This window comes from Cetorhinus maximus, chromosome 2 (assembly GCF_964194155.1).
Source record: "Cetorhinus maximus chromosome 2, sCetMax3.hap1.1, whole genome shotgun sequence".
In the NCBI taxonomy this organism is placed as follows: domain Eukaryota; kingdom Metazoa; phylum Chordata; class Chondrichthyes; order Lamniformes; family Cetorhinidae; genus Cetorhinus; species Cetorhinus maximus.
Window position 1 is genome coordinate 194,436,563 of NC_135880.1, and position 72,089 is coordinate 194,508,651.

The following is a 72,089-nucleotide window of genomic DNA, read 5'->3' on the forward strand; positions in this document are numbered from 1 at the left end:
AACTCAGTGAAGCGTGCAGACAGGGGTTAAAATGGGGGATGAGTTTTTGGGTTGGAACCAGCAGCGACAGACGCTGTAATCTGGGTCTGTCGACTGGTGCTCTGGTGCCACCCTGCCCTCTGTATTCTGCGTCAGTACACCCTTTCCCTTCCTCCAGAATTAGAACAAAAAGAGAGAGGTTAAAACCTCACGGCAAAGATCCGAAATTGAAATTGCGGTAAGGAGAAAAAATTGAAGCAAAAAGCTGCCAGGTCCGTTTGATTTCGGTGGATTATTTCTTTAAAAATCCTGTGTGTGATGAATGGTTTTGGCAGGAATTTCAGGTGCCCTTTTTCTGCCTAGCGCTGCTTATTGTTGGGATGGTGCTCGTTGCAGAACGTGTCAGTTAATGAAATCTTCGTAGTTTTCTGTATGTTAACAGCAAGTCTTTATTAACAACTCATAACTGTATACATATATATACAGTAAAGGGTACAGGCATGGAACTATCTCCATCCTAGGTCTTTGCTTATCTCTGTCCATCTCTAGACTGATACTGGCTCTGAGTCATGTGCCTTCTTACATCACGGTGTGGGTGGCACTGTGCTCAGTCCCATACTAACCCTGGATGTACCAGACCCTATTACTACACCCGCCCCCACAAGTATCTATCCCATGGGCAGGATCTTTAGGTCAGCGAGCGGGGGGCGGGGCAGAACTCCCGACGTCACCCAGCGTCATTTCGATTTTCAGGTCGGCGGGGGCACAGCTGAGTCAGCTGCACGCCCGCCAACCTGTCAACGGCCTATTGAGGCCATTAATAAAACAATTTAGATAATTGACAGGGCTGCCCGTCCAACCTTAAGGTTGGCGGGCCGGCCGGGAGCCTTGGCAGGCTTCAGAAAAAGCACGAAACCTCATCCACGGGTGAATATTTAATAAAGGTTTGAGTTAAAGTGATGGACGTGTCCCAACTCATGTGACAGTGCCACATGAGGGGACATGTCAGGGAAATTTTTAAAAAATTTACCTTAAAAGTTTTAATCCTGAGCCGATCTCCCTGAGGCAGCACTTAGCCTCAGGGAGATCAGTTTGCTCTTTCACGCGCATGTGCAAAAGGCGCACTCCCAGCTGAGGGAATTCCCCCCCTGCCCGCACAGGGAGCGCATAGCACTTCCTGGCAGACGTCACGCTAGGCGGGTCTTAATTGGCCCACCCACTTAAAATGGCGGCGCACCCTGAGGCGTGCCTGCCCCTGCCCACTTCTGCACTCCCCCCCCAACGGGGGGAAATTCTACCCCATGGATATTGAGTTACTTTAGTTTACTTCAAGTCTTATGTTATAAGTCCTATGCATTTACCTTATTGTTACAACCTTATTGCCATTCCAACAATATTGCTATTATAGTCTTAGCATCAACAACATTCTCACCATCTCCCTCCTCCAAGTCCTTGAAGTTAGAGGTTCAGGTGGTCTGGAGGCCTTATAACCCTTTCATGTCTCGTTCGCCGTTCTGTCGGGAGAGTGGCAGGCTCTGTTGGTTCTGGTTCTTGCTGTTGGCTTGGAGGTTGGACTGGTATTTGGGTATGGCTTCATTCTTTTCATCCCTCGCTTTATGGTGAACCGTGCCTGGTTGGCCTGCTTGTTACGTCGATGCATGGCTGCTGTTACTCTTGATCATTTCTTGCAGGGTGGACAAAGATGGTATTCATTTCCTTGATGGTGCTTTATCTTCTTCTTTTTCCATGTAGGCCGTATTGAAGCCCTTTGAGGCTGAAGAAGAGCATTCCTGTGGCAAGAAGAAGGATGAATAGCATGCTCACCTCTACTTTTTGTTGTTGATGCTGCGAGATTGCTACCAGGTTCCTTGTGGTTTTGGCATTTATGCAGGAATTTGCCGTATGTCACAGTGTCTAACAGCTTTTAGTGATCATAGGTATAACCTTTCCTACTGCCTTTAGGAGTCACGTGGCTGTTCTGACGAATGATCTCAAAGTGCGGGTAATCTTTCGTGGACCTAGTCCAAGTATGTAGCTTTGAAATGAGATCTGTAATAAAGTTATCTGTTTCAAGTAAGAAACCTCTCCAGTACATCAAACTTATTACAATTGGCGACGAGGATAAACAGCTCTGACGCTGCACCTCGACTTGTGAATGTCAGTACATCAATTCTTAAGGAAAGAAAGAAAACTATACTCACCAGTCATGCTACTTTTTGGCAGAATGGATCCTTATGACTAATCCATGGAGGACTGGGGCCAGTACACAATGTGCCTAGGTTTGTATTATGAAATAACAGCAGAGGAGAAAAAGAAATTCTTTTAAGTGTCTGTGGTAGCAAGACATATAACGTCATCCACAGTTTGACAGCCCCGAATGCGCCCAATTCTAAATCTTTTAGTGAGCTGGTAGACCTCATGAAGATGCATTTTCAGCTGAAGCCTTCAGTAGTTATGCAGAGATTTAAGTTTAAGTTTCCAGAGTAAGGGCTCCGGGTGACTCCATCACAGCTTGTATCGCGAGGTTGAAACGGTTGACTGAGCACTGTGGCTTCGGAGACAAACTAAATAAAATGTTGGTTGATTTGTGGTGTTCATGATGACACCATTCAGCGCTGTTTACTTGCAGAAGTGAATATTGATCTGAAGCGTGACGTGGAAATAGCGCTAGCAATGGAGAGTGCTGAGAGGGATTTGCAGGCTTTGCAGAGTGTGCAACATGGTGCCGTTCTTCAGTGGGGCGGGAGCCCACCACTGGGCATGGCGCAAAAATCAGGGAGACTGATCAGTGAAAAATCAGAGCAACAAAATGGGAGATAGTCTCTGCTGCTCAAAAAATGAGAAGTCATAGTGGAAACATCTCACCAGCAACTGAGAAATTAATTTGTTACTGACAAATAACCTGCAGTACAAGTACCGGAAACCTGCAGATTTAAAGAGGCAGAATGCCATTACTGCCACAAAAAAGGGCACGTTATAAAGCAATGCAGGGTGAAATCAAGACAGCCAATCAGACAGGAGGCAAAAATGATTGAAGTGCACAATATAAGTGAAGCAGAAGCTGCTGATACTGATATCTATTCCTATACAATGTTAAAGCAGTAAAAACTGAACCAATCACTGTCACCCTTCAAGTGAATGGGAAGCCTCTAGTCATTGAGGTAGACATAGGAGCATCGACCACAGTGGTGGGAGAACACACATTTAAATACCTAAATGAAGGTACCCAGCTACCGAATCTGGAGCAAACCATGGCTGAACTGGAGAGGCAATACAGGTAAAAGGCATCGCCTCTGTACCTGTATCTTACAGGCAACAGACAGCCCAGCTTCCAGTGATTATTGTAACAGGTGAAGGACCTAGTCTTCTGGGCTGTGATTGGTTACAAAAAATTAAGCTCAACTGATCAGAAATATTTCAAGTGAGAGCAAGAGGAATTCCTGAGCTGTTAAGGAAGTACAACAGCATATTTTGTGATGAATGGGAAAGATAAAAGGCTTACACGCAAAAATATACACAGACTCAGAGACAACACCCCAGTTCTTTAAAGCCAGACCTGTGCCTTACACCCTAGAGGAGAAGGTGGATGCAGAATTGTGCCTCTGAGAGAAATTAGGCATAATCCAACCAGTCCAATTTTCAGAATGGGCAGCGCGTATTGTCCCTGTGATGAAACCAGATCAAACTATTCGCATTTGTAGAGATTTGTAGAGATTGTCCAAATTAACTGTGAACAAGGCTGCTAAATTAGATAAATATCCTATCCTGAGGATTGAAGAACTGTACACTAAGCTAGCTGGAGGAAAATCCTACACCAAACTGGACATGAGCTATGCATACCAACAGCTAGAGCTGGACAGCACATCTAGAGGATATGTAACCACCAACACGCGCAAGGGCTTGTACCAATATACACGCCTACCCTTTGGTGTATCATCTGCCTGTGCAATCTTCCAAAGGACCATGGAAGGTCTATTGCAAGGACTTCCTGATTTGTAGTGTACTTGGATGTCGTCCTGATTATATGGTCAATGGAAGCTGAACATTTGGCCAACCTGGAAGACGTTTTATGGAGATTTTTGGAAGCTGGTTTATGATTGAAGAAAGAGAAGTGCACTTTCCAAGCGACTGAAGTCACTCATTTGGATCATCGAGAGGATGCCCAAGGGTTGCAACCAGTAGAGGAGAAAATCAGGACAATCAAGGAGGTGCACTCTTCTACCAGTGTCACTGAACTCAAGTGTTCTTTGGGCATGATAAATTATTACGGTCACTTCTTGCCAAACTTGTCACCAGTGTTAGCCCCTTTACGCTTATTGAAAACGAATGTGGTCATGGATTGTGCAACAAGAAGCCCTTGTAAAAGTCAAGAAGCTTTTACACTCATCGTGTCTACTAGTACATTATGACACATAAAAAGAATTAATATTAACCTGTGATGCATCTCCTTACGGGGTGGGAGCTGTGTTGTCACACAGGATGGAAGATGATTCCGAAAGGCCAATAGGCTATGTCTCCAGAATCCTCCCTGCAGCTGAGAAGGGTTATTCCCAACTTGAAAAGGAAGGCTTATCACTGATGTTTGGAGTGAAGAAATTCCACCAGTATCTGCATGGTCGACATTTCACCATAATGTCGGACCATAAACAACTAACGGATTTATTTAGTGAGGATAAAGCCATTCCGTCGATGGCCTCAGCAAGAGTCCAACATTAGGCTTTGATTTTATCGCATATGAGTACACCTTTATGCACCATCCTGGTGTGCATGTTGCAGATGCAGATATCTCCCGTTACCAGATAGCATTGTACATACTCCAGTGCCACAAGAAGTTGTACCTGTGTTCAATTTCTTGGACTCTTCGCCGGTCTGTGAGAAGCAAATAAGGAATTGGATAAACAGGGATCCAATTTTGTCGGAAGTCCGAGACCAGGTATTGCAAGGATGGTCAAATGCACCAGTGTCTGAAGAGATAAGACCATTATAACAGGAACCCAACTAGGACCATTTCCAAAATGCTGCATGAAAACTGTATCTTCCACAGTAAATCTTTGAGCTTTTCTATAACTATCGTGATTCAACTGAACTAAGTTGTCAAGATGGATCAAGAGTCACCTTCCCTTCGCAAGGAAGAGAACCACTCTTCACAGAGCTTCACAGTGCATATCCAGGCATTTCGAAGATGAAGATGCTTGCGTGAAGCTATGTCTGGTGTCCAGGCATACCTGATGTTTCTGTTGAATTACCTAATCCTGAACTGCCATTGTCTAAGGACATCCCTGATGCTGCAGTTCCTGATCATATTGATCCAGTAGGACAATCTCAAGTCGTAGAGCTACATTGCTCTAACCGAATTAGAAAACCACCTCAGAGACTTAATCTTTAATTGCATGACCTGTGTATATATGTATATGTTGTGGATTAAGATATTCTTTGTAAATAGGAAGTGTGAAAAAAGACTAAAGGGGGAGGAAATGTAGTGATTTAGGTATAACCTTCCTTACTGCCTTTAGGGGTCACGTGATTGTACTGATGAATGAGCCCTAAGCATGGGTAATCTTAGGGGTGGAGCTTTCTAGTCGTGGACCTGGTTCAAGCATGTAGCTTCTAAACGAGCTCTGCAATAAAGTTATCTATTTCAAGTAAGAAACCTGTCCGGTACATCAAGCTTATTACACAGCTGTACCATCATCGTAGTTGGAGATAGAGGCTCCCCAGACTGCTGATCTTTCTCTGGTACCACTTCCACCAGAGGTACCATGGTAATCTAGTGGGCGGTAGGCTGATCTGATTATTGGGGACTTTCTGGGACCTGGAATGATAATGGACAAACTTGCTCCGCAAAGAGAGAAGAGAGATCAAAGGTGAAGTCCGAGTCTGAATACTCTTTGGTGTTTGAGTATTCAGGACTGTGCTGTTCTGACTGGCTAGTGGTAGTCTTGCCATCCTCCGCCATCTGCGTCCAGAGTAATGCAGACATCCCTGCTCAGAAGAGAGGAAGGCTGATTACAGGTGACGTACATCAGCTCAAAGAATTGTTTGTTGCCATAACTCAGTGGTTCGAGAATCATGCTGATGACTGAAGTCAGACTCCCCCAGCTCAGTAGAGTTGGAGTGTCCATTGTTCAAAGCCAGAGGTCTTTGAGCCAGGGTTCCTCATCTGACAGGACTGTGACACTGGCACCTGAATCTAATTTAAAATTTGTAGCTGGCCATTTATCAGGATGTCAGCATTCCAAAATGAAGAGCCACTCTCTTTGATCTCACCCGAGAAGCGTGGCTGTGTGTCTTCACTGTCGACCTTGTGGATTACCTTTGGGCTCTCTCTGTGGTGCTGGGGTTTTGACTTGCACAGTTTACCAAAGTGTCCCTGTAGGTTGCAGTGGAAGCATTGAGCTGTCCTCGCAGGACACTGAGCTTTCCTGTGAGGGTGCTTTGCACCACAGTGCTGGGAAGGTCACTCTGCTGGGAATTGCTTTGCCGGACTTGGATTGTCCCTCTGTCTTTGTGACCTGATAACCTGGACTGAGGGTTGGCTGCTGCCCCATTTTGCGTTCTCTCCCTTAGGATTGTCCTGTGTTATTCATGTAGCTCAGACAATCTAACTAGCTGGATTGCCTTATTGAGGGAAATATCATGTTTAGCTTGTAAGAGGTCAGAGAGTGAGTCATCTGCAACACCCACCACAATTCTGTTTCGAATCAGCTCACACTTTAAATCGCCATATTCACATCCCTTTGCCAGCTTGTAGAGATCGTTAATGAAGGAATCAACAGGTTTCCCAGGCAGTTGGACTCTCTTATTAAACTTAGCTGTTTGCAATGCAATATTTTGTTGCATCTCAAGTTGAAATAAACATCAAATAATTTTAAAACCTCCTCAAATTTGGCAGATGACTCATCAATCCCTTGTCATGCAATGATTGGCTGCAATTGGTCCAACTGAGTTAAGAAGCATGTTTACTTGTTCTGCTTCTGATTTTTTATTTAGACCTGAAGCAATGTTGTATCTTAAAAATCTTTTCCTCCAAAGACTCCAATTTTGGTCTGGATCTAGGGTGAATCCCAGAAGAATTGGAAGTGTGGAACTGTGATCCATGTTGAAGTGTGGCTACAGCTTTAAGAACTTACAGGCTTCCAAGATGGTGTTGCCATTCATTGCTGAAAAATGAATTTCCTCTGTCTGCCGGTTTTAGCTCGTTTTGCAAAATGGCAGCGTGGTGCTTCGGGAAGAAAAAGTTTCAACAATGGCTGCATGGGTTGGTAGACTGTTGACTTGAGTAAATCAGCGATGTAGCACTGGTAAGTAACAAAACGCCTAAATGAACCACAGCTTGCAGCACAAGGAATCAGGCCATCGCGAGGTTCCCAATAGTTGAATAAATTATGTATTAATCTTTTTTTCCCTCTTTTCCGAACTCGGGAGCCAGGTGTTGAGACTCGGAGTCAGGGATCAGGATTAGCGACAGGTTTTATTCAAACGTGCTTCTGACTGTATTAATAAAAGGGGCTTCTCAGGACTGGCTGCAGCCTGGAATGTAAAAGGTAGCTCACCCTTGCAGGCTATGAACTCTCCCTGCTGGATTTCCAAGGGAGGTTCACTGGAGTCGTCTGCTGCAGTAACTTCTGCCATTTTGCTTCCAGGCTTTTCTCTATGGAGCTTTTCCTGGTGAATTTTCTCAGCTTCTGTAGCTTTGGTTGGGAGTTTCTTTCAGTTCAAAATACATTGAAGGTATCCTTTTCCTTAGTCTTTCAACACGTCTGTGAGAATGAGGGTTTTTGATCTTGGAGCTGCCACCATGTTGAGATGGTGTTGGTTACAGAACATGTCTGTTAAAAGAAGTCTTCATAGCTTTCTGTATGCCAACAGTAAGTCTTTATTAACTATTTGTAACTGTATACATATATATAGTAAAAGGTACGGGTATGGAGCTGTCTCCGTCTCAGATCTTATCACGTCTCTGGACAACACCACACAGACCCTAGGTCTATGTCATGTGCCTTCTTACATCACTGTGTGGGCAGTACTGTGCTCAGTCCCACATTAACCCCGTATGTACCAGACCCTTCTACTACCCTAATCCTGTTTCAGGTAAGAATGTTACAAAAATTTTGTGTAGCTGTTATTATGATCTCCCAAGAGACTTTTAAAAAGAGATATGAAGCTCCCAGTGACCGAATGCAAGAATCACACAAGATTTCATGTTATAAGACTTTTACTGTAACAAACATCGATTAAACCTTTTTTAGTAGGCAGCTAATACAGTAAACACAGGATCTCTTCTCTCTGCTCCAACAGATTGAATCTTCCAGCGTCCTTTAAAAAGTCCTCTGCTCATCATTCTGAGCATAATTAAAAGGATTTCCAGTAGCAAGGCAACCTCTGGTGCCATGATCTTTAACACTCCTTGAATTTTAACTCTCCAAAAGACTCATCTCTTCACACAGGAAATCTCTCCTCACCAACACTCTGCTTGGTAGTTAACCCAAAAAAAAAACCAATTCTTTCCTTCTGTGGGCACAGCAGAACCTGTTTTTAGGTTTCTTTCCCAAATCTCTCTCTCTCTGACTGACTGACTCAGACAGTCTGGGCACAGCAAGACCAGCTACATCCTCCTTTGTGATTGGGGCCCCAGTGCCAGGTCAACAACAACAAGCAGGTCATGTGGATTTGCCCCTGGGAAGATTTCATAGGGGGGGTCACATCCCCCTCTCCAAACTATTCCATTTTACCTTTAATTAAAGGAGATTGTTTAAATCTTATAAAGTCTAGCAATCATAACACTGAAGTCTACATTGCATTCAGTAATATTTTACTGGAAAGTTGCTGAAGAGAGTAGAAAGATGATGTAATTTATTGGGCTTTTGCTGTGTTGTTAGTTTTAAGATATTGCTGAATTAAATTACAGTCATTGAGGATATTAACCTATTAAATTGTGCAAACCAGACTTTTATTCTGGCCATGATGAAATTCTGGTTGCTGTAAATTATATCAAAGTCTCCACTTCTGGACATAAGATTAGCACATAAAAATAATTGGCATTTTTGAATTTCTCACAATGTTAATGAAATCGAGTTGGACAATATTGAAAGCCATTAATGTGACAGGAGTTGTGTTAAGTTTTGGATCTAAAAAGATTAATTCAGAACAAGACAGACTGGAATATAAAGGCTGTTAGTAAACTACACAAACAATGGGACCTTGTGAGCAGTAAAAAGAGGAAGTGAACAAATATAAGAATTACAGGAATTCTATTTATGACAACAATCTAGAAACATTTGTGGTTGGATAGTACTAACTGAAGAATTAATAAAGCAAGGGTTTTTGAAGACACATTAATTAGATGATAATATTGGCATTTCATCTGAATTGCAGGTACAATGCCTGAAAATCCTATCCTTTTTAAAATGAGATGAACAAAACTAAAATACTGTCTTTCCTGACAGGAATGTGGTGAAAATTAATTGTGACATTGCCTATTATTTCTGCTTGTTTAAATAGATTTTCAATCCCTAAACTGCCTTCACAGCTTGTGGAAAGTTGGAAGTGTTCTGATCCCCAGCTGAGGTTAGCACTGGACGAGCCTAATCCTAGGGTGGGACCCAGCTTGATAGATCCTAAGTTTTAATTTGTTTGTTTAGATATATGGGGAAGGGCTACTGAACAGAGTCACAGGAGTCAGCTGATGAGCTTTTAACAAAAGCATAAAACATTTATTCAACAAGAAAAGATTAACTATATTACAATAGTCCATCACTCACAACTATCCCACTGCAGATATATACAGATTTGTAAGGAAAATGCAAGTTACAATAGCTATCTTATACTTTAATGTTCACAGTAAGTACACAGTCCATGTAAACCTATTGGCGGCCTGTAGTCAGGCACGTCGCACTGAAATCAAGGGCAAAATTTTTACCCCGGTGGGCAGGCGTGCGCTTGACCCGCTGGAGTGTGAAACGATGCGCGTTGATGCAAATCATCCTCACAATGTAATAAGTAAGTTTTTGATAATGTTTCTGCTCGGTTTCGAACCGGGGACCTTTTGCATGTTAGGCGAATGTGATCACCACTACGAGCGTCCTGACAGCAACGCGCAGTCGCGCGATAGTCCGATCAGTGGGCACATGCGGGAATTGGCAGTGCACACACCGAAAAGTAAAAGGCCCATTAAGGCCATTAAAGTATCAATTAACTTAAATTTTTCGCTGCCCGTCCAACCTTACAGTTGACGGGCAGGCGAAAAGGCTAAGCGGCCTTTGTATTTTTTTGGAAGCCTCATCCACGGGCGGGATGAGGTTTCCAACATCAAATAAAAATAAAATAAAACTTTTAAAATTTAATTTATAACATGTCCCTACTCATGTGACAGAGTCACATGAGGGATCATGTTTTTACAACATTTTAAAAATCTTTATTTCTAATTTTTAAACTTTTTCATCTCCCTGAGGCAGCTCTGTGCCTCAGGGAGATTTTCAAGCGCTCACTTGTGCGCATGTGCGAAGTTCCCTGCTCGTCCCGCTTGCCCTCCTCCCCCCCGCACAGGCCGCGCTGAGCACTGCCACTTGTGTTTCAGGCTGGGCGGGCCTTAATTGGCCCACCAGTGTGAAATCACGGTCCAGTCCCGGTCGGCTTCCTGAGCGCCCCCGCCCGCCCCAGCCGAGCCCGCCCGACAAGGGCAAAATTCCAAGTGACAGATGCCACCCCAGATATATGCTATGGACCTCTCCTCAGTTCCCCCCAGATGCTTGTTACACCTTGAGCCAACCGGTCTCACTGAACTCCGTCCTTCACACAAGGGTTTCTGATCTCCACTCTTCAAAACCTCGTCTTGGAATCTTCTCCCAAACCGATGCTTTCTCTCAGATGCCTTCCACAAGGGTTCACCTCCAGGGTTTTGAACTCTCCGATGTTCCTCTCCTCTGGGTCACCACATGCATTCAAACTGTCTTCCACGCACTCTGTCTCACTGACTCAGCTGTCAACAGTACACCGCAGCTTCACATGCCCATAGCAAAGAGTTGAAAAGGGCGGATGGAGCAGGTGGAGCAAAATAGAAGGTCAGGGATAGGTTGGAGATCAAGAGAGATTAAATGATAGATGTCATGGACACAAGACAAAGTGAGTGGCAATGATAGTGATAAAGACTAAGACTGAAATTTAGTTGATTGAATGTATTTTGTACAAGTTTATAGGCACAAACAAGCTGAATATAAAAAAGATAGAATTGAGGTTGGCTCTTTTTCCCTTACCAATTTCTTTAAGGTTATTTGAAAGCTGTATGTTATTGTCTGATGTTATCTTTTCACAGAAAAGGCGTTAATCTCTTTGACCAATAGTTTGCTTTAATCTCGCTAGCATCAGATTATCACTGCACTATTCACTAAGCAGCAAGCTTGAATTGTTCAGTGTAATCATGTAACAGACATATTAACTTTTAAGTTTCTTAATTTCCCCAATTAATCAGAAGGAATTAGGAATTGCCAAAAGCATTTTTGTTATGTTAAGGGAGAGCCATAGTGAATTTTCTATTTATGCTTTTGAACATGTGACGATGGTTGGAAGGCCTTCCAACAAAGGCTAATGTGTCAACTTGGTGGAGCCACTTTATGTCAAAGAGTTACTCTCAGTGATGCTGTGTCACCACTTGGAGCGAAATTTTACAGCCCCTCCTGCCGGCGGGATTTTCCGGTCCTGCCGGAAACAGAGACACAGTGGAATACATGACATATTCTTATAGTTAAGTTTAGACATTTTCTCTGTGTTGTGTATTTAGAACTGTTGCACCACCTATGTATTCCACTGCGTCTCACCACTGCCTGGGGAAACAATTAAACTACAAACACACTCCCCAGGGTTCCCATCTTTTTAAAAAATTCATTCATGGGATGTGGACATCACTGGCTAGGCCGGCATTTATTGCCCATCCCTAATTTCCCTCATTCAGAGGGCATTTAAGAGTCAGCCACATTGCTGTTGGGTCTGGAGTCACATGTAGGCCAGATCAGGTAAGGACAGCGTTTTTCCTTTCCTAAAAGACATTTAGTGAACCAGATGGGTGTTTTATGACAATGGAGATTTTTTTTATTGAATTCAAATTCACAATCTGCTGTGGTGAAATTCGAACCTGGGACCTCCGAGCATTACCCTGGGTCTCTGGAATACCAGTCCAGTGATACTAGTCCATTACCATTATGCCACTACCTCTGTTCACAATTTATTTATCAGCTTCTTAGTCCTTAACTGGGATTTTCTGCCCCCATTTGCTGCGGACGTCATAGTGGATGGGAGCAGAAAATATCGGGAGATCGCAAAAATCAGATACACACCTTGAAACCAGTTTGCGATCGCCCGCTCCAGCTGTCAATGGCAAGCCACGTTTCCCACTGCCACATGTCAGGAACCTCATTTCAATATTTTAGCATCTCATTATAACCCCTGCTCGCTGAAATCATCCCCCCCGCGCTGGATCATGAGCTCACTGTTTCACAACGGTACATAAGCGACTTGCACCAGGCAACCTGCATTTTGCTCAGGACTTTGAGGTTTGTTTGCCTACTTTGCTTCGGGCAGCACTCGCAGTCATCAGCGCCAGGCTTTGCAGGCAGCAACACATCACTTTTACGGGGTGGGCAGGATGAGCAGGTCTCCACCTACCAGACCAGCAGTAAGGCGGGGGTGGCTTTTCAATGGCTCCAGGGCTAGGGCTTGTTTCGGGAAAGGGGTATTCCAGGGTGTGTGTGGGGGCACATGTTGGTCTGTGCAAGTGGCCTCAAGATGGTGAAGGCTGAGGAGGTGGCCATCAGAGGAGATGAGGCCAGATGGAGATGTGAGGGTGTGTATGGGAGTGAGTGGTGATGTCCCTTCAGCTGGCAGTGATTGAGTTGCTAGTGAATGTGTAATGGCCTTGAGAGAGTTTAGAGTGATGAGATGGTTTCTTTGCCCTGGCTGCATGGATGAGACATTCATCCTCTTTCTGCACTGAATGGCCAACCTCTTCTGTGAAATGTTGCCAGTGGCCATTACTGCCACCACCTCCCATGCCGGAGTGGTGAGATTGCTGGACCTCCTGCGGCCAGAGCGGGGATGGAGGACATCACGGTGAGCCTCCAAAAGGCATTCGAGGGACAGGTCACTGAACTCTTCTTGGCTTTCAGGGCCATGTCTTCACTGGAGCAGTCCTGGGCTGCAAACATTGAGAACTGTGTGCGCAGCTGCAGTTTAGATATGGCAGCCAGAGTGAGGAAACGGTGAGGTAACAGCGTGACGATGATTCAGAGGCCGCCCACCAGGAAAACGGCGTGTTTCCTGTGGCTGCATAATTAATGAGGCGGAAAGCGGACGATACGGCACAAAAATCTGCCCTTGCGGCCGGCGGGTAAAACCTCTTTTTTCACACCCGCAACTTAGTGCAAATCTGGGAATATTCCGCCTCTAGTCTGCAGAAGAACTTTTTGTCTTCCCCTTAACACTGTCTTTTGAAGGGGGTGAGGAGGAGCAGATAAGGGCCCCTGTAACTGCTGCCCAACACTCCCATGGATGCCCAGCGCACACTGACAGCCTCTCCGGGAAACATGGTATGTCATCTGCGCATGTGCAGAGTGATACTGGCAGGCTGGTCGCACTGGAGTGATGTCACTAGGTTTCCATGCATGTGTAGACCAGTGAATGTGCACAGGCCACCATCTCACGTTGGCATGAGCCAAAGTGTTGCTGGGAAGGTACAAGGAGGTGATGCTGTGGGGTTAAAAATCAGCTATCACAGTGTAGTGACAAACTAGTCTAAGACTTTGACGCTCATAGGCTTGATTTTAACCCATTCAGGGCTATTTGTTATCTTCCGAGAATGTACAAAGGAGGGAGTTAAGAATTCTTTCCGAAAATAATTGCAAGCACAACTCTGTCTGCAGTAAAATCACAGTAGAATCAGTAGTTTCTGAAATTGAAACTACTGGGGCTGTAATTTCCAACTAGCTGGAACTAGAACGTGCTGGCCTGCAGGAACTAGAAGATACAAATGTACACTTACCTAATCTTGAAAGTTAACGCTGACCCTTTTGTTCACCGAAGCTGCTTGGGGCCTGCATCGAAAGGCTCCTCATGCGGCCCCAGCGAACTGCAGCTCCAGCGGATTCAAGGAGGCCACACCTCCTTTTATACAGCATTCGCTGCCGTAAAGCAGGCGTTTAAAGGGCCGCTCAAATTGGTAGGCCAGGGAGAAGTGTCTAAGGTAAGTGGATAGGGTTTGGGAGGTTGAGGGGTATCAGAGGGCGGTGTGGGGCTTGGGGGGTCTGAGGTCAGGGGGGGGGTGGGGTTGGGGGGGCCGGAGGTCGGAGGGGGTGGGGGTTGAAAGTCGGTTGGGAGGTCGGAGATCGAGGAGGGGGGTGGATGGGTTCAGGGGGCTGGGGTGGTCGGAGGTCTGGGGGGTTGGAGGAATACCCACCTGGGGGGTTGTTGGAAGTCAGTGGGTGTCGGAGGTCGAGGGAATGGGGGTTGGGAGGTTGGGCGGATGTTGAAGGTCCAGGTGGGGGGTGTTGGGGTGGGGGGGATGTCAGAGGTCAGGGATGGTTGGGGAGTGGGGTCTTGGGGAGTTGGAGGTTGGGGTTTTGGGGGGAGACCCGTGGGGTTGGTCAGGGTCTTTACAATAGTTATCCAAAGGTAGAAGAGGTTTCAATTCTTCTAACATTTTCTAAGTAACTATTGGTGTACCCCTGACGTAACCATCTGGAGTTTGCAATTTAAATCACATTTTCGGAATTGCCCAGGGGAAGTTTGTGTTTTTACGTTATTGTTGTGCAAAATCCTTACCTGGGAACTTCCGTGAGGGTTTCCCCTGCGCATCTTTGGGGTACCCCCACCAAGTGCGACACTGGGGAGCTTGGAGGTTACGGCCCATGAATGTAAGTTGCTGTTCAAATGCTTGAGAAAGAAAAATTTACTTCAAAGGTTAAATAGGAAGTAACGTTTTTTTAAAATTTAAATGAATGTGACATAAATAGAAAACTCTCACCCCCAAAAATGCTGTGGATGTTGGGACAAGTGGAGCTCTCAAGACAGAGATAGTTTTTTTTTGGTGTGTTAGGTGAAGCGATACAGAGCAAATGTGAGAAAGTTGAGATGACGCACAGCTCAGCTATGATCTAATTGAAAGCACAGCAGGTTCAAAGTGCCAAATAGCCTCCTCCTGTTCATAACATTCCTATGTTCTCTACTGAACATTGGAAATAGAAACAGCCTTCATTATCAAATCATTTCTAGGAATGCTGTTCCCCTTGAAATTCCTATGGGCATTGGGAATTCCAAAAGGATGACTGCAGTGCAGGTACATGCATGCAAGGAGAACCAAAACAACAGTATGAACACAAGTCTGCTGAAAGGACATTAACCTGAAATGTTGAATTAGAATAAAAAGAACCAATTACCTGGCGCATTCCCTGGCACTTGTTATGACTAAGGCAAGCCCAGCCCAGCCTAGTTGATCCTGCGACAACTGCATAACTAACAAAAGGGGATTTGTGCCAGAATTGGGAGAGCTGTCCCAAAATTAGTCAAAAAATAGCCTGACATGGACCTACTCACCAAATCATACCTTACAGTCAATGCCCCAAGCTCCCCCCTCACCATTTCTGGTTATTGCCGTAATATGCCTTTAAGGAAAGAACGAGAAGTGATCTCATTCAGACATAGAAAAATGTTACAGGGTTCAACAGGGTAGATGCAGGAAGGGTGTTTCCCCTGGCTCGGGGTTCTAGAACCAGGGAACACAATCTCAGAATTAGGGGAAGGCCATTTAAGTCTGAGATGAGGAGGAATTTCTTCACCCAGAGGGTGGTGAATCTTTGGAATTCTTTGCCCCAGAGCTCTGTGGAGGCTCAGTCGTTGAGTATGTTCAAGACTGAGATTGATAGATTTCCATGTATTTAAAACATCATGGGATACAGGGATAGTGCAGGAAAATGGTGTTGAAATAGAAGATCGACCATGATCTGATTGAGTGGCGGAGTGGGCTAGAAGGGGAAAATGGTCTACTGCTGCTCCTTTTACTTATGGTCTTCTGCTCTTATTCACTACTGAGTAACTGGTGAAGAGGCTCAAAAAATTACAGTAAGTTGTTCATTCTTGAAAGGAATTGCAAGGTCTCTGTAAACTTGAAAAAGTATCAAATTTTACTGGTAATACAGTCCTCAAACTGAAAGTGAGAATTTGTAGTGAGAGGGAGAAGGGAAGCAGACACACAGAAACACCACCATCTGGAAGTTCCCCTCCAAGTCACACAAAATGCTGACTTGGAAATATATCGCTGTTCCTTCATCATCGCTGGGTCAAAATCCTAGAACTTGCTCCCTAACAGCAGATGGACTGCAGCTGTTCAAGAAGGCAGCTCAGCACTATCTTCTCAAGGGCAGCTAGGGATGGGCAACAAATGCTGGCCCAGCAGCTACATCCTGTAAGTAAATATAAAAAACAACTCTGCCTACAAGGATCAGGAGATTGAAAGCAGCTAAATTCATTTTTCGTAGTTTCGCGACAATTTATGTCAGGCTTGAATTCAATCCCATGTCCCAGTTGTAAAAATAACCGCATCACTCCATCCCTTAACAAAAAAGTTGGGGAATGTTGTTAGTCTGTGATGCCGACACAACTAAAGTGGAAACAGAAGGCTGTTCAGAGGCTGTTCTCTATTCTCCTACACATGCACCACGCTTCAACATCTTTTCCTTACATTATTTTAAGAAAAGTACTATTAAGAACATCTAAGTGTCAGCGGTGACTCATGGGATAATGCTCTCACTTACTGCTGCCACAGTAAAGTCAGGGCAGAGGCCGCAGGACGGCTTTGGCTGCTCCCATAGAAACTAGAATAAAGGAAGGATTAGATGGAGGAGGGCAGGGGATACAATGACCAACTCTGTCCATAAGCCACCCACCCCAGGAGAGAAACAATTAATTTTGAATGAATCGCCGCCCTTGAAGGAGAGATTTGGAGCAAAACGGAAGAAATGATAAATATTCACTAAATGCATCCCAAAGACATTGGTGAAGGCAAAATGTCCCTGGGATGTCTGGGAACGCTGTCCAGCAAACATCCAGGTCAGCCCATGGACAAAGGCCACCAGCCAAACAAATGAACAAAAGTACCGAGCCTTTAAAGTGGCTGTTTCGGGCCGGGGGTGCAGAGTAACCGGGGAGCCATAATGGCCATCACCCAGAACGGCGGGGAAACTATGACTGACAACGCGGAGTGAAAGTATAGGGCCCATGAGGAGTTTTCAGGGCTCCCTAACCCAGGTAGGTGTGATGCAGCACTCCCGAAACTGTTGAGGCAGGGTCTCAGTGGGACTGATCAAGAAATTTTTTGGTGAAGGCAAAATAACGCGGATGCTGGAAATCTGAAACAAAAACAAAAAGTGCTGGAAAAACTCAGGAGGTCTGACAGCATCTGTGGAGAGAAAGACAAAGTTAACGTTTCGAGCCCGTATGACTCTTCTTCAGAGCCATTTTTCAAGATGTTTTGGGAATGGGTATCCTGGTAGGAAACACTCATGCTGCCATGGTGAGTCAGGAGAATGCAGTGGATAAGAACCAAAAAGGCGGCTGCTGTAAGTGGCGGTGGCAGGTAGGACCAGAGGCGATTGTTTTAACTGTGCTAAGCCCAGACATATGGCCCGAAATTGCTGCAGCACAAAAGACAGAGTAGAGCAGAGGAAAAGGAGGGCCACTGTGGAATGTGAGAACTGTGGAAAGTCAGAACACAAAGAAGAGCAATATTATGGAAAGAGAGAGGGTTGTGAGGGGCAGTGTCCCTGGCAGCAGGCGAGGCATGTTCATCAGCACCCCACCTTAACAACCTCACCTCTGAACAAATCCTGGAGGTAATCAAACTTGCCTCCAAAACCGACAAACAGGTCACCTCGGCCCCCTCAGGTGGCTCAGGCAACCCTATGTGTACACAACAGCACCGTTGGGGTTGCTGGCAGTGTAGAATTTTAGTGGACACGGGAGCATCTGTATCGATAACCGACCAACTGTTACCCACCACCAATCAGACAATGGGTGGGATTTTCCGCACCCGCCCACCGCCGTGATCTTCCGGTCCCGCTGTTAGTCAATGGGCTTCTGGCTGGGGCACCGCCTCACCCACGGCGGGTCCCACCCTCGATGGGGCTGGAAAATCCCAGCCAATGTATATAACTGGGGTAGGAGGTAGATCCGTTATAGCTAGGAGGAGTGAGTCGCAGCTGCTGGAACTAGGGTAAGTGTTAACACCAGTCCATTTCTGGGTGCGTCCATATAATGAAGGGACATTAATACAGTTGATATAATTGTTATATTAAGGATAACAGGCGTGGTAATTGACCCTAAACAGGAGGAAGTTATTTGGAATTTAAGCCAATTTGTGGTGAAGCATGGCCTGAGCCTAAAGCGGTAGCACAGCACACTGCTAAAGTAGCATTAGCCACACACATGGAGCGAGACCGGACAGCTGACAAACAGACTTGTTTGCTCATAGTTCACGAGGGTATTGCCAAACCACAAGCAGAACTGTGGAGAGCTCCCCTGCTTATAGACTCTGACCAATAACAGATAATGTTATGAAGACTGCATGCAAACTACTGGAAGTCGAACAAAGGTTTCAGATACCCTACCTCCCCCAGAGCTCAGGGATATTAGAGTGTAAGAATTGAGCTTTAAGAACTGCTATTTCAAAAGCAATTGCAAGCACAGGGAAAAATTGGGTAGATGTACTCCCAGCAACACTGATGAGGTTACGGGCCACTGCTAACCAAACAATAGGGCAGACCCCTTATGAACTAATGACAGGAAGGGCTATGAGACTCCCTGGGAATGACAAATCAGGGCCCCTGAAAGACAGAATTACAGACTATGAGAGGGAATTGTGCAAGCAGCCCTGATGAATGAAAGCAGACGTGAAGCAGCAGCAAGAAGCCACTGACAGGGATAGACAGGGGCCCAAGCTTAAGCTGCCTGAGCTGCTAGAGGTAGCTAACAGAGTAATGGTAAAGGTAGTACCATCTAAACCAGGACTGGTGCCCCACTGGACAGGACCCGACATGCCGGCAACATACATACCTGTGTATGTATGGATATGCCAGGGGGAGTAAATGGAAACACTGGTTTCAGGTTTTTATATGATTCACATTCTGTTTCTGCCAACAGCAGATCTCTTAATTATTTTGTTTCAGGTAAACCACTGGAACAATGGCAGCCTTGTGGACGACAGTGACCATGATCACCCTACTGTGCAGCATGGGAAGCGCCAACTGTACACATTAACAGTGACACTTGCCTGCATCCAGGGTAATATATGCAGCTCCCACAAGGTGGAAAAGGAGAATGGATAAAGAAACCCAATGTGTGGATATCAGATAAGATTACTTCAAGTTCCCACACACAACTGTGATGTTTGTGTTTCATGTTTAATGCTTTTTTTCAGTAAAAGGACATTTTAATTAAAAAGAATTGTTATATAAAACCTGCCAATAGGGTGTGCTAAGTCCTGGATGTATTGCCCTCTGTTGGAGAATAAGGAATAAAGGAACCTTCTGTTTTTCATGCAGGAAGTTGGAGTTTAGAAACAGATAGCTGTGTGTGTGTTCTTAATTGTTAAGAAGTGACAAAACACTTCAATAGCCTATGCAATCATAGTCCCCATGGGACCAAGGATATTATAAAAATTTCCATGAATTGACCTGGCATGATGCTAAACGCCTGAGGAACCCTGGATACAAGGTAGCAGGTATGGGTGGCCCAATAGGATGGTTCTTCATACCCCAGGCCTGCAAGGACAGATCTCATGGAACTCAGTAGGGAGGAGGGGTAAAGTAGCATAATGTGCCCAATTGTAAGGTGAAACACAAATTAATGGGGGCACATTTAGGAGGAACCAGAATCACATATAGCATTAGCTCAGATGGGCCAGTGGACATAAGGAGCATGTACAACAGTGACTCCGGTCTGGGAATGTACCATTACAGGTATGAAGGGGATAGTACCAGGAATGGACAGCCCAAATCAGTAGAGGTGCAATCTGGATGGACTAAATTGCCCCTGGACTTGAAGGACAATATTGCCAGGAATCCAGTATTGATATTACTAACCAGATGTACTGATGTAAGATGTTATTATTTGACAACATGCAGTTATCAGAGGTCGATATGGTGTCCCACAGCTGTGCCGCCCCCTACAATGATGGTATGATTAGGATAGGGATTCGTTGGTCATCTTAGATGTGACATATAATCTCAGTAGCATAATCCCGGCCCTAAAGGTCGATTGTAATGATCACCCAAGATCAGTTGCTTGGGCAGAGCACAAATTACAGCAGCTAAATCAGCCATTATCAGCAGCAAATAGCTCCTGAAGTAGGAAGCTCCAGGGGTAGGAAAAGACAAAGCATATTTGGGGATATTGGGAGGGGGGGCATGGTATTTTGGTATTGCCGATTGAATTCTAAATTCAGGGCAAATCTCATTAGTGGTGCAAGAGAGCTAAAGGCCTGCAATTTGATGCCCAAGGGGTGGAATATGCACTTACAGTTATGGAGAGGATTGACCTTACTGGGGGTGGGCCATAATAAATGTCACTGGCCCACAATCCATGGGACGGGCCTGCGATGTACTGGCTCAAGACTTAATTGGCAACGTAGAATTGGATATTGAGGATATTCGATTTGGTCCCATGCCCAGACACACACACACTGGCAGTGGCCAGAGGTTGATTAATCTGGAACCAAGAAGGAGGGAAGTTTTGGTGACTGGGCCAACTAGCAGGGGCAAGGGGGTGGTGGGGGAAAATGGTACACTCAAATTTTTATTGATAATGCCACAAGTCGCTAAGTTTGGTACATATTCGGAGGGGTATAAAATTGAATTTCTGGGGGTGGTCCGAGATGAATGGGTGTATCACAAACAGCTTTGATGAGAGAAGTTTCTGAAGAAAGAGATGCGATAAGGTTGTTGCCCCTTTGGCAGTCTCTGTCACTATCCAAAAATCCAGTATCTTTTCAGTCAAGAGTTGGGTCATGTGACCTCTCAGGATGGTGGGGAGGTCCAAGGATGGTGAGGTGGGGAGGTTTGGAGGTCAGGGGTTTGGGTAGTCGGAGATCAGGGGGATCAGACAGAGGTCCGGGGGGTGTGGGGGAGGCCGGGGTGTTGGGTGCTGGGGTGGGTCAGAGGTCGGGGGAGGTCCGAGGTCAGGGGGTGGGGGGCTTTGGATGTCGGGGGGTTGGTGGGGGTCAGAGGTCAGGGTTGTGGGTGTTGGGGAAGCCTGGGGGTGCGGGATTGAAGGGGTCGGGGTGGGGATTAGGAGTGGTGGGGGTCAGGTGGGTGTGGGGGGAGTCCCATGGGGGGTGTAGAAGGAGACCCATGGGTGGGGTTTGGTTGCCGGATTCCTGTGGGGCTGGTCTGGGCTTTTACAATAAGTACCAGAAGTTAGAAGAGGTTTTAATTCTAACGTTTTCCTGAGTAGCTGTTGGTATAACCCTGGCGGAACTATCCAAAGTTTGCGATTTAAACCGCATTTTCAGGCATATCCCAGCACAGGGCAATTGTCTAGGGGAAGTTTGCACTTCTGGGCAATTGCTATGTAAAACGTTACCTAGGGGGAATCCCGAGAGGGATTCCCCAGTGCACCTTTGGGGTACCCCCCAAATTCGAGCTGGGGAGCTTGGAGGTTTTATATAACACATCTTCATAACACCTCCACTTCACAAGGATTGAAACATGACTTGTCGACACGCTTCTGCAAAAGACAATAATGAAAACTAGTATAAGAAACACGTGCACATCCATTTACTCTTTATATCCAACTAATACAGCTATGCTGTTTAACTACCTTGGTACCCAGGTAATTCTAACCAGAGTTAAATTCTGGACAGAACATCAGCTATCACTTTGTCTATCCTGAAATTCTAACGCTAGCCTCTTCTGTTCCACCTGTATTTTTACTAAAGCTAGTTTATCTGTTTCCAGTTCTATGCTTATCTCTAGCTCTTTCAATTCAATTTCAGGATTGCTAATCACTAAGTTTTGAATTTTTTGTTTCCTTGCTTTCGGTTGAAATTCTATCTTCAGCTGCCTAACCACACTTTTCAATTCGTCAGTGGAGCGTGCCTTTAAACTGTTCCAAACTATTTCACTTTGTTCTAAAAACACCCTAGCCTCGAAAGTAGACATTTCGATTAGTATGGGATCGCTCTAGTACACAAGAGACGTGTACTTTAAAATTATGTCTAGGGACTAATTTAGTTTCCACTTTCAATTACACTTGTGCATGGGTTCAGATGCTGGGCATAAGTGCCCAAGTATCAGCGATGACCAGGTTGGGAGGGGTGAACTGACTCCTCTCTTTGTCCCATTCCTATGTTGGTTATAAAGGAATTTGAATTTAAAAGGGAGGTGATATTGCCAATTTAATATACATTTAACTGTGTGCGGTGGCATAGTGATAATGTCGCTGGATTAGTAATCTAGAAACCTAGGCTAATGCTCTGGGGACATGGGTTCAAATCCTACCATGAACAGCTGGAAGAAGTTGAATTCAGTTAATAAATCTGGAATTTAAAGCTAGTCTCAGTGATAGTAACTATGACAACTATCATCGATTGTTGCACTAATGCCCTTTAGGGAAGGAAACCTGCCGTCCTTACCTGGTTTGGCCTCCATGTGACACTAGACCCACAGCAATTGGTTGACTCTTAACTGCCCTCTGAAATGACCTAGCAAAGTCAGCTCAAGGGCAATGAAGGATGAGCAACAAATGCTGGCCTTGCCAGCGATACCCACATCCCATCAAGGAATAAAAAAAAAGTAAGCCAGCCAAGTTGCTTAAGGTTCCTTAAGTTAACAAGTAAAGAGTTAGTTTTATTGCTAAAACTCACTCAGGTAAAGATGCAGAAATTATTAACGAAATGTTTAAAATGCACAAATATTAGTAGCTGCTGGTTCTTGGGGTTTCTCACTGGACACAGTGGTGTTGATTCAGAATTCTCCTTTGAAAATTCTTGGCTTACAGCAATGACATCTTCTGGTGGGTTTTTCAGATCACAAACAGCTCAACTTTGATGAGAGAGGTTTCAGAACAGGGAGATAGGGTAAGGTTGTTGCCCCTGTGGCAGTCTTTCTGACTATTCTAAGTCCTGTTTCTTTTCACCCAAGAGCTGGATCAAATGACCTCTCTCCGAGAGTTCCATTGACTCAATGTCTCCGTAAAAGACGCTGTGTCCTTTGCAAATGCAACATAGTAGCTGCTGTAAGTGTTCTTTTCAAAAAGATAAATAGGTATGTATGTTCAGCCCATCGCATTATAAATTAATATTTTATATAACACATCTTCATACGTTATTTTGGTACTCCAATCTCCTTGCAATAAAAACCAATGTGCCATTTGCCTTCCTAATTGCTTGCTGCACTTACATGCTTCCTTTCACAAGTACACCTGGAAGATATTCTGCTTTTCCATTCTTACTACGAAAGTGAATAACCTCACATCTCCCCACATTGTACTACGTTTGCCTCCATGTTGTCCACTAACTTAACCAGCCCCTTTGTGTCCTCCTTACAGCCTACATTCCCATTAAGCATCCAAACCCATTACCTGTGTGGATAAAAACAAGGGACCGTAACTTCCAACTAGCAATTCTGAGAAATTTTTGCCTGATATTTAATAATTCATTTGATGCCTAGGCTCATTAATGAGATTCAGAAGCTGGGGAAGTCTGTGAATGCATGATTAAATCTGAAATTACATTGATATATCTTGAAAGGGAAATAATTTGCAAGGTGTTGCATGCAAGATGCTGAAGTCAGTTGGGCTGGAGCTGGTTTCTGTCCACTTTGATGTTTTTAACTTAATTTCCACTTGCACTTAAACCACATACTGTTCCAAATTAACCTGTGTCCTGTGTAATTCTGTCTCGAATCAGTAGCAGAGCCACAGCTAGAGCCAGTCAAGCCTCAGTGTGTGTTTGGGGGCGGTGGGGGTTGCAATGGGGGTTCCAATAGTTTGGGAGTTACGCCTCCACTTTGCTTCCAGGGACCTCTGCCACCTAAGTCTGTGCTGCTTTCAGTTTGGCCCTCCAACTAGTTAAGTCAGCATCCCCCAACTCCCAGATTGATCCCATTCCTGGCAGGTAGTTATGTTGCTGGATTGGTAACCCAGAAGCCTGGACTAATAACCTAGAGAAAGTGAGATCAGATCCTATCATGGCAATTTGAGAATTTGGATCCAGTTTAAAATGTCTGGGAATAAGGAGCTGGTATTTGTAACAGCAACACTGAAGCTGTCGTATTGTAATTCCAGATGGTTCACTAATGTCCTTTAGGGAGGGAAATCTGCCATCCTTATCTGGCCTGAATTCTATGTGACTCCAGTCCCATACAAATGTGGTTGACTTTTAACTGTCACTCAGTCAAGAAGGTAGCTCATCATTACCTTCTCAGGGCAACTAAGTTTGGCCAATGATGAAGCCCATAAAAATTAACTTTTTAAAAAATTGGACAAGGCTGAAATGTAACCACTTGAAGATCTTTATGCACTGGTCTGCCCTCTCCCCAGTTTGGCACAATGGAAAGCCTAACTGGATCCTGGCAATGCAATCTAGATTATTGACAAAGGAGAATTGGTAGAGGTGCAGAGACAGACCATGCCTAACACTAACATTTCTACAAAAAGGTAGAAGGCAAACTATGATCAAACATAGTATGATACTTCAGCCTTCTCCGGACTTCACTATACAGTACACTTCCATTTCCTGTTGGATGGAGCGTGGTCGGAAAGAAATGAATCAGGGAAATTACAGGGTGAGATTCTGTCAGATAGCATTTTGTCAGCTGGGTTTCGCATGCAAAGTGTATCAGAAAAAAACAAGACCCTGCTGGAACAAGAGGGACAGAAAATGTATTTGATATACTAAACAGTAGAAGCTGTAAAAGTAGAACAGCAGAAAATATCTTCCCCTTCCTTCTCCTTTCAGCATCATAGGGATTGTTCTCTCTGCTCCAAGCTGGTCCACTTCTCAATCCCCCCAAAGCCTCCTTCTCTTCCCTCAGTAACTTTTCAGATTAATGCAGCAGATGTACTTTTACATCTTCTCTCCCCACCATCTATTGCCCCAAACACTCCTTCCAGAGGAAACAGTAACTTATGTGTGCTTCTTTCAATTTATTATGTTGTATTCACAGCTCACAATGTGATCTGCTGTACACTGGGGAGGCCATACACAGATTGGGTGACCCCTTTTACATAACACCTATAGTCAGTTCACAAATGTGAGGCTGGTTGCCTGTCATTTTAATTCTTCACCTTGCTCCCACTCTGACCTCTCTGTTCTCAGTCCTGTAATGTTCCATTGAAGCTCAGTGCAAGCTTGAACAGTAGCACCTCATTTGTTTAAGCATCGTACACTCTTCTGGACTCCACTTTGCATTCAAGAGTTTCAGATCTCAATCTCTGCCTCCATTTTGTTTCCTTTTAGGAACGTGGGAACAGGTGTAGGCCATCCGTCAAGCCTGCTCTGCTATTCTTTCAGATCATGGCTGATCGTCTACCTCAACACCACTTTCCCGCACTACCTTCATATCCCGATGTCATTAGTGTCCAGAAATCTAGCGATTTCTGTCTTGAACATGCTTAATGATTGAGCTTCCACAGCCCTCTGGGGTAGAGAATTCCAAAGATTCACCACCGTCCGAGTGAAGAAATTCCTCTCCATCTCAGTCCTAACTGGTTTTCCCCTTATTCTGAGACTGTGTCCCCTGGTTCTAGACTCACCAGCCAGGGGAAACATCCTGTCCGCATCTTCCCTGTCACACCCTGTGAGAATTTTTAAAGTTTCTATGTGATCACCTCTCGTTCTTTGAAACTTTAGAGAACACAGGCCCAGTTTCCCCAATCTCTCCTCATAGGACAATCCTGACAACCCAGCGATCCCACCAACTCCAACAGCTACCTCGACTATAGCTCCTCATACCCTGCTATCTGTAAGAAAAGCCATCCCATTTTCCCAGTTCCTCTGCCTCTGTCGCAACTGCTCTGGTGGTGCTACTTTCCAAAAAGGTGCTTCAGAAATATCATCCTTTTTCCTGAACCGATGGTCCCCCCCACACTGCGGTTGACAGGGCCCTCATCCGTGTCCGACTCATCTCCCACACCTCTGGCCTCACCCTTTCCCTTCTCTTCCAGAACTATGATAGGTCCCCCTTGTCTTCACTTTTCACCCCACCAAGTTCTGCACTCAAAGATCATCCTCTGCTATTTCCGTCAACTCCAGCATGATGTCACCACCAAACACATCTCCCCCTCCCCCCTGGTCAGCATTTCATAGGGACCATACCCTCTGTGACATCCTGGTCCACTCCCCATCACCCCTAACTCCTCATCCCCTTCCCATGTCACCTTCCCATGCAATAGCTGAAGATGCAACACCTGCCCCTTTACCTCCTTCCTCCTCGCCATCCAAGGCCCCAAACACTCCTTTCAGGTGAAGCAGCGTCTTCAATTTGGCCTACTGCATTCGCTGCTCCCAATGCGGTTTCCTCTACACTGGGGAGACCAGATGCAAGCTGGGTGATCGCTTTGCTGAACACCTTCGCTCAGTCCGCAAGCATGACCCAGATCTCCTTGTTGCTTGCCACTTTAACTCATCAGCTTGCTCTCATGCCCACTTGTCCATCCTTGCCCTGCTGCAATGTTCCAGTGAAGCCCAATGCAAACTGGAGGAACAGCACCTTATTTTCTGACTTGGCACTTTACAGCCTTCTAGACTTAACATTCAGTTGAGCAACTTCATGAACTCTCTCCTCCATCTTGACCCCTTTTTTAATCCATATATATTTTTCCCCCCATCCCCCACAGTGTCGTCTGTCACTAATTCTTATGTTTTACTTTCACAGCACACTGACCTTTGGTTTGCCATTAACACGTTCTGCTATCTTACCTTTATGCCACTATCAGCACCTTCTTTAGTCTTTAACACTACCATTAACATTCCCTTTGTCTTGTGTCTATGATATCTTTGTCAAATCTCTCCTGAGCTCCCACCTATCCCCGACCTTCTATTTTGCTCCATCTCTCCACCCCCTCTTAAACAGTATAAAATCCATTACAGTTCTATCTCACTTTAGCTCTGAAGAAGAGCAAACGGGCTAGAAGTGTTAACTCTGTTTTTTTCTCCACAGATGGTCAAGAGTAGACTGAAGGGGCAGTAATTGGCCAGCTTGGATTTGTCCTGTTTTTTGTGTACAGGACATACCTGGGTAATTTTCCACATTGCCGGGTAGATGCCAGTGCTGTAGCTATGCTGGAACAGCTTGGATAGGGGCGCAGCAAGTTCTGGAGCACAACTCTTCAGTATTTTGGCTGGGATATTGTCAGGGCCCATAGTCTTTGCATTATCCAGTGCCTTAAGCCGTTTCCTGATATCACATGGGGTGAATTGAATTGGCTGAAGACTGGGATCTGTGAGGCTGGGGACCTCTGGAGGAGGCTGAGATGGACCATCAACTCGGCCCCTCTCGCTGAATCAATGCAAATTATTTTCTAATTATATTCAGAAATTGAGGATAGTCAAGAATAGGTTGGGACCCTTGAAAATTGACAATGGTGATATTTCCAGTGAAAATAAGGGGATGGCAGACAGGTTGAATAATTACTTTGTGTCAACATTCACAACAGAAGACATCAATGTTCCAGACATCCCAAGGAAACTATTATTGAATCAGAGACAAGAACTCATCAAGAATAAAGTAGCAAAATACCCATAATTTTTATGACGTGGTAGATGGTATTTGTCAGGCTGACCAAATCCAGAAGGAAAATTTGGATATGCTTTCACAACAATGTTACAATTTGTATTTATTACAAGCTGGCTGGTGCACTGAAGTCAGGAGTCATGACTCCACTATCACCTTTAGGGGTTTTAAAGATTAAATTAAAACATTTATTAACAAAAAAACTTAAACACACAAGATTACAGTTACACAGTTATAACAGTTCCCAAAATTCCTACTTAACCAAACTCCCAACTATACACCCCCTTTAAGGCAACTGTCCAAATAGATTCCAAATTTATGAAATCATCCAGCAATTTTACCACAAGCACCCACAGGGCAATGGACTTCCAAAGGCTTTTAACACAACTTTGGTTGCTGGAACAGCAAACTTCTATAGAATGGCTAGAAGCATTTTCCCAAGTTTCTTTCATACAGTCAGCTTCCAGATCTCATATGGTCACACCCCCACACACAGCCTTCCACCCTTCTTTAAATATATTTTTATCACTTTTGATTTGTAAATTCCATTATTTCAACTTGTCTTTAGAACTTACTTTTCCCAGAGTATAAAAATCTTTCATGTTCTCATTGTGGCCAGCACTTTTGGGAAAAATAAACATATAACCTTGCCCTATTTATCTCGCCAGTTGTAAACATTTTCCATGTCTCTTTGAAAACCTCACACTTCTCCATTGAGCTAAAATTGCAAATTTCATTCACAGCATCTCTGCTGAGACTACCCCTTAGCTTTACTCATCTCCGTTTCAATCACCTGTTTTACACCTCACTTTGATAATTTAAACCTTGAAGTCTACCTGTCTCTAATTTAATTAAATCAGCCACACACAGAATCCTACACACACATAAACCTACTTTAAAATACCCCACAAAAATATTTTAAAAAACTAATAGTTTCTTGACACTACGAAAAAAATAATGGCAAATCCCTGAGATCCAATGGTTTTCAACCCAAGTTTGAAAAAGATCAAATCCAATTGCCAACTGGCCCAGTTGAAACTCTTTCGAGTTATCAACAGTCACAGATTGCAACTCTTTCGAGTACAATCACAGTTCTTGGTTTCCGGGAGTGGGACATGAACCCACAACCCTCTGATTCAAAGACGAGGGTGCTAAGAACTGAGCCACAGCTGACACCTCACTGCTCATCAAATAGTCATTGAGACAATTGGGCCAGCAGTTGAATTGGTTCCAGTTGACCCATTGAGTTGGTTACAGCTGATCAGTTCAGCAGGCTCCAGTTGAGACCAGTTAACCTGGCTCGATTGAAAATTACACTGACTCCAGCTAGACTGTTTAAATTTACTGCTTCAGCTGGTTCCATTTGAGACGAGCAAAATATTCAAAACTTGTGAATGGGGGAATCTAGAAAATTAATTTACCCACTCCGTTATGTTCATAGAAGTGCCACTAATAAGACACTATCTGTGTGAAGGTGAGAACATCGTAGATGCCCTAGTTATAATCTTCCAAATTTCTCTTGATTCAGGAACCATTCCTTTTGATTGGAAAATTGTGCATGTCACTCCACCATTCAAGACAGCTGAGATAGAAAGACCAGGGTGTTATAGGCAAGTTCCCTAACACCCCCTTGTCCTCACTTATCACCCCACCAGCCTCCGCATTCAAGGACCATCCTTTGCCATTTCCGCCAACTCCAGCATGATGCCACCACCAAAAACATCTTCCCTTCACACCCCCGGCGGCATTCCGCAAGGATCGTTCCCTCTGGGACACCCTGGTCCACTCCTCCATCAATCCCTACACCTCAACCCCCTCCCATGGCACCTTCCTATGCAACTGCAGAAGGTGTCACACCTGCCCCTTTACTTCCCCCCTCCTCACCGTCCAAGGGCCCAAACACTCCTTTCAAGTGAAGCAGCATTTCACTTGCACTTCCCTCAATTTAGTCTACTGCATTTGCTGCTCCCAATGTGGTTTCCTCTACATTGGAGAGACCAAACGCAGACTGGGTGACCGTTTAGTGGAACACCTTCAGTCTGTCCGCAAGCATGACCCAGACCTCCCTGTCGCTTGCTATTTCAACACACCACCCTGCTCTCATGCCCACACGTCCATCCTTGGCCTGCTGCAATGTTCCAGTGAAGCTCAACGCAAGCTGGATGAACAGCACCTCATCTTCCGATTAGGCACTCTTCAGCCTTCTGGACTTAACATTGGGCAGAATTTAGCCTTTGGCTGGCGGGCGATCCCCACCGGCTCGGCGGCGGGTGGGCAGCTATGCGCTTCCTGTGCGGGGGGTGGAGGGAATCCCCATCTGTCAAAGTGCACTTTTTCGCGCATGCACGCGAAAGAGCGCACTGCTCCCTGAGGCAAAGTCCTGTCTCAGGGAGATTCGTGAGAGGTAAGTAAACTCTAAAAATAGATAGTTATTAAAATTATTAACATGTCCCCCTCATGTGACAATGTCACACGAGATGGGACATGTTAATAATAAACACATAAAATTTATTAAATTTTTAAAAAACGGACATGAAACTTCATTCCGCCAGTGGATGAAGTTTCATTAATAATCTGCAGCCCGCTGGGGCTCCTGGCCTGCCTGCCAGCCTTAAGGTTGGCCGGGCAGGGTGTTTAATAATGTTAATTAGCCTGTCAATGACCTTAATTGGCCATTGACAGGTTGGCGGGTGGACAGCTGATTTCACTGTCCAGCCGCCTTCGTGAATATTTAAAGGGACCGGGATGATGTTGGGTGTTCCTCCCGATGTCATCCTGCGTCATTTTCCCCTTGGCGAGCGGGCCCCACCCCCAAATTGCCGAGGGGAAAATCCTGGCCATTTGAGTTGAACAACTTCAGATCATGAACTCTCTCCTCCATCCCCTCCCCCTTTTTTCCAATAATTTATAATTTAAAAAATATTTTTCTTTTCCCACCTATTTTATAATTTATTTCAATCTATCGTTTTATCTCCACCTTTTAGCCCATTTCGATCCCTTCCCCCCCACCCCACCCCCACTAGGGCCATCTGCCACTTGCTTGTCCTGCTTTCTACCCTTAATGTCCCCATTAGCACATTCCTTAGATAATATCACCACCGTCAACACCCCTTTGTCCTTTTGTCTATGACGTTTTTCGCAATCTCTTCTTTGCCTTCACCTATTACTGGCCCTCTATCCAGCTCTACCTGCCCCACCCCCTCAACCAGCTTATATTTAATCACATTTCTATATTTCTTTAGTTCTGATGAAGAGTCATACGGACTCGAAACGTTAACTGTGTTCATCTCCGTAGATGCTGTCAGACCTGCTGAGTTTTTCCAGCTATTTTTGTTTTTGTTTCAGATTTCCAGCATCCACAGTATTTTGCTCTTATATAAGTTAACATCAATTGTTATGATACTACTGGAGTCTGTAACTGAGGATCAGGTGGGCAAAAATCTTGAAAATTTTCAACTGATCTGAGTGTGTCAGCATGGATTTGAAAAAGGTAAGTGATGCTTGATGAACCTAATTGAATTTTATTAGACATGATTGAAGTAGTGAACAGGATAATAATACCTATGGATATTGTATATATGGACTTCCTAAAGGAATTTCAAAGTTCCCCACAAGAGACTGTTAGCTAAAATTGAAGCCCATGGAATTGAAGGCAAACTATTGAGCTGGTTAGGAGATTGGCTGAGTGGGGATAATGGACACACACTCTAGTTAGCAAGATGTAACCATTGGAGTCCTGTAAGGATGTGTTTTGGGGCCTCAATCACTCACCATATTTATTAATGAGTTAGATGATGGGATAGAAAACTTTGCCTCCAAATTTTTCAATGACACAAAGACAGGCAGGGAGATGGAAGAATAAAATTACAAAGAGATCTTGATAGACTAATTGAATGGGTAAACTTGCAGCAAATGGATTTCAATGTTGGTGAATGTGAGGTCATCCATTTGGACTGAAGAAAGACAGAACAGGGCACTTTCTAAATGGTGAAAAGCTAGAAACAGTGGAGGATCCAAAGAGACTTGGGGGTCCAGGTACATAGATCATTAAAATGACATGAACAGGTGCAGAAAATAATCAAAAAGACGAATGGAATGCTGGCCTTTATATTTAAAGGACTAGGGTTAATACAAGAGGATAGAAGTCATACTTCATGCACACAAAGCCCTGGTTAGACCACACCTGGAGTACGGTGAGCAGTCCTAGGTCCACAGCTTAGGAAGGGTATATTGTCCTTGGACAGAGTACAGTGTAGACTTGCCAGGCTGATACCTGGACTTCAAAGGTTAACTTATGAGGAGAGGTTACACAAACTAGGGTTGTATTCCTTGGGAGTTAGAGCATTAAGGAGTGAGTTGATCAAAGTTTTTATGATATTGAGGGATGTGTAGATGAGGAAAAACTATTTCCTCAGGCCAGCATTTTTGTTGCTCATCCCTAATTGCCCTTGAGAAGGTGGTGGTGAGCTGCCTTCTTGAACCGCTGCAGTCCCTGTGGTGTAGGTACACCTACAGTGCTGTTAGGAAGGGAGTTCCAGGATTCCAGTGACATTGAAGAAACAGCGATATATTTCCAAGTCAGGATGGTCTGCGGCTTCGAGGGGAAGTTGCAGGTGGTGGCGTTCCCATGTGTCTGCTGCCCTTGTCATTCTAGGTGTTTGAAGTCAAAGGAGCCTTGGTGAGTTGCTGCAGTGCATTTTGTAGATGGCACACACTGCTGCTACTCTGTGTCAGTGGTGGAGGGAGTGAATGTTGAAGGTGGTGGATGGGGTACCTATCAAGTAGGCTACTTTGTCTTGGATGGTGTCGAGCTTCTTGAGTGTTGTTGGAGCTGCACTCATCCAGGCAATTGGGGAGCATTCTATCACACTCTTGACCTGTGCCTTGTAGATGGTGGACAGGCTTTGGGGAGTCCGGAGCGACAGGATTCAAAGCCTCTGACGTACTCTTGTAGCCATTGTATTTATATGGCTAGTCCAGTTCAATTTCTGGTCAGTGGTAACCCCCAGGATGTTGATAGTAGGGAATTCAGTGATGGTAATGGCATTGAATCTCAAGGAGAGCTGGTTGAATTCTCTCTTGTTGAAGATGGTCATCAACTGACACTTGTGTGGCGCAAATGTTACTTGCCACTTACCAGCCTACGCCTGAACGTGGTTCAGGTGTTGTTGAATATGGGCACAGACTGCTTTAGTCACGAATGGTGCTGAACATTGTTCAATCATCTGCGAACATCCCCACTTCTGACCTTATGATGGAAGAAAGGTCATTGATGAACCAGCTGAAGATGGTTGGGCCTAGGAAACTACCCTGGGGAACTCCTGCAGTAATGTCCTGGAACTGAGATGACTGACCTCCAACAACCACAACCATCTTCCTTTGTGCTAGGTGTGACTCCAACCAGCGGGGAGTTTTCCCCGATTCCCATTGACTCCAGTTTTGCTAGGGCTCCTTGATGAGATGCTCAGTCAAATGCTGCCTTGATGTCAAGGGCAGTCACTCTCATTTCCCTCTGGGGGGAGTTTAGCACTTTTGTCAATTCTTGGAATAAAGCTGTAATGAGGTTAGGAGCCAAGTGGCCCTGGCGGAACCCAAACTGATCATCAGTGAGCAGGTTATTGCTGAGTAAGTGCTGCCTGATAGCAGTGTCAACGACCCCTTCTATCACTTTGCTGATGCTCGAGATTAAACCGATGGGGCAGTAATTGGCTGAGTTGACTTTATCTTGCTTCTTGTGTACAGGGCATACCAGGGCAGTTTTCCACATTGCCGGGTAGATGCCAGTGTTGTAGCTGTACTGGAACAGCTTGGCTAAGGATGCAGCTAGTTCTGAAGCACAAATCTTCAGTACTATTGCTGGAATGTTGTCAGGGCTCATAGCCTTTGCAGTATCCAGTGCCTTCAACAATTTTTTGATATCACATGGAGTAAATCGAATTGGCTGAAGACTGGCATCTGTGATGCTGGGGTCCTCAAGAGGAGGCTAATGTGGGTCATCTGCTCAGCACTTCTGGCTGAAGACTTGCAAATGCTTGCCTTTTGCACTGCTGTGCTGGGCTCCCCCATCATTGAGGATGAGGATATTTGTGGGTCCTCTTCCTCCAGTTAGTTGTTTAATTGTCCACCACCACTCACAACTCGATGTGGCAGGACTGCAGAGCCTAGATCTGATCCCTTGGTGTGGGACCATTTAACTCTGTATATCACTTGCTGCTGATGCTGTTTGGCACACAAGTAGTCCTGTGTTGTAGCTTCACCAGGTTGACACTCATTCTTAGGTATGCCTGGTGCTGCTCCTGGCATGCCCTCCTGCACTCTTCATTGAACCAATGTTAATTCCCCAGCTTGATGAGGGATACACTGGGCCAGAGGTTACAGATTATGGTTGTATACAATTCTGCTGCTGTTGATGGCCCACAGCATTTCATGGATGCCGAGTTTTGAGTTGTTCGATCTGTTTGAAATCTATCCCATGTAGCATGGTGGTAGTACCACATAATATGATGGAGGGTATCCTCAATGTGAAGATGGGACTTTGTCTCCAAAGAGACTGTACAGTGGTCACTCCTACTGATTCTATCATGGACAGATGCATCTGTGACAGGCAGGTTGGTGAGGATGAGGTCAAGTAGGTTTGTCCCTCTTGTTGGTTCCCTCACCACCTCCGCCGACCCAGTCTAGCATCTATGTCCTTTAGGAGTCAGCCAGCTAGGTCTGTAGTGGTGCTACAAAATCACTGTTGGTGATGGACGCTGAAGCCCTTCAACCAGTGTACATTCTGTGCCCTTGCCGCCTTCAGTGTTTCCTCCAAGTGGCGTTCAACATGAAGAAATACTGATTCATCAGCTGAGGAGGTGGTAGGTGGTAATCGACAGGAGGTTTCCTTGCCTTTGTTTAGCCTGGTGGCATGAGGCTTCATGGGGTCCAGAGACAATGTTGAGAACTCGCAAGGCAACCCCTTCCTGGTGTATACTGCTCTGCTGCCACCTCTTGTGGATCTGTCTTGTTGGTGGGACAGGACATACCCAGGGATGGTGATGGTGGGTCTGGGACATTGTCTGTAAGATATGATTCTGTGAGTATGATTATGTCTGGTTCTTGCTTGACAGCACTTCCAATTATTACCTATCCTTCCTAAATGGTGAATATCCTTGAATATTCAGTTCCCAGTCTTGGTCACCATCTAACCACATCTCCATAATGGCAATTAAATCATACCTATTTACCTCTATTTTGTGCCTTCAGATCATCACCTTGTTGCTAATGTGTGTATCCAGTTAAAGTGCTGTTTACATAGAGTAATGTTTTGAGTCAATGGCCTCTTATCACAAGGAGAATCTAGATGGATTTCTGATCACACCCCTAGCCAGGCTGTTCCAGTACAGCTACAACACTGGCATCCACCCGGCTTCTTCCCGGCTATGTGTAAAATTGCCCAGGTATGTCCTGTACACAAAAAGCAGGACAAATCTAACCCGGCCAATTACTGTCCCATCAGTCTACTCTCAATCATCAGTAAAGTGATGAAAGGGGTCATCAACAATGCTATCAAGTGGCACTTGCTGAGCAATAACCTGCTCACTGACACTTAGTTTGGGTTCTGCCAGGGCCACTCAGCTCCTGGCCTCATTACAGCCTTGGTTTAAACATGGACAAAAGAGCTGAGGTGAGATGAGAGCGACTGCCCTTAACATCAAAGCAGCATTTGACCGAGTGTAGCATCAAGGAGTCCTAGCAAAACTGGAGTCAATGGGAAACAGGGGGAAAACTCGCCACTGATTGGAGTCATGCCTAGCAGAAAGAAAGATGGTTATGGTTGTTGGAGGTCAGTCATCTCAGCTCCAGGACATCACTGCAGGAGTTCCTCAGAGTAGTGTCCTAGGCCCAACCACCTTAACTGCTTCATCAATGACCTTCTGTCCATCATAAGGTCAGAAGTGGGGAAGTTTGCTGATGATTGCACAATGCTCAGCACCATTCATGACTCCTCAGGTACTGAAGCAGTCCATGTCCAAATGCAGCAAGTGCTGGACAATATCCAGGCTTGGGCTGACATGTGGCAAGTAACGTTTGCACCACACAAGTGCCAGGCAATGAACATCTTCAACACAAGAGAATCTAACCATCACCCCTTGATGTTCAACAGCATCACTGAATCCCCCACTATCAACATCTTGGGGGTTCGCATTAACCAGAAACTGCACTGGACTAACCATATAAATATTGTGGCTACAAGAGCAGGTCAGATGCTAGGAATCATGTGATGAGTAACTCACCTCTTGACTCCCTAAAGCCTGTCCACAATCTACAAGGCACAAGTCAGGAGTGTGATGGAATACTCCCCACTTGCCTGGATAAGTACAGCTCCCACAACACTCAAGAAGCTTGACACCATCCAGGACAAAATAGCCTGCTTGATTGGCACCACATCCACAAACATTCACTCCCTCCACCACCAATACACAGCAGCAGCAGTGTGTACCATCTACAAGATGCACTGCAGGAATTCACCAAGGTTCCTTAGACAGCACCTTCCAAACCCATGACCACTACCATCTAGAAGGACAAGGGCAGCAGATGCATGGGAACACCACCACCTGGAAGTTCCCCTCCAAGTCACTCAACATCCTGACTTGGAAATATATCACCGTTCCTTCACTGTCGCCGGGTCAAAATCCTGGAACTCTCTTCTTAACAGCACTGTGGGTGTACCTGCACCACATGGACTGCAGTGGTTCAAGAAGGCAGCTCACCACCACCTTCTCAAGGGCAACTAGGGATGGGCAATAAATGCTGGCCTAGCCAGTGAAGCCCACATCCTGTGAATGAATAAAGGAAATCTGCTAATGTGAAATGACACCTTCATGGATCATATGATTGCAGTGCTCATTTCCATATGCATATGCAAATTGTAAGGAATATATATTTTTATTTTCTGTTGGACTGTGGATTAAAATTACAATGGCTGCATGAAAATCATGTCCACTGGAACAGGATGGGAGATATATACAATGTTGCAGTCCTGGAAAAGAGTGTGCCATGAAAGGAGTCCTGGTGTTGGATGGTGCTGGAAAGGGGTCCTGGACCAAGGAAGCTGCCTGGCAGCAACGTTTTAATTGACTCCTGACCAGGTGACTAGGTTTTTGTATGAGGGCAATGCAGCGGAATACCTCCTAGCCTGATAGGAAAAAGACCTAAAATCTCTTTCTCCTGCGTGTGGAAGATTCCAGTAATTCCACAATAATAGGTGCCTGTCTATCTCTATAAACTGCTCTATCTCTCTGAAAACCCCTGTCAAGAGGCAAAGGGGAAAATCACTGTTAGAGACATTGAAAGGCAAATGCTCAACCAGTGAACTAAATACTGAAAGTGCTGGAAGACCACCTTGTGTCATCAACAAGAGCTGAAAGGAATTAGGAAGGCATTGATCAAAATCAACCCATCGAATCCTGTAATCCGGAATTGGTGCTATTGAACTGTTTTATCCCACCCTTAAAATCCATATTTCTGTGTGTCTTTTGTGTCTTGTATGTGTGTGTATAGGGATTTAAGAAGGGGTAGAGTTTAGGTTATAGGGTTAGAAATTAGCAGTTCATATTTCTTTCTTTTGCTACTGGTTAATGACAGTTTGTTCAATAAACAGTTATTTACTTATTAAGTTTACAAACCTGGTGCTCGTATTCTGTTAACCTAAATTAAACAGATAGGTCGAACTGGGGCAATGTGGTGGTTTGGTCAAACTTTTCCCATTTGTCACAGCTCGGGGAATAGTGGGGCTGATATTATAGTGCACTATCCCCAGTGAGTCGTGACACAGTGAACTTTAACCATTTGTGGGTGTATGGTAAAATGGGAAATTAAAAAGCAAAGGATTTGATTGGTTTTTAATCAATATCTTGCAAACTAGTATTTTGAGTAAGCTTTTTTCAGACACAAATATGTGTTGATGGCAGTCACATTGTAGCTGCAATATTGATTATCCCCAGTTTCATAGGAACAAGAGTGGGCCTTTTAGCCCCTCAAATCTGCTGCGACATTCAATAAGGTCATGGCTGATCTGTGACCTAACTCCATACACCCACCTTCGCCCAATATCCCTTTATACCTTTGGACAACAAAAAGCTAACAATCTCAGATTTAAAATTTATAGTTGATCTAACATCAATTATCATTTACGAGAGTTCCAAACTTCTGCCATCCTTTGTGTTTTGAATTTTACTCTTGAAATGTCTGGGTTAATATTTAGTTTATGCCTCTTGCCCTAAACTCACCACCAAGCAGAAATAGCAACGCCCACGTCCCATGAAAGAAAAATAAAAGGAAAGGAGGTGGGGCAGCTCTGCTATTAAGGATGGGATCAGTACATTAATGAGAGAGTATCTTAGGTTGAAGGTTCAAAGTTAGAATCAGTTTAGGTGGCGCTAAGAAACAGCAAGAGTGCGAGTTATTTATAGGCCATGAAACCCTAGTGGATGATGATGTGCTGGTGGAGCATGATCATTCAAAGCGGAGGGGGGGGTGGGGCAGCGCAGCTCCCTCAAGGGCTGTTTTTCGACATAAGGCGCCCCTCCAGACCCAAGGTCTGCCACCCATAGGTGCTCCCTCCCCTCCTGACTTCTCCATCAAGACCATCACCACCCCCACTCACCACAGCCTAGGGCCTCATCCCCTCCATCTCCCCACCATGTGGTTTCCCCCCGCACTTATCTGGTCCTGGTATCTTCCAGAACAGATGCCCAATCTTGTCAGTCATGTGACCTATGGCAGCCACCTTGTGGTTCGGCAGAAGTCCATTTTAAAATAGCAAAAAAAAAGTTTTGATATATAAAGTTTTGATTTCTTTTCCTGCCCTATTTACATAACAGTCCTTTCACTCGCTGGGAAAATATGAATTCTATTTCTTTTTTTAATGTGTGGTCTTGCAAAAAAAAAGTAAAGAGGCATAAATTCATTCTGTCATTCACTCTGGAAAGTCAAAGGGTGGAATTTTCTTGTCTTGTTGGCGGCGGTCGCCTTTGGCGGTGTGGGCGGACAATATGGCAAGAAGGTCAAAAATTGGTTTTTGCCATCGTGAAACCAGCTTGCTATGGTCCGCACCACCCATTAATGGTGGGCTGCATTTCTTGCCACCGCACGTCAGGAACCTAATTTTAATACTTTAACATCTCATTATAAACCGTGCTCACCAGAATCGTTCCCCTCTCCCCCACGCTGGACCATCCGGAATCATGCCGACGTGTCTCACATCTGTACATAAGCGACGTGCGCCTGGCGAGCTGCACTTCACTCGGAACTTTGAAGTTTTCCTACCTTGCTTTGGGTAGCGCTCGTGGTCATCAGCGCCAAGCTTCACAGGCAGCATCAGATCACTTTTAGGAGGCATTACAGGCAGGCCTCTACCCACCAGGTCAGCCGTAAAGAGGGGGAGGCTTTTCAATGGCTGCAGGACTTGGGCTTGCTTGGGGAAGGGGGAGAAGTGGCCTCAGGGAAAGGAAGAGGCTGCAGGGCAAGGGTTGTACTGGGGGAGGAGGGTATCTCAGGAAGTGTGATGGGGGAACATGTTGATCTGTGCAAGTGGCCTCAAGATGGTGAGGGCTGAGGAGGCAGTGTCCAGAGGTGAGGCCAGATGGAGATGTGAGGGTGTGTGTGAAAGAGTGAGTGGTGATGTCCCTAGAGTTGGCAATGAGTGAGATGCCTGTGAATGTGTGGCCTTGTGAGTGTGTGAGTTTAGAGTGATAAGTTTCCTTACCTTGGCTGCATGGGTGAGACCTTTCATACTCTTTCAGTACTGGATGGCCAAACTCCTCTGTGCAGTGTTGGCACTGACCACCGCTGGCACCGCCTCCTAAGACGGAGCGGTGAGATTGCTGGACATCCTGTAGCCAGAGTCGGGGGCGGAGAACATCACAGTGGGCCTCCGAAAGGCATTCCAGTGACCGGTCACTGAACTCTTCTTGGCTTTCAGGGTCATGTTTTCACTGGAGCGGGACTGGGCTGCAAGCACCGAGAACTGTGTGCGCGGCTGCAGTTTAGATATGGCATCCGGAGTGAGGAAACGGTGAGGTAACGGTGTGATGAGTGATTCAGAGGATGCCTGCCAGTGAGACGGCGTGTGGCTGCATAATTAATGAGGTGGGAAGCAGATGATACAGTGCGAAAACCCGCCATTGCGGCCAGTGGGTAAAACATCTTTCTTCACGCCCACTACTGCACTTAGTGCAAATCTGGGATGATTCCCCCCACAGCTAGCAGGGCTAATGTCAGTTCCCTGCTGCATCTCTGAAGTTTAAACTTGAGATCGGGCATCAGCAATGACATTGTCCTTTCCTGCAATGTGGGTTATGTTTAGGTGACCTGGTTACATTCAAAACCTTTCCTGGGGAAAAACTATCAGATATTGGAATCCTGAATTTCTTTTCTCTTTTGGGGTCAAGCATAAGTGAAGGTGTTGATTTTCAGAACTCAGTGCCTCTTCACATTCGATTATGCATTGTCTAAAGGGTTTTGGGTTTTACATGGCAGTTAGCATCCAGGCTGTTAGTACCAATCAAACTGTGAATTTGGCTGCTCAAAGCCATGCACTTTCTGATTGCCAGGAGATTGGCAGGCTGTAATTTGATTTTTGCCTGCTGTAGGCATTCCAGTTTAGCGTTTGGCTTGGGCGCGAGCAGACCTGGGAAGCTCCAATTACTGCTCCAAGGTTTTATTAGTTGGGCCTGCAACGTGTAGTTAACCTGTTCCTGGACCCGGGCCAGCTTACCTGGATCCAGATGATTGGGATGTTGTCTTATGGGAGGGGTCTCTCCCACATCCACACCATGTGGAGTCAGTGGTGAAGCCTGCCTCGTCTCTACAGATGTTTTTAAATGGCGTGAGCAGCCCTGTCAGGCCTCCTCACTTTTCTGCACTTAGGTGGGTGAATATGGATTCCAATTTTGCTCGAATTTCTGTGTTTGTTGGATGGATAGTAGGATGTTCAATGTGGGCCTCCCTCACCTCTCCCTGCAATTCTTCCTTGCTGTTCCTCACTTGTCCTCATTTGTTTTGGGAATGGGTTTTCCCCTAAACTGTTCCACAGCCAGAATTTTACGTTGAATGCGCCTGACCCGGAATCGCATGAGAAGATGTCGGGCGCACATCCCGACTTCATCGTGCTCAGGCGCAACATTACGGCCAGTACGTGGGAGTCGGAAGTGCGCTCGCCAAAAATTAACTGGGCAATTAAGCCCATTAAGGAGCCAATTGTCAGCGATTTTATGCGGCCCGTCCATTTTTACGGTTGGTGGATGGGCCAATTGGCCAGACGGCCTTCGCATTTTGACTACAAACCCCATCCAGGGAGGGATAAAATGTCCGGGGTTAAATAAAGGAAGACGTTTGAGGGATGAGCTGGTATACAGTCTGCTGTTAGGTGCTTGAATTTACAGCATTGACACAGTTTGCAGCAGTTTATTGACCTCATTGCATTCTTACAGTACTGCAGCTCCCTGAGGCAGCTCCATAGCAGCTGTCAGCCTTTGGCGAGCGCCTGCCCGCGCCCTCACTTCTCTCAGCACCTGCCCTCTGCCCACACCCCCCGGCACCGCTGAGCCTTTCTCAGTGCACGTTTCATGCTGGCTGCCAGTTTTTTGGCCAGCCAGTGTGAATGGCCTCAGAGATTGGATCTGGGGCAGGGAGGCTTGGACTCTTACCAGGTAGAGAGAGGTTTTTCCTAGCAGCTTCCATCTGTCTAATCTCTCTTTCCCTTTGGTCTGCTAACTCCAGTTCCAATTTTTGGAGCGGGAATTGTTCTCTCTTCCTTTCTCTTTCTCTTTCCCTCTCCTGAGCTTCTGTCTCTTTCTCTCTCTCTCTTTTCTCTCTCTCTCTCTCTCTTACTCATCTTACTGATTTAGTGTGGTTACAGCATAATTTACTCGTAGAAAATTGCTGCTACAGATTGATATACACTTAGTCTATGTCATGATATATAATACGCAGACAAACGCTGTTGGAAAGGAAAAGTGAAATCTGATATGTATCCAACACCGAATATAGTTCCATATTTAAATTTCTCTCTCTTGGGGCTTTAGCTTCACTCTAAGCTTTTCCAGCTCGAATTTGGCTGGGGAAAAGGCTTTTGGAGGCCAGATGAACTCCTCGTCTAACTATTCTGGTTGATAAATGGGGTCCAAATGCTCTACCAGCAACTGAAGCAGATCACTTCTTTTAATCTTAATGGATAGTTTTACTTGCATCTCCCTAAATACAGCTTTCCATTCTTCTGTTCTTAGGGATGCTAGTGTCTCGCCACTTAATCTTTTTGTTTTAGCCACATCTCTGCATCGTATTTTGCCATTTTTCAGGATTAAGGGAAGGGAATTTGCTGTGGTAATTTTCTTGTGTTTTAAAGACAATTTCAGCCATTGAATTTTCCCTCTTGGTTCCTATTGGTTCCTTTTATGCCAGATTTGGACTCTGGTCAGACTTTTGGTCAGATTTGGCTTGTTTGGTCAACTTTTGGCTCACTTGTAATGGGTCTATCCATACCTGAGCTCCCAATTTCTGTTGTGGACAGGAGAGAGAGAAGAACTGAACTTCTTTATCCCCTCCCTGTCTATCCGTAAGCAGAGGTGTTTGGAATTATTTTTAAAGTTGGCATGTTCCCCCAAACCCTCGTTTGCTGTGATCCAATTGAAAAATAACTTGCAGTAAACATGCGTTATGATCAACTCAGAAGATTAGTTTATTGACATTCAAACCCGGGGTGGTGCAAGGGTGGGGACAGGAGTGTTTCCTACCAAACACACACACATAGTAAGGGGAGATAGAAAAGAGGTAGATTTACAACTATGGGCAACAACAGTAAAAGAACATCAGAAATCAATTTTGGTTCATGTGATTTCCAAAGTTAGAGAAGTCGAAGTCTAGAGGGTGTTTCCTTTGTGGCAGAGTTCAGTCCAGGTGAGTTTCTGGTTAGAGACAACAACATGAAAACCCTTGAAATGAATGGCGATGCACCACAATGGGGTTTCTGGACTTAGACCACTTGGCAGCGATGATCAGAGACTTTTAAAAATCAAGCATGCTTTGCAGAGTTGACAGATGGTGGCCAGCTGCTTGATTTGCCAGGAGCATATGGAGTTCTTTCCGGTTGGTGTTAAATTAACAGCCTGAGTGGTGAGGCTAGAAATGTAATATTAAAATGGTCCAAAAGGCTAGAAGCATGGGGTCATGTGATGTGGCCCATTAGTGAGTTAATTGCAGCCTCACATGCAGTTTCTGTGCTTCTGGCCAAAATCCATTGTGGATCCTTAGGAGAGAAATGGTAGTTGTTAGCCCTTCTTGAGGTATAACAAATTTCAATGTCTCTGTCTTTGTTATCATCCCAGCTGGGTGGATTCAGTTCATCTGTTAGTCTTCTAGTTTAGTGATTATACTTTGGCCTCACAATGGGGTGTGAAATTCCACAAGGGTGAGAGTGGAACTCTTTTGTTCTGGTAATCTCTGCTGGCAGCTTCCAGAATAGATGGCCAATCTTGTGAGTCATGTGACCTGTAGCAGCCAACTTATGGTTCAGCAGAAGTCCATCTTAAAATAACAAATAAAATAAAGTTTGATACATAACAGTTTTGATTTGTTTTTCTGTTTTATTGACATAACACTCTTCAAATTAATCCTTTTCGAGTATGTCTAACTGTCTTCATAAAGTTACTATAGAATCTGATTCAATTATATTTCAGAATTATAAAAGGGAATGTAATGGTTATGATATTGGACCACTATTCCATTAGGCTTTGGCTGATGACTGGTGACTTATGTAATAAATCTCAGCACAGCAGCTCAGGAATTGAAATTCAGGTAAATAACTTTGGAATAAAAATTAATGGTTTCCATTTAACTTCCAGGTTCACATTAAAAGCCCATCTTTATACCTTTAAGCTGTCCTTACCACATCTGATATATGTGTGACTTATTGTGGTCGTCTCCTAACTGTACACAGAAATTAAGTCACTCAGTTAAGAGCAGGAAATTTTGGTAACCATTTATATCATGCTTCCACATTGTGTGTTCCAGATCTTAATAATTCTGAGTGAATTATTTACCCTTTAGTTCCTTTGCCAATTATTTTAAATCTATGATGTTTGGTTACCAAGCCACTTGCAGAGGAAATAGTTTCTCCCTGCCTGCATTATCAAAACTCCTCATAATTTTGAATAATTCTACCAGGTTTCCTCTTAACCTCCACTGGAGAACAATCCCAGTTTCTCCAGGTTCTCCATACCAGAAGGGGAAAAAAACAGTTCAGACCAGTTCTCTTATTTCCCAAGTTTTTACTGGTGTTCCATTTTAAGGTATACAAGATCAGTTCGGACCAGTATTCTTATTTCCCAATTTTAACTGCTTTTTCCTTCTGGGTATAGGTGAACCTCTTCATCCCTGGTATCATTCTCGTACACCTCCTCTGTACTGCCTCTGGGGCCTTGACATCCTTCTGAAGTAGGTGCTGCGAAATTGTACACAATTCTCCATCTGAGGCCTATCCACTGATTTGTAAAAGTTTAGCATGACTTCCGTGCTTTTGTATTCAATGTCCTTATTTAAAAAGCCAAGTGTCTTATTTGATTTCTTAATATCCTTATCAACTTGACCTACTAACTTCAAAGATTTGTGAATATGCACCTCCAAGTCCCTCTGTTCCTGCATCCCCCTCAGAACTGTACCATGTATATCATGCTGGCTCTCCATATTTGTCCTTCAATAGTGCAGCATTTCACAAGGACTAATACCAGATTGAGCACCTGAAAGAGATCTAGGCACCGGCAACAACAATGGCATACCCAGCCCTGTCAACTCTGCAAAGAGCTCCTTACTAGCATCTTGAGGCTCCAAAATTGGGAGAGCTGTCTCACAGATGAGTCAAATAACAGCCTGACATAGCCATCCTCACAGAATCATACCTTACAGATAATGTTCCAGGCACCACCATCACCATCCCTGGGTATGTCCTGTCCCAACGGTAGTGGACAATAAACAACTAACTAGAGGAGTAGGAGGCTCAAGAAATATCTCCATTCTTAATTATGAGGGAGCCCAGGATATCTGTACAAAAGGCAAGGTTGAAAGATTTCCAACCATCCCCGGCCAGAAGCCCTGAGAGGATTTTTAAAAATGTCTTTACTCACGGGGTTTGGGCATTGATGGCTGGGCCAGCATTTATTGCCCATCCCTAATTACACTTGAGAAGGTGGTAGTGAACCACCTTTTTGAACCATTGCAGTCCATGTGGTGTAGGTACACCCACAGTGCTATTGGGGAGGAATCTTGTCCCAGTGACAGTGAAGGAACAGTGATATAGTTCCAAGCCAGGATGGTGAGCGGTTTGGAGGGGAACTTGCAGGTGATGTCCCATGCACCTGCTGCCCTTGTCCTTCAAGGTAGTGGAGGTCGCTGGTTTGCAAGGTGCTGTCGAAGAAGCCTTGGTGACTTGCTACAGTGCATCTTGTAGATGGTACACACTGCTGCCACTGTGCATTGGTGATGGAGGGAGTGAATGTTTAAGGTGGTGGATGGGGTGCCAATCAAACGGGATGCTTTGTCCTGGATGGTGTCGAGCTTCTTGAGTGTTGTTGGAGCTACATTCATTCTAGCCAAGTGGACAGTATTTCATCACACTCCTACCTTGTGCTCTGTAGATGGTAGACAGGCTTTGGGGGGAGTCAGGAGGTGAGTTACTCACCACAGAATTCCCAGCCTCTGATCTGCTTTTGTAGCCACACTGTTTATCTGTCTAGTCCACAGTTCAGTTTCTGGTCAATGGTAACCCCCAGGATGTTGATCGTGGGGGATTCAGCGAAGGTAATGCTATTGAATGTCAAGGGGAGATATCAAAGAGTAGTGTGGCTTAGACAGAGTGAGCAGCTGGGAGTTGGTGAGTGAGGGAATCTTAAGAGTTAATCTTTTTCTAAAAATCTAATTTTATTTGCATTTAGCATTTAACTAAAAGATACTGTTTAAGTTAAGTTTAAAATTTTCCAGTCTTAAGCAAGTTATCTACTCAAGAGCAGCTATATTTAATTAATTTGGTAGCTAGCTTAATCTGTTTTCGAACAGAGTTGGCTCATCTGAGTCTCAGCTAATATAAATACAGGGTTCTCAGTGCAGTTTGTAAATGAAGTATGGCTTGGACAGAATGAGGAGCTGGGCATTTGTTAAGTTAGGGAGTTTGGTGAAGATGTCAAGGAGGTGCTCCTTTATTTTTCTTTTCCTATCTTTTTCAGGCTTTTTCTTTGGTAAAGAGGAAGAAGCTGATTGGTGAGTAACTGGTAAGTTATTTTATTTTTAAATAGTTTGTAAAGTTAAGGTATGGCAGAGCAGCTCAGCTAAGTGAAATGTGCCTCCTGTGGCATGTGGGAAATCATGGATACACCATGTGTCCTAGAAAAACACATCTGTAGGAAGTGTCACCAGCTGCAGAAGCTTGAACTCCTGCATAACTTGAGCAGCAGCTGGTGTTATTGGGAGACAGAGAACTATGTGGACAGCATGTTTAGCGAAGTGGTCACACTGAAGGTTAGGAGGATATAGGCAGAGAGGGAATGTGTGACTGCCAGGCAGGCTAATAGAACCAGGCAGGTGATGCAGGAATCCCCTGAGTCGATCTTGCTTGCTAATGGGTTTTCCGTTTTGGTTACTAGTGAGGGTGATGGGTCCTCAGAGTCTCCTCAAATCCATGGCACCATGGGTGGCTCAGCTGCATAAGAGGGGAGTAAGAAAAGTGGAAGAGCAATAGTGACAGGGGATTCATCAGTTAGGGGAACAGACAGGCATTTCTGTAGCCCTGGATGTGACTCCAGGATGGTGTGTTACCTCCTTGATGCCAGGGTTAAGGATGTCACAGAACGGGACATCCTTCTGGAGGAACGTGAACAACCAGAGGTTGTGGTCCACATTGGTATCAATGACATAGGTTGGAAGTGGGATGAGGCCCTGAAAGTAGACTTTAGGAAGGTAGGAAAGAAATTAAGAAGCAGGACTTTAAAAGCAGTAATCCCAGGATTACTCCCTGCGCCACATGCTAGTGAGAATAGGAATAGGAGGGTTGAGCACCTGGCTGGAGAATTGGTGTAGGAGGGAGGGCATCAGATTTCTGAGGCATTGGAACCAATTGTAGGGCAGATGTACAAGATGGACAGGTTACACCGTAGCAGGACCAGGACTAATATCCTCACAAGGGGATTTTCTATGCTGTTGGGGAGGTTTTAAACCAGATTGACAGGGGATGGGAACCTGAGAAGAGGCTCCGATTGGAGGGAAGCAAAATTGGTATCAGGGAGTAAAAAAGTGGTAAGCGAAATTAGGAGACAGACAAAGTAAAAGCAAGCATCAGATAGGATCAGAGTGCGGAATAATGTTAAAAGGACAAAGTTAAAGGCACTCTATCTGAAAGCATGCAGAATTTGAAACAGGTAGATGATTTAAAGGCACAAATAGAGGTAAATGGCTTTGATTTAATTGCCATTGCGAAGATATGGTTATAGGGTGACCGAGGCTGGGAACTGATCATTCAGGAATATTCATCATTTGGGAAGGAAAGGCAAAAAGGCAATGAAGATGGAGTATTATCAGTAATAAGGGATGAGATTCGTACATTAGTGAGAGAGGATCTTAGATTAAAGGATCAAGATGTAGGTTCAGTTTGAGTAGAGCTAACAAAACTGTATTGATAACACTGGGCACAGTATAAATCAGGAAATTGGAGCTACATGTAACATGAGTAATACAGTAATAATGGGCAACTTCAATTTACATATAGAAAGGGCTAATTAATAACCTTGCTGTGAAGGGGCCTTTAGGAAATAGTGACCATAATAGAATTTTACATTAAGTTTGAAAATTATATATCTGAAACTAGGCTCTTAAATATGAACAAAGTAAACTATGAAGGTATGAGGGACAAGATGACTATGATGCATTGGGAAAATACCCTAAAAAATTTTGATGGTAGACAGGAAATGGCTAAAAGAAGTATTACATGGCTTAAAGAAATATTAAATGGCTTAAAGAAGTATTACATGGTCTATAAGAAATATACATTCCTCTAGGACACAAAAACTCAACAGGAAAGGTGAATCAACCATAGCTAACAAAAGAAATTAAAGGTTGCATTAGATCAAAGGAAGTGGCCTATAAGTTTTCCAGAAAAGTGGTAAACCCAGGGATTGGGGGCAATTTAGAATCCAGCAAAGGAGGACCAAGAAACTGATAAAGAAAGGGAAGAGAGAATATGAATGTAAGCTATTGAGAAGTATAAAGGTGGACCATAAAATCTTCTTTAGGTATGTGAAAATGAAAAGATTAGCCAGGACAAATGCGGGCCCATTATAGGTGGAGACAGGAGAATTTATAATGGAGAACAGGAAAATGGCAAAACAGGAAAACAATCGCTAGTGTGTGTCTTTGTGGACAAAGTTACAGAAAATTTCCCAGAAATAGTTGGGCTTGTGAAAATGAGGAAATGAAAAAAATTAGTGTTAACAAAGAGGTAATACTTGAATAATTAATTAGACTGAAAGTGGCTATAGAGATAATGGATGCATTGGTGGTTATCTTGCAAAATTCTATAAAGTCTTGAAAGGTTCCTGCAGACTAGAAAGTAGTAAATATAATCCTGCTGTTTAAGGAGAGAGGGACAGAGAAAACAGAGAATTACAGACATGTTAGTTTGATGTCAGTAGTAGGAAAATGTTAGAATATATTATAAAGGATGAGATAACCGGACACTTGGAAAATAATGATATGATTGGGCAGAGTGAATATGGAATTATGAGAGGGAGATTATGTTTGACAAACCTGTTGGAGTTTTTTGAGAAGGTCACTTGCAGCATAGATAAAGGAGAACCAGTGGCTGTAGTATATTTGGATTTTCAGGAGGCTTTTGATAAGGTCCCACACAGGAGGTTAGTAGATCACATGGGATTGGGGGTACAATACCAGTATGGATTGAGAATTGATTAACAGACAGAAAACAAAGTAAGAATAAATGGGTCATTCTCAGGGTGGCTGGTCTTGGGGTACTGCAAGGGTCAGTGTTCACAATCCATATAAATGATTTGGATGTGGGGACCAAATGTAATATTTCCAAATTTGCTGATGGCGAAAAACTAGGCCGGAATGAAAATTGTGAGTAGGATGCAAGGAGGCTTCAAGAGGACTTGGACAGGCTAAGAGAGTGGACAAGAACATGGCAGATGGAATATAATGTGAAAAAATATGAAGTTATTCACTTTGGTAGGAAAAACAGAAATGCAGAGTATTTCTTAAATGGTGAGAGTCTGGGAAATGTTGATGTTCAAAGGGTCCTGGGTGTCCTTGTTCAGGAGTCACTGAAAGCCAACATGCAGGTGCAGCAAGCAATTAGGAAGGCAAATGCTATGTTGGTCTTTATTGTAAGAGGATTTTAGTACAGGAGTAAAGATGTCTTGCTCCAATTGTATAGAGCCTTGGTGAGACCACACCTGGAATATGGTGTACAGTTTTTGGTCTCCTTGCCTAAGGAAGGATGTACTTGCCTTAGCGGGAATGCAAGGAGGTTCACCAGACTGATTCCTGGGATGGCTGGATTGTCTTAAGAGGAGAGATTGAGGAAACTGGGCCTGTATTCTCTAGAGTTTTGAAGAATAAGTGGTGACCTCATTGAAACTTACAAAATTCTTACAGGGCTTGACAGGGTGGATGTAGGTAGGATGTTTCCCCTGGCTGGTGAGTCTAGAACCACGGGACTCAGTCTCAGAATAAGGGGAAGACCATTTGAGACTGAGATAAGGAGGAATTTTTTCACTAAGAGGGTGAATCTTTGGAATTCTCTACCCCAGAGGGCTGTGGAAGCTCAATCATTGAGCAAGTTCAAGATAGAAATTGATAGATTTCTTGATACTAATGACATCAGGGGATCTGGGTTTAGCACAGGGAAGTGGCATTGAGGTAGATGATCAGCCATGATCTGTTTGAAAGGCAGAGCAGGCTCGGCAGGCGGAATGACCTTCACCTGCTCCTATGTTGCTATGTTCCTAAAGCAGCATTTGTACCGAGTGTGGCATCAAGGAGCCCTAGCAAAACTGAAGTCAGTGGGAATCAGGTGGAAAGCTGAGTCTCACGTCAGTGGTAGGGAAACTATTGGAGAAATTTCTGAAGGAGAGTATCTTTCTCCATTTGGAGAGGCAAGTTTTGATCAGGGATAGTCAGCATGGCTTTGTCAGAGGGAGGTCATGCCTAACAAATTTGATTGAATTTTTTGAGGAGGTGATCAAGTGTGTAGATGAGGGTAGTGCAGTTGATGTAGTTTATATGGATTTCAGCAAAACCTTTGACAAGGTCCCACATGGGAGACTTATAAAGAAGGCAAATACACATGGGATTCAGGGTAATTTGATAAGGTGGATTCAAAATTGGCTTAGTTGAAGGAAGTAGAGGGTGATGACAGAAGGCTGCTTTAGTGACTGGAAGCCAGTGTCCAGTGGCGTACCACAGGGATCTGTGCTCGGTCCCCTATTATTTGTCATTTATATAAATGACATAGATGACTATGTGGGGGGTAGGATTAGTAAGTTTGCGGATGACACAAAGATTGGCCTGGTGGTTAACAGTGAGGTTGAGTGTCTTGGGCTACAGGAAGATATAGATGGGATGGTCAAATGGGCAGATAAGTGGCAGATGGAATTTAACCCTGAAAAGTGTGAGGTGATACACTTTGGAAGGATTAATTTGACAAGGAAGTAGTCAATGAACGGCATGACACTAGGAAGTTCTGAGGAACAAAGGGACCTTGGCGTGTGTGTCCATAGATCTCTGAAGGCGGAGGGGCATGTTAGTGGGGTGGTGAAAAAGGCATATGGGACACTTGCCCTTATCAATCGAGGCATAGATTACAAAAGTAGGGAGGTCATGTTGGAGTTGTATAGAACCTTGGTGAGGCCACAGCTGGAGTACTGTGTGTAGTTCTGGTCACCACATTATAGGAAGAATGTGATTGCACTGGATGGGGTGCAGAGGAGATTAACCAGGATGTTGCCTGGGATGAAACATTTAAGTTACGAAGAGAGGTTGGATAGACTTGGGTTGTTTTCGTTGGAGCAGAGAAGACTGAGGGGCGACCTGATCAAGGTGTACAAGATTATGAGGGGCATGGACAGGGTGGATAGGGAGCAGCTGTTCCCCTTAGTTGAAGGGTCAGTCACAAGGAGACATAAGTTCGAGGTGAGGGGCAGGAGGTTTAGGGGGGATGTGAGGAAAAACTTCTTTACCCAGAGGGTGGTGACGGTCTGGAATAAAGTGCCTGGGAGGGTGGTGGAGGCGGGTTGCCTCACATCCTTTAAAAAGTACCTGGATGAGCACTTGGCACGTCATAACATTCAAGGCTATGGGCCAAGTGCTGGTAAATGGAATTAGGTAGGTAGGTCAGGTATTTCTCACGTGTCGGTGCAGACTCGATGGGCCGAAGGGCCTCTTCTGCACTGTAATTCTGTGATTCTGTGACTCCATGATAGCTCCGCTGGTTGGAGTCATACCTAGCAGAAAGGAAGATGGTTGTGGTTGTTGGAGGTCAATCATCTCAGCCCCAGAACATCTCTCAGGATAGTGTTCCAGGCCCAACCATCTTCAACTGCTTCATCAATGACCTTCCTTCCATTATAAGGTCAGAAGTGGGGATGTTCGTTGAAGATTGCACAATGTTTAGCACCACTTGCATCTCCCCAGATACTGAAGCAGCCCATGCCCTCATGCAGCAAGACCTGGACAACATTCAGGCTTAGGCTGACAAGTAGCATTCAACATTGACACCACACAAATGCCAGGCAATGACATTCTCCAATAGGATAGAATCTAACCACCTCTCCTTAACATTCAATGGCATTACCATTGCTGAACCTCAACCATCAACCTCCTGAGTGTCACTTTTGATCAGAAACTGAACTGGACCTGCCACATATATACTGTGACTACAAGAGCAGGTCAGAGGCTGGGAATTCTGTAGCAAGTAGCTCTCCTTCTGACGCTCCAGACACTGCCCATCGTCTATCAGGCGCAAGACAGGAGCGGGATGGAATACTCCCCAACTGAGTGCGGCTCCAACAACACTAAAGAAATTCAACACCATTTAAGGCAAAGCAGCTGGCTTGATTGACTCCCCATCCGCCATCTTAAACTTTCACTCTCTCCACCCCTGGCTACAGGATACACTGCAGCAACTCACCAAGGCTCCTTTGACAGCACTTTTCAACTCCATGACCTTTATCACCTGGAAGAACAAAGGTTGCAGCCATGGGAACCCCACTATTTGCAAGTTTCCCTCCAAGTCATATAGCATCCTGACTTTGAAATATAGCGCTGTATTTTTCACTGTCGCTGGGGCAATCTCCTGGAACTCTCTCCCTACATCACATGGACTGCACTGGTTCAAGAAGGCGATTCACCACCACCTCATCAAGGGCAACTAGAGATGGGCAATAAATCTGATGAATAAATAAAAAATGTTATTCATACATTTCTTCTGAAATTTGTTCCTCTATCTCTCTCTTTCATGTTTTCAGTCCTATAGCAGCTCTTATTCTGTTCTTTAACCATAGCCAAATAGATTTATTTTTGAACCCTCTAGTATGTTGCCCTTCTTTAGAACTGTGATATTGGGCGGAATCATCCCAGAATTGCACTAAGTGCGATTGAGGGCGTGAAAAGCAGCGTTTTTGCCGGCCGCAATGGCGGATTTTTGCGCCATATTGTCCCCTTTCTGCCTCATAAATTATGCAGTCACAGGAAAACCACCCTCTAGTTAGCGGGCAGCCTCCAATTTGTCCACCACGCTATTACCTCGCTGCTTCCTCACGCAGGGCACCATAGTTAAACTGAAGCCGTGCGGACACTTCCCAATGCATGCAGCCCAGGGCTGTTCCAGTGAAGACATGGCCCCAAAAACCAAGAAGAGTGCAGCCCCCTGATTCAGTGCTGCATCTCTGGAATGCCTTTTGGGCACAGTGGAGGCCCACCACGATATTCTCTACTCCCACTCTGGCTGCAGGAGTCCCATCAGTCTCACCAATCTGGCTTGGGAGGTGGTGGCAGAGATGGTCAGTGCCAATACTGCACACAAGAGGTCGGCCATCCAGCACCGAAAAAGGATGAATGATCTCATCCGTGCCACCATGGTAAGTCAACCATCTCATCATTCTAAACTCACACACTCATAAGATCATCATGCATTCACTGGCATCTAACTTACTGCCAACTCAAGGGACATCACCACTCACTCTCTCACACATACCCTCACATCTCCACCTGGCCTCATCTCCTCTGGAGATCGTGTCCTCATCCCGCCCATGGCTCCACTCAGGACACACACACACCTGGCATCCTTCTCATTTGGCCTGCCTTGCACCTTCCTCACACTGTCTCCACCTGTCTTTATGCAGGTCACGATCGCGCACAATCAACGGGACAGATTCCAGTCTGGGGGTGGAGTGCCAGACATCAAGGTCTTCACTCCATTCAGGAGTCATGCGTTGGAGCTGGTCAAAGAGGATGTGGACCTTTCCTGTGGTGACGATGAGATCAGCGGCAAGCATCCAATTGAGGATCCCTTCTCTCAACGTTACTCTGAGTCCACTGTTCTGTGTTCAATGTGGCTGCCAAGCACTGATAATCTCCAATTTCTGTCCTAGGCACAACTAACATGTCGCCCTCAGGCAATCTTGACTCCGACTCCAGCACCGAGAGCACCTTGGATAAGGTCCCTGAGGGCAGCACCGTCGAAGACCCATCACAGAGCTCACCCACACCCTCCACCAGCGCAGTGACTCACACCTTGGTGGGTCCTAGATGTAGAGCAGCCTTGAGCTCACAACCTGGTGAGCACAGCACACAATCTGTTCCTTAGCAGACGGAGGCAGGGACATCCTTGGTCACCAGCACTTGGAGGACTGCTGGAGGCAAGGAATCTGTTGAATCTGAGTCAGATGATCAGCCGCTGAACTGTGTCCTCAATCAGTTGTTGGAGCTGCAAAGACAATCATGGGAACATCAGGAATGGGTGCCTGGTGCACTCCTCAGATTGCAAGGGAAGATGGAAGATTCCTTCCATTTTAGGTCTGACGTGTTTGCGCTGTCATGCCAATGCACCAAGCTCACCACTGCCAGGATGGCAGCCACCATGGAGACCTTGGTACAGGACATCGGCCCTGCACTACAGCGCGGGTTGAACTCAATCACTGATGCTATAGTTGGCCTCCAACCGTGTCAACGTGAGAGGGGTGTGAGGCAGCTCGATCTTACTTCAGCTTCCCCTTCTCCTCAAGGAGTCAGCCATGGGCCATCAGGCAGCCATAGGAAGGAGGCTGAGAAGTTCAACACCCCAGGGCCATTCATCCAGGTGACTCCGGGAATGTCCGGCTGATCCAAATCCCCTCTTCCTATGGCCCCATCATCTCCAGCTCCACAGGCCGAGAAGGGTGCACCTGGCCCACAGCAGGATACCCAGAGCTGACCAGGGCCCTCCAGGACTTGGCCCTCCAGAGGATCCCCGCCAAGATCGTCACAGACAGGGCGTAGTAGTCAGCAAGCTAACTCCACCTCCACTGTGGATGTTGGGGAGCACCAAGATGTAGCAGCAGGGTTAGGAAGGTTAAAAAGATGTAATTGCACAGCCTGGGCACAGGTGTTAATCACTTGTACATAGTGTTCACTATTGTAACTAAACTCCCAAGAATGTCTTTTTGCCTATGGCTCCTTGTTATGATGAGCAGTGTTTGTGTCACTCAGATGTAAAACCTTGGTTCCTGCAGAAGATAAAGGCAGGTGTCTCAGTCGAGGGGCCCTTCCCTGTGCAGTATGTAACCCTCAGACCAAAGTGATAGTCCAGCTTCTCACTTAACTGGACACATCAGTGTACCTCAATGGTGCTTGTCATTGCTGCCAGAATGTTGTGGGTAGGCGTCACAGAGTTCCGCAATTCTCTCTGAAGTGTGGTTCTGACGAATTCAGGCTACCAAAGGATCATGTTATTATCGTGATCATAGCCCCAAATTACTTATGGACGTATTGAACTTTTAAGTAAGGCACATGTTTTTTAAAAAGGGCATACAATTCAAAAGCTGGCTGAGACTGTAAAGTAACTATTTGCTGGAAAATTCTTATATGGATTACACTTGACCGACTTGTCCAGAGAAGGGAATATCGCACGTAAAAACATGTCAAGGCCCACTTCAGACCGAGACTCTTCAAAGGAAGAGATACAATACAAAACTGAACTGTAATCTCCTGTGGTTGAGGAGATAATGGAGTTGGATTACCATCTCAGCATAAACCATCTCCTGTTTAGTTATATCCCAGGCTGAGAGCATGATCTGGGTGAAAGACATGTTTGTTTTTTCCCTTCCAGGAATACACAAGAAAATGGGTTAAAAAGCCAACTAATAGTTCTGTGTGCTAGTCTGGTGTTCTAGTGTGTGCTGTGAAGGTCACAGCTGATGAACATCGACTAGCCATCCCTGGGCTTGCAGGTAAAAAAATCTCTCCTTGATTGCTGGAAGCAAGTCACAAGCCAGCAAAGCCATAGTCAAAAAGGAAACAGGACAACTCCTTCAGCTAACCTACAGAAGCAGTAATCTCCAAACCAACTGCTCAACTGCCTAAGTCAGCTCTACCGGAATCACCCAACCTCATGGCTACAACGCTTCACGATCTGCTCCTCGCTGACAAGCCAAAGACTGATTCATATATCTTTTTTAGCTTTTATTTTTGGATTCACTTGTTACTTCCAATCTGCGTGTATACGTGTTGCATTTTTATTATTTTTTCTTGTATTTCAGTAACTAATAAACTCACTCTTTGATTCAAGAAAACGTGGTTAATTGGGTCCTTCTAAGACATAAATACATTTGGAGTGGGAAAAGATATTCACGAGGGAATTTAAATTAACCTTGTACAGCCAACTGAGGGGGCTGAATAAAGAAGGGGAGCCAGCTCATCCCTCCTCACCTGGGAACGTAACAAATTAGGGTATCTCACCTGGGGACCGATCATAAGAATCAAGTGCACTTAAAGTTTCACAGCTGCAATCTCCACGATATGACCCTGATCACAGAGCGCAAGTGAGCTGCAACAGCCACACAGGAGTCAGATGTTTACAGAGGCAATGTGAAGATTTATGGAATGTCCTCACTGCATGTTGTCATCATCCTCCTGGAATCTTGTGACTATTAGGGCCTCCGCTGCATCTCCATGACATGAGCCTGAGCATTGAGGGTATGTGAGCTGCCATCAGTCACAGATGAGTCAAACCTTCACAGATGCAAGGTGAGGATGTCAGGACTGTCCTCACTGCGTCCCATCATCATCCTCCACAAATCTTGCAGCTACGAGAGCCTCACGAACGCCAGTGCAATGGCCTCATCACTGGCACCCCCGGCTTCTAGGACCTCATCACCCTCATCCCCTTTGACATCCTCCTCATCGGAGGAGACATCCAGCTCTTCCACCTCCCCCTCAGCCAGGTCCTCACCTTGTCACAGCGCCAGGTTGTGTAGTGCACAGCAAGCTACAATGATGCATGACACCCTCTGGGGACTGTACTGCAGTGGTCCACCAGACCTGTCGAGGCACTGGAACCTTATTTTCAATATGCCAATCATTTGCTCCAGCAAAGTCCGGGTTGTCCCATCAGTCTGTGCTGCCTTGCCGCCACCGCACCCCCCCCTCCCCCACCCCCACCCCCACTCTGGCCCCACCTGCACTAGAGCCCTTGCCCTGGCACCACACTGAAAGCCAGCCGGGAAAAAGTGCCTTGCCTGTGCCCCCCCTCTAAACGCGCGATGCCTCTTCCTTGATGTCCTACAGGAGATCTTCGCGAGCGCAGTGCAAGGCTGTGTGTGCTCACCTCTGAGTTCCCCTTGCAGTTCAGCTCGCCAGGTGCCTTTTAAAGACAGTAGTAAATCACACTGTTCTGAAGTCACGCCAACATGGGAGGTAAATTTGATGTGGAGGGGGATGATTCCAGCAAGCAGGCACAATGATGAGATGCAAATGCGCTAAAATTACGTTCCCCGACGGATGGCGGGAAACGTGGCCTACCCCAGAGGGGCAGAGCAGACGTTCGCAAACTGGTTTTATGACGGCGTGAAACTGATTTTTGTCCTTCTCGCCACATTGTCCGCTCATGCCGCCAAACACGCCCAACGCCAATGGGAGCGGAAAATTCTGCGAATTATCTTTTAACAGTACTGCCAGTCCTCCCTTTCTCCCACATCCACCCTGCTTTCTTTTTTCCTGCCCTGCCCCTCCTTGAATAACCTGGACTGAGGAATATCTAGTTCCCCTCATTCCAATGTGTAAATCAGCTTCTGTATCAGCCACATGTGATAATCCCATGTAGCAATTGCGCCTGTAACTTGTCAAACTTATATGTAACACTTGTTACGTTAACACACATTCTTATTCTAAGCTAGTCAGCTTTGCTTTTCCCTCCATTTAATTCCTGCCCTTTCTACACTATTCTTTGTCCTGTTGCTGTTTTTGTAGCATGGTCAGGTGGCTACTTGTCAATGCGTGAGATTTGGCTGTTTATCATTGGGGCATACTATAATCAAGTCCAATGTCCTCCTTCTGCATCAGCACTCAGTCTTTCCAGCACAAGGTAGGATTAAGATGGAAATGTCTTGGCCATGGGGTTTTAAAGCCAGTGTTCGTGATCTTGATTGAGAACAGGTAACCCAGCAGAGGCTGTGCTGTCACCCGTGGACTTTCCCTGCAGCTGAACAGTACAACAGTAACTGAGAGGAATGGAACACTGAGTGGGAGCCAATGCTTTCAAGAACAATTTGGATATTTCCCAGTCAACTTGGTGAACCTGTAACTGTAAGTGTTTTTGGTTGGAACCTGCCAATAGAACCCAAACGTTGGAGACTGTCTTGAATTTTGGGTAAAACACATTGCAACTGAAAAACATGTAGGGTTTTTTTACATTTTCTCTGAGGAATTTATTTATCAGATATAGAATCACTGGGGATGGGGAGGACAAAGCTGCTTGGGCCTTGGGTGAGGGATTGGAGTTGGAGTTGGGGAATCATGTGATGAAACCACCAAGAGCACACATGACCAGAATTGGCAACCCTAGTTGTAGATACTGTCTTTTGGATTAGACGTTAAGCCAATAAGGCCCTGTCTTCCCTCTCAGGCGGTGTGAAAGATCCTATGACCCTATTCAAATAACAGCAATGGAGATCACGCAGTGTCCTGCTCAACATTTATCCTTCAACTAACATAAAGAAAATAGATATTTTTTTGGTCATTGTCCTATTGATGCTTGTGTGTTGGCTGTTGCATGTCCTACATTACAATAATAATTACATATCAAAATATTTAATTGGTTGTAAAGTATTTTGGAACATCCCAAAGCTGTGAAAGATGCTATATAAATATGTCATTTAAAATTTTTTTGACCCCAACAGTGCCAAAGGTATACAGCCTTTAACTAAATCTTTGAATAAAGGGATTGCCCCTTAGACAACTAAACAAGCCCACATGAGACAATATCTTTTCTCTTCTAACCAACACCATTTTCTATTTGACTGTAAGTGCCATAAATTACAAAGCACAAAGACCGTGCAAGCTCTATTTTATTCCAACAACATACGCAGTGAGCACAAGCCAACCTACTCTTTTTCTTCTGAGTGCCTGCAAGTGCCTTTCTTTCACCTCTTTATTAATTTACAGGACGTGGGCTTCATTGGCTGGGCCAGCATTCGTTGCCCATCTCTAATTGCCCTTGAGAAGGTGGTGGTGAGCTGCCTTCTTGAACCGCTGCATTCCATGTGGTGTAGATACACCCAAAGTGTTGTTAGGAAGCGAGTTCCAGGATTTTGACCCAGTGATGATGAAGGAACAACGACATATTTCCAAGTCAGGATGATGTGTGGCTTGGAGGGGAACTTCCAACTGGTGGTGCTCCCATGTATCTGCTGCCCTTATCCTTCTAGATGGTGGCAGTCGTGGGTTTGGAAGATGCTGTCTAAGGAGCCTTGGTGAGTTCTTGCAGTGCATCTTGTAGATGGTACACACTGCTGCCACTGTGCGTCGGTGGTGGAGGGAGTGAATGTTTGTGGATGGGGTGCCAATCACTTATTGTAATACTTCTCCTTGGTGAAATCTGAGGGCCAGTATTGCAGGAGAAAGTGTTGCACAGAATATCCATTGGGACTGAGATCTCCTGCCCTTCTCATGACTTGCTGCTGGTTGAATCTTTGCATCTTGTTCCTGGGTAGCCTGATGTTACTTCTGTTGGACTGGACTCGTGCTCTGAGGGGGTAGTTTGGAGATCTGGCAGCTGCTGCTGTTTTGTGATATGAACATCAGGCAGGTGGACTCCAGCCATTGTCATTTCACTGGGCCCTAGATCAGAGTCCTCAATGACCAGCAAGTTGGCCAGACTCACAGCAACCATTAGATCTAAAAATCCTGAGAGACACTGATCTCTATTTGGTCACCATGGTCTAGAAGCTGTTATCCAGGGGTCCCACTATTGTCTCCCTTATTGCCATCTTAGATGCAGTCTTTGCTTCTGCCTAAGTCGAGTTATGGACTGTTCCCTTAGATGAGAATTTGCTGCAGATTCCAATAAAGCTGACGCATACTCCATTGATGTCTGCAATGAACAAAACCTTCCCTGACGTTGTAAACGATTCATTCTGAGAATGCGGGCATCACTGGCAAGGCTGGCATCTATTGCCCATCCCTAGTTGCCCTGGTGACAGGCCTTCTTTCTGAAATGGTGAAGGTTCTCCCACAGTGCTGCTAGGTATGGAGTTCCAGCATGTTGATCCAGTGATGAAGGAATGGCGATAATTTCCAAGACAAGCTAGTGTGTGATTTAGAGGGGAAATTGGAGGCGGTGGTGTTCCCATACGTTGGCTGTTCTTGTCCCTGTAGGTGATAGAGGTGGTGGCTTTGGGAAATGCTGAAGAGTTGCTGCCAATTTTCCACACATAGAGGCTGGCATCAGTTCCTGGGCTGATAAGACAGTCACCAATATAAAAGCTATCAAGAAATTAATATAAACTGAAATCTTGTATTGTTTTGTTTTTGAAAAGCTAAAAATAAAGGAAGAATTTTAATATAAGTTGTGCCTTTCATGTCATCAGGGTGTCCCCAAGCATTTCACAGTGAATAAATTAATTTTGAAGTGTAGAAAATATAATTATACAGAGAAATGCAGCCATCAATTTACACACTCCAAAATCCTGCATCAGTGAGTTTTCCTGATGGTATTGGTTTGAAGGATGAATGTTGCCCAGGACACAAAGACAACTCCCCATATTGTTATGTATCATATTAGTTATTCATTTACTTGTTCAGCAGTTGTTAAATATATTGCTTTAATAATTCTAAGGTTTAATAAACTCTGTTATTGTAATGCCGCAATTCCTAAAGATGGGAGAAACTCCATGGAGACGTAAAATAATTGATTAATGGAGAGGTTGTGTATCGGGACACATAACTAACAACCTACCCAGATATTAAGACCAGTTAAAGCCCTGTCAGAGGCATAGGAAGTTCAGATTCACCTGTTAAGAGTGACCTAAAGTGTAGAGATGGAAAATCTGGAGTCAAAAAGTAGAAAAAGATTCAAAACCATCACACGTAAACTGGATTGCTCAGTCTAAAACTACAGACAACAAGCGGCACAATTGAATGTGATAGGAGTCCTGGGGAATGATTCTTTTATCCAGTACTACCAGGAAGAGGCAACATTCACAGAGAGAACAAGAGACAAGAATTCGGCAACCATCAAAAACAAGTATAAATGGGGCCCTATTGCCTGTTAAAGGACCTCTTGCTGAAAATTGTTAAGGATGAGTGGGAGTCGGGCCTGTCCCTCTTTGGATTCTTCAGTGGCCCCTGTGGCTGCCAATAATAAATGGGTTGTGGAGCAAGGGGGAACAAGAGGCCCTTCTCCGCAGGCATCATTATAGCTACACTTCCTCCTACAACACCCACCCCGCCCACCCCCCTCCCCCAACCTCCCCCTATGGGCTGCTCCCTGACAGAACTTATCCAAGGGCTGATGTTGACAAGGCAAATGGCCAAAAATGATTTCCTCCCGTAAGGATGAGCTGTTTTAAAAATGCAGCAGGGGTTGGCCTGGAAGGTGCCTGAGGCATATTTGCAGTGACACCCACAACAAAACCATAACCTCAATGATCAAATATCCAAGTGTTCAAATTTCCCAAGTTTACTAGTTCTAGTTCCTATGAAGAGTCATCCGGACTCGAAACGTTAACTGTGTTCCTCTCTGCAGATGCTGTCAGACCCGCTGAGTTTTTCCAGCTATTTTTGCTTTTGTTTCAGATTTCCAGCATCCGCAGTATTTTGCTTTTATCCCCAAGTTTACTGTTGCATCTATACTGTATATTCATTATATATATATCACTGTGGCATGCCACAGGCATGCATTTCAGTCTTGATTTTACTCAAAATTTTCAGCTTGAGAATTTGTGAATGGACAGAAAACATAGAATAGGAATAAATGAGTCATTCTGGGGGCGGCAAGCTGTGACTAGTGGGGCACGTCTTGAATCAGTGCTTGGGGTCCATATATATATACGATCTATATCAACGTTTTGAATGTGGTGACCACCATGTAATATTTGCAAGTTTGCTGGTGACACAAAACTAGGTGGGAATGTGAGTTGTGAGGAGGATGCAAAGCCACTTCAAGGGGATTTAGACAGCCTAATTGAATGGGCAAGAACATGGCAGATGGAATATAATGTGAAAAAATATGAAGTTATTCACTTTGGTGGGGAAAGCAGAAATTTTTAAATAGTGATAGATTGGCAAGTGTTGATGTCCAAAGGGACCTGGATGTCCTTGTTTATGAGTCACTGAAAACTAGCATGTAGGTGCAGCAAGCAATTAGGAAGGCAAATGGCATGTTGGCATTCAGGAATAAGGAATTTTACAGAGCCTTGGTAAGACCGCACCTGGAGTATTGTGTATAGCTTTTGGTCTTCTTAACTAATGAAGGATATACTTATCTTAGAAGGAGTGGAACGAAAGTTTACTGGACTGATTCCTGGGATAGTGGGATTGTCCTATGAAGGAGAGATTGAGGAGACTGGGCCTGTATTCTCTAGAGTTTAGAAGGATGAGTGGTGTTCTCATAGAAACATTCAAAATTCTTCTAGGGCGTGAAAGGGTAGATGCAGGAAGGATGTTTCTGCTGGTTGGGGGGGCGGGTGGGGGAGGGGTCTAAAACTCAAGGGGCACTGTCTCAAAGGGTATGCCATTTAGGGCTGAGATGAGAAGGAATTTCCTATTTAGAGGGTCGTAAATTTTTGGAATTCTGTACTCCAGAGAGCTGTGGAAGCTCTATCATTGAATATCTTTAAAACAGAGATTGATAGATTTCTGGTTAGTAAAGACATCAAAGAGTATTGGGATAGTGTGGGAAAATGGCATTGAGATAAAAGATCAGCTGTGATCTAATGGAATGGCAGAGCAAGCTCGAGGGGCTGAATGGCCTACTCCTGCTCCAATTTCCCATGTTCCTAAGAAAGGCAGTCCAACAGCAGTATCCTCTCCCAAGCCAACTTGCCCAGCATCGAGACGTTAATCACCCAGAACCAGCTGCTCTGTACAGGACATGTCATTTGTATGCCTGGCACCAGACCCTCCGAAGCAACTGCTTTACTCGGTCATGGTAGGAGACTCCCAGGAGGACAGCGGAAATTCTTCAGGGATGTCCTCAAAGAATCCTTAAAGAGGTTAAACATATCAGCCAACTCCATGGGGTCCCTGGCTTGTGACCGACCAAAATGGAAAAGGCTCATTTGGGAAGACACCAACCACATCAGGAAACATCGTCAGGAATGTGCAGAGGCGAAGTCGAGGCATTGGAGTGAGTACACAAGCCTCCAAACAACCTATCTACTCAACTCTTCAAGCATCACCAGCCCCGCATGTGGCAGAGTCTGCAGATTGCACATTGGACTTATCAGGCATCTTAGAACCCGTCGAGACAGAGTGGAAGTAAATCATTGCTGATCCCGAGGGACTGCCTCAGGAGAAGGAGGCTGAAGGAAAGTCCAAGGCGTGGAGTGGCTGAAAAAGATTTCTAGATGTCTTTAAATTATGAGCTCTAAAGATAAATGCCACATGACTCATAAGTGTTGATCCTGAATGCCAACATGCCATTTGCCTTCCTAATTGCTTGCTGCACTTACATGCTAGTTTTCAGTGGCTCATGAACAAGAACACCCAAGTCCCTTTGGACATCAACACTTACCAATCTATCACTATTTAAAAATTTCTGCTTTCCCCACCAAAGTGAATAACTTCATATTTTTTCACATTATATTCCATCTGCCATGTTCTTGCCCATTCACTTAGCCTGTCTAAATCCCCTTGAAGTGGCTTTGCATCCTCCTCACAACTCACATTCCCACCTAGTTTTGTGCCACTAGCAAACTTGCAAATATTACAAAACAAAAACAGAATTACCTGGAAAAACTCAGCAGGTCTGGCAGCATCGGTGGAGAAGAAATCAGTTAACGTTTCGAGCCTTCACGACCCTTCGGCAGAACTGAAGCATAGTTAGGAGAAAGGAGAAATATAAGCTGGTTTAAGGTGGGGGGGGTGGGGGGAGAGAGAAGTTGAGGGTGTGGTGATTGTGGGGATAAGCAAGCAGTGATAGGATAATCAAAAGATGTCACAGACAAAAGGATCAAAGAGGTGTTGAAGGTGGTGATATTTGTCTAAGAAAAGTGCTAATTAAGAATGGAAGACAGGACACTCAAAGTACAGCTCTAGTGGGGGTGGGGTGGACAGACTAACAAGGTCTTAGTTTTAGATTTAAAAATAATGGAAAAAGGTGGGGAAAGAAGAATCTACATAAATTATTGAAAAAAAAGGGGGGAGGGGGGAGAAACGGGGTGGGGATGGGGGGAGGGGGAGTTTAAGATCTAAAGTTGTTGAATTCAATATTCAGCCCGGAAGGCTGTAAAGTGCCTAGTCGGAAAATGAGTTGCTGTTCCTCCAGTTTGCGTTGGGCTTCACTGGAACAATGCAGCAAGCCAAGGACAGACATGTGGTCCCCATATCCAAAACATTGATATAGATTGTATATAGCTGGACCCCAAGCACTGATTCTTGAGGTACCCGACTAGTCACAGCCTGCCACCCCCAGAATGACTCATTTATTCCTATTCTCTGTTTTCTGTCCATTAACAAATTCTCAATCCATGCTAGTATACCAATACCACGTGCTCTTATTTTGCTTACTAACCTCTTGGGATCTTATCGAAAGCCTTCTGAAAATTCAAATACACCACATCCTTATCCATCCTGCTAGTTACATCCTCAAGAAACTCCTCCAGGTTTGTCAAACATGGTTTCCCTTTCATAAATCCACGTTGACTCTGTCCAAGCCTCCCATCATTTTTTAAGTGTTCGGTTGTCAAATCCTTTATAATAGAATCTAGCATTTTCCCAACTACTGATGCCTGGCTAACAGGTCTGTAGTTCCCTGTTTTCTCTCTCCCTCCTTTCTTAAATGGTGGGGTTACATTTGCTACCTTCCAATCTGCAGGAACCTTTCCAGAATCTATAGAATTTTGGAAGATGATCACCAATGTATCCACTATTTCTACAACCACCTCTTTCAATGCTCTGGGATGTAGATCATCAGATCCAGGGGATTTAGCAACTTTCAGACCCATTGGGGGGAATTTTCTCCCCTTCGCAGGGGTTAGGTGGGGACGGGCGCGGACGCAGCCAATCGCTGGCCGTGATCGGCTGGGCGCCGCCATTTTGTGTGGGCGGGCCAATTAAGGCCTGGCCAGCATGACGCACACCCGGACGTGCTGAGTGCTCCCTGTGTGGGCAGTGGGGGGGAGGCTGAGTCGGGGCCTGTGCTCTGTCATGCATGCGCGCGAAAGAGCGCCAAAATCTCCCTGAGGCACAGAACAACCTCAGGGCGACTAGTTTGATTTTTAAAAACTTTAATAAAGAAAAAAAAACTTAAGAAGAACCCCCTCATGTGACAGTGTCACATGAGCTGGGACAAGTCAATGAATTTTAATAAAAATATTTATTTAATTTATAAACACTTCAGGAAACCTCTTCCTGCCCGTGGATGAGGTTCCGTGAAAAATGCAAAGGCTGCCTGGGCTCTTCGCCTGCCCCGTCAACTTTAAGGTTGGACGGGCAGCTCAGTTAATAACTTTAATTAGTGTTTAAATGGCCTTAATAGGCCTTTGACAGTTCGGCGGGCGCGCAGCCGACTCTGCTGCGTGCCCGCCGAACTGAGGATCAGAATGATGCGTGGTGACGTCGGGACACACGTCCAACATCACCACGCGTCACTTTACAGTCGGCGAGCGGGGCCCGCCCCCTGCTCACCAACCGGAAGATTCTGGCCATTAATTTCTCCAGTACTATTTTTTTAACTAATTCTAATTTCTCTCAGTTCCTCATCCCTGCCAGCCCTGTGGTTCTCTCGTATTTCTGAGAGGTTTTTTTGTATCTTCCTCTGTGAGGGCTGACAAAGTATTTGTTTAGTTTCTCTGCCATTTCCTTATTTCCCATTATAAATTCTCCTGTCTCTGCCTTTGATGAGCCCACATTTGTCTTTGCTGATCTTTTCCGTTTTGGAATGGAAGCTTTTACATTCTGTTTTAATGTTCCTTGCTAGTTTACTCTCGTATTCTATTTTCCCTTTCTTGGCTTTGCTGAATTTCAAAAAGCTCTCAGTCCTCAGGCTTACTACATTTTTTGGCAACTTTATAAGCTTCTTCCTTTGATCTAATACAATCTTTAACTCTCTTGTTAGCCACGCTTGGATCACTTTTCCTGTTGAGTTTTTGTCCCTTAAAGGGATGTATATTTGTTGCAAACCATCTATTAATTCTTTAAATGCTAGTCATTGCCTGTCTATCATCATATCTTTTAATGACATTTCCAAATCCACCTCAGCCAACTTACCCCTCTCATACCTTCATAGTTTCCTTTATTTAGGTTTAAGACCCTAGTTGCAGAATGATCTACAGTAGGTCCTCCTTTAATGTCGACACATTTAATGCTGTTTCACTTTAACATTGTTATTAAAGTAGTGTCAATATATCCATTTAACGTCACCAGTTTCACTTTAAAGTCATTTCCCAGATGTGCTCTTCCGTGGCCTGTCTCCCCACGTGGCTTTTCCCACAATGCTTCCACCTTCACCCTCAGTCCCTCCTCCTCACGCTCCCGACCTCGGTTCCTGGCCTTGCTGTCTCCTGCCCTTGCGTTTCCCGACCTTGCCGACTCATGCCCTAGCCTTTCTCCCACTGTTGCCTCCTGGCCTCTGTTCTTACCTTAGTCACCAGAGTCTGTTCTTCAGTGGCTCCTGACTTTGGGATCTGCTGCTGGCTTTGCTTCTGAACTCGCACTGAAGTCCTGGGCTCCAACTAGTGGCAGATCTCAGGATGTTAGTTTCCACCTGTACTGATCGACCTCTGCTACTGAATGGAGCCTGGTGAATCTAACATACTGTACTGAGGCGAGTACTGTAAATTTTTAAAAATAATCCAACTGTATTGCATATATTTATTTTCTATTTAGTGATGTATTTTATCTTGCAAGTTATTTCAGCTAGGGATGTACAGTGCTGCAGATGCATGGTATAGTATTTCAAATTGTACATTGGTTTTTCCAGGTGAGAAATGCCCAAAGGAACCTAACTCCCACTTTAACATTGATTCCTATGGGAACCTATGTTTTCAGGAACTCAACTACAACTTTAAATGAGGACTTACATGTTTGATGCCCCCTGCTGTTTCTTAGCTCTATCCAAACTGATTCTACATCCTGATCTTCTGACCTAAGACCCTCTTTCACTAGTGTAGAGATATCAATCTTTATTAACAGCAATACACCACCTCCTTTTCCCTTTTGCCTATCCTTCCTAAATGTTGAATACCTTTGAACATTCGGTTTCCAGCCTTGGTCACCTTGCAGCCACGTCTCCGTAATAGCAATTAGATCATAGCCGTTTACTTCTATTAGTGTCGTCAATTCATCTACCTTGTTGTGAATGCTGGGTGTGTTAAGATGGAATGCCTTTAGTTCTGTCTTTTTAACATCTTTTCTGTATTTTGACCCTATCTGATGCTGGCCTTTGTTTATGCTGAACTCCAATTTCACTTACTACTTTTCTTCCTGCCATTACCAGCTTTGTTTCTCTCATATCTGAATTCCCTCTCTGGCTCCCATCCCCTGCCAAGCTAGTTTAAACCCTCCCCAACAGGGAAGGTTTTTTTTTCTTAGAACAGAGGAGGGTGTGGGGTGACCTAATTGAGGTGTGCAAAATTATGAGGGGTCTAGATAGGGTAGACAGGAAAGACTTGTCCCCCGTTGCTGATGGGTCAATTACTAGGGTGCGTAGATTTAAGGTGATTGGTAGAAGGATTAGAGGGGACATGAGGAAAAACTTTTGGGCATCAGGAATTCAGTGCCTGAATTGGTGGTTGAGGTTGAAATGCTCAATTCATATAAAAGGTACCTGAAGCTGCACCTGAAGTGCTGAATCTACAAGGCTATGGACCAGGTTCTGGAAAGCGGGATTAAAATGAGCGGCTCATTTTTTTCTTTCTCTTCTCTGGCCTGCACAGACATGATGGGCTGAATGGCCTCTTTCTGCATCAAAACTTTCCTATGGCTCTATATTTCTATGGTTCTATGTGGATCCTGACACTCTTGTATCACCCGATCTTGACAGTCATCTATATTAAAGAAGTTTGAACTCAAATATTTAAAGGACCATTTGTAAATTAGTTACTTGATGCCAGTCCAAAAGAGGTATCTACTTCGACTGAACAAAAGCAACTTCTCGTGATGTAACAGAATCTAGTTTATGAGCCAAACAGAAGAGTGAGGGTTTTTGTGGGGAGGTATGGAGGAGCCCTGAATGCTCTTGGCGCCCAAGGATCTTAATCTGGCTCTGCAGAGAAGAAAGGCTTGAATGGACAGCAGGAATGTAAAGGTAATATAGACTGTTCTGGAAATGCTCAGGACATAGCGGCCAGAATTTTCCGGCTCCGCTCCCCCCCGGCGGGATCTTCCAACTCCACTGAAGTCAATGGGCTTTTAGCTGGCTTGCTGCATCTGCCATGGGGGGAGCTGGAAAATCCCGCCCAGCTTCTCTGCAAAGCGAATGGCCTACCTCTGTGACCAAGCCAGTCGTAATATCCCCTTTGTGGCTTGGTGTCAAATGATAACGCTCCTATGAAGCCTCCCAGAGCAGTTTATTAAACTAAATGTGCAATGTAAATACAAGTTAAATGTTTGATACATTTCGAAAGAAAATCGGATGGGCACTTGAAGGAAATAAACCTGCTCGAGCTCCAGGGATAGGGCGGGGGAGTGGGGCTGACTGGATTTCCCCACACAGGAGCCAGTCTGGCAACAATAGCCAAATGGCCGCCTCCTGTGCTGTAAATGACTCTGACTCTATGACACAATATCAGGGCAAGGGCCTGTACACGTCATGAGAACTAAGGATGGTATAGAACCAAAAACCACACAGCCTGCACCTGGCGCTGACTTTACTGCGGTGTATTTTCAGCATCTCAGTTTAAATAGTCACCATCCTGTTCACTGACACACACAATGTGCAGAATTTTACAGCCCCTCCCACTGCCGAGATTTTCTGGTCCCGCTGAAGTAAATGGACTTTTGAACGGCCCGCTGCATTTTATAGTCCTGCCCCGCCACTACAGGGCTGTACAATTCCGCCTGATGTGGGTGGTGATCACAAAACTTATCCTGCCATCCTTACCTGGTTCGGCCTACATGTGACTCTTAAATGCTGTCCCACAAACTAATCAAGCAACAGCCTGACATAATCATACTCATGGAATCATACCTTACAGACAATGTCCCAGACACCACCATCACCATCACTGGGTATGTCCTGTCCCACCCGCAGGATAGACCCACCGGAGGTGGTGGCACAGTGGTATACAGTAGAGAGGGACTTGCCCTGGGAGTCCTCAACATTAACTCCGGACCCCATGAAGTCTCATGGCGTCAGGGCAAACATGGGCAAGGAAACCTCCTGCTGATTAATACACACCGCCCTCCCTGATGGGAGATGAATCAGTGCTCCTCCATGTTGAGCACCACTTGGAGGAAGCACTGAGGGTGGCAAGGGCACAGAATGTACTCTGGATGGAGGACTTCAATGTCCATCACCAAGAGTGGCTTGGTAACACCATGACTGACCGAAGATGGCAAGTTTCAAAGGGCATAGCAGGTCTTCAGCAAGTGACGAGGGAACCAACAAGAGGGGAAACTAACTTGACCTCATCCTCACCAATCTACCTGCCGCAGATGCAGCTGTCCATGACACATTATCAGTAGGAGTGACCACCGCACAGTCCCTGTGGAAACAGTCCTGTCTTCACATTGAGGATACCCTCCATCGTGTTGTGTGGCATAACCACCGTGCTAAATGGGATAGATTTCGAACAGACCTAGCAACTCAAGACTGGGGGCCATCAGCAGCAGCAGAATCGTATACAACCATAATACGTAACCTTATGGCCCGGCATATCCCCCACTCCACTATTACTGTCAAGCCGGGGGATTAACATTGGTTCAATGAAGAGTGCAGGAGGGCATGCCAGGAGCAGCACCAGGCATATCTAAAATTTAGGTGTCAACCTGGTGAAGCTACAACACAGGGCTACTTGCATGCCAAACAGCAGAAGCAGCATGCAATAGACAGAGCTAAGAGATCCCACAACCAACTGATTAGATCTAAGCTCTACAGTCCTGCCAAGAATGGTGGTGGACAATTAAACAACTAACTGGAGGAGGAGGAGGCTCCACAAATATCCCCATCCTCAATGATGGGGGAACTCAGCACGTCAGTGCAAAAGATATGGCTGAAGCATCTGCAGACAACTTCAGCCAGAAGTGCCGAGTGGATGATCCATCTCAGCCTCCTCCTGAGGTCCCCAGTATCACAGATGCCAGCCTTCAGCCAATTCGATTCACTCCACGTGATAACAAGAAAGGGCTGAAGGCATTGGATACTGCAAAGGCTATGGGCCCTGACAACTTTCCAGCAATAGTACTGAAGACTTCTGCTCCAGGACTAGCTGTGCCCCTAGCCAAGCTGTTCCAGTACAGCTACAACACTGGCATCTACCCGGCTATGTGGAAAATTACCCAGGTATGTCCTGTACGCAGAAAACAGGACAAATCCAACCCAGCCAATTACTGCCGTATCAACTCAGTCCCAGGATATTGTTGGAGCAGTTTCTCAGGGCAGTGTCCTAGGCCCATGATCCTCAGCTGCTTCATCAATGACCTTCCTCCCATCATAAGGTCAGAAGCGGGGATGTTCGCTGATGATTGCACAATGTTCAGCACCATTCGCAACTCCTCAGATATTGAAGCAGTCCATGCCCAAATGCAGCAAGACCTAGGCAATATCCAGGCTTCAGCTGACAAGTGGCAAGTAACGTTCGTGCCACACAAGTGTCAGACAATCACCATATCTGGCAAGAGAGAATCTAACCATCACCCCTTGACATTCAATGGCATTACCATCGCTGAATCCCTCACTATCAACATCCTGGGGGTTACCATTGACCAGAAACTGAACTGGGCTAGCCATATAAATACTGTGGCTACAAGAGCAGGTCAGAGGCTAGGAATCCTGTGGCAAGTAACTCAGCTCCTGACTCCCCAAAGCCTGTCCACCATCTAGAAGGCACAAGTCAGGAGTGTGATGGAATACTCCCCACTTGCCTGAATGAGTGCAGCTCCCACAACACTCAAGAAGCTTGACACCGTCCAGTTCAAAGTAGCCCACTTAATTAGCACCACATCCGCAAACATTCACCCCCTCCACCACTGCAAGATGTGGGTGTTTTTGGCTCCAATCTGTTGCAGCATGTGATATTGTCATAAACAGTTTAGTGAGGATCGTAACAAGGTTATCAAGAGATCAGAAAATATTCTTAGAAAAACCACTTAGAAAAAAGTTGTATCAATGTCAACAGATGTAAACAATTCCTAGAAGATCAGCTTTTGTTAAAACCACTGAAGCACTGCAAATGAAAATTTCAGATTTTAGACTAAACTAGAACCAGTGACTGTTGAATATTAAATTATTAAATAAGAAATAAAAGACATAGACAAGTTGGTGGAGTGGGCAGATAGAAGGCAGATGTAGTTCAATGCAGAGAAGTGTGAGGTGATTCATTTTGGCAGGAAGAACATGGCACAATAAGGGGTACAACTCTAAAGGATGTGCAGGAGCAGAGGGACCTGGGCGTATATGTGCAAAAGTCATTAAAGGTGGCAGGGCAGGTGGAGAGAGCAGTTAATAAAGCATACAGTATTCTAGGCTTTATTAACAGTGGCATAGAGTACAGAGGCAAGGATGTTTTGTTGAACTTGTATAAGACACTAGTTAGACCTCAGCTGGAGTATTATGTACAGTTCTGGGCACCACAATTTAGGAAGAATGTGAACACATTGGAGAGAGTGCAGAAGAGGTTTACAAGAGTGGTCCCAGAGATGATAAACTTCAGTTATGAGGATAGATTGGAGAAGTTGGGACTGGTCTCCCTGGAGAGGAGAAGGCTAAGAGGAGATTTGATAGAGATGTTCAAAATCATGCGGGGGCTGGGCAGAGTAGATAGGGAGAAGCTGTTCCCGCTCATAAAAGAATCGTGAATGAGAGGGCACAGATTTAAAGTGATTTGCAAAAGAAGCAAATGTGATGTGAGAAAAAGGTTTTTCACACAGCGAGTGTTTGGGGTCTGGAATGCACTGCCTGGAAGTGTGGTGGAGGAATGTTCAATCAAAGCATTCAAAAGGTCATTATATGATTATTTAATTAGAAACAATGTGCAGGGGTATGGAAAAAAGGCAGGGGAATGGCACTAAGTCATTTGGAGAGCCAGTGAGACACAATGGGCCGAATGGCTTCCCTCTGCACTGTGACAATTCTGTGATTCTATGATTCTGATTCTATGACATTAGTGGCTCAATTATAGCCTTTAATAGAAAATATTAGGTAATTCTAATCTGTTTCATTGGGAGTCTAAAGAAGTTGGAATTATTCTCCTGCCCCAGTCTGTAATTTCTGTTAAATGATCTGGGGTGTATGTGATGGGGCCACTGTAACTGAAATCAATGGTTCTAAGTGAGAGTGAGGATAAAGAAAGGCCATTTTCTGACTATAATAAAAACAGGTGTTCAAAATGATGATGTTGATAGAATAAATATGGAGAAACCCTTTCCACCAGTAGGAGGGTCAAT